Genomic DNA, 56,759 nt, shown 5'->3' on the forward strand with positions numbered 1-56,759 from the left:
AAGAATGATGTAGAAATATTGATTACGCAGAATGTTGTTCCATATTGAAAAGCAAACATACTATCCGACGTACATTAAATGTTCATCTTCATTTCAATTGACATTTGCCACCACAATTCACTTGGCACTCTAATCGTGCCTGTTAAAGAACATTTACATTTTCGACACTGTTGCGATAGGAAGAGAGCAGGGAGGCAGCATCTGAAGGAGAACAGAGGTAGACGCAAAAGTGCACAGGTTATTCAATATGGCAGCTTATTAAGATAAACTTTAAGTTCCGAATTAGCTACTTCATCAACGCTATGCAAATTATATGATACGAACTGATCTAGAAATGAGGCAGTTCAGGAAGAGTTATTACTACTTTTAGAATAAAGAGGGGAATATCCAAATAAAAAATGAGGTATTAAGATGCTATTGCTAATTAAAATAATTTTGCTTTACATATTTTCTTTCTCTTTCTCTCTCTCTATATATGTATATTGTTTACATATTTTTAAATTTCACTTCTTTAAGTATAAGAGTTTCCACTGTCAAAATTTGAGGGATAATAATTCAGCTTAATTTCCCCCCCCCCGGAATGCAGAAAGAATATAACCATTGATTAAATTAAATAATGATGTGTTATTAACACCGTTTTCTAGTAACTAAGCTAATGAATTAATCGAATATTTTGATACGATTAATTTAACTATTACTAAATTTTAATTAATTCATGAAATGATCCTCTAGTCCCATTGAGAAACATTTGCTCGTTAATTAACAGTCTCATTGCTTACATCGTCTTCCGTATCACTATAGTATACTTTAAATAAAAGTTCACTCATTTTCTGAAAATTTAGCTAATTGCACGTACATAAACGATCTCAGCCGTTCAAATGACCTCTCTGTAAAGGTCAGAAAAGGAGAAGGAGGTCAAGTTTGAACAGAAATAATCGCTCAGAGAAAGCCAAAGACCCAATCCTTTTCGGAATCATTCATGTCTGACTGAGTGCTGATCTGGCCTGTTCCACTTCCTAATTAATTTCATTTTCGTATTCTCAGCTATTTATGTCAATATTTTGCGTTACGTTGTTAATGCTGAGGTTGTTATATAAAGAGAAGTTTATACACGACTGTCCTGAAAACGATTGGCGAATTCGTCTGTAGTATGGGAAAGGTAAGTGCTCTCTGTTTCTCATTGTACGAATTCAATATAAATTATAAATATTTTAATATATATAATTCCATTAATGTATAGCATATTTAAAAAGTCATCTAATAGATTTGGATATTATAAACTTGAAAGTTGAATGTGTATGCAATGTATACATGTATAATAAAATATACGTACAGTAAAATCTCTCATAACCAACACTCAATTAATCGTAATATCAAAATAACGGCAACTGTGAAGGTCTAAATTTAAATCCGAAATTTAGGCCCATGAGATAAAAAATATGTAATGGAATAATAATATGAAGATTTAAATGCGGAAAACATTTGTCTTACGTTTCTACCGCCCAATGTAACTAGCCTTCTTCAACCAATGCACCAAGGAGTTATGCAGAATACAACGATGAAATACCAGTTCTTTTCATGGATGAATGTGTGAACTTTGAAGGAAATGTTCATAAATCTACTTAGACTCTTGCCTGGAAAGTTGTAAAGAACATTGTTTTACATCGTTGATGGCATAAATTATGGCCTGTGATCATATCTGTAGATGACTAGTCGGGTGATGAAGATTTTTTTGGTTTTAAAACACGTCTTGCTCCCGTATCCGACATCTTATATTTACATATTCGGAGAAAGGTTAGTGTTAGTGAAGAGGAAGTGCAGGCTTGGGTGGATGCAGGCAACTCTGTTCCCGTCAACTCTCTCAGTATGACGACGAGTAATTGGACATTTGCTGGGAAAGCAGAAAGATGGTAAGAAGGAGGAGGAGGATGAAGATAACACACAGGGCAAGAAAGTTATTTGGAAGGAAGCTAACGCATTGTTGAAGAATTCCATTAGATACGCCTAGAAGTGTTCGTCTCTGTCAGAGTATAATCTTATGAAGATTTATTATATAACACAGCGAATTTTAAAACTTTAGTTTAAATCTTAAAAGCAGGCAAGTATTTCTTTTTATCATACTAAGAAATCCGTAAATTTCATGATGGTTATTTAAAAATATTTTTTTATTTTGTTTTATGAAATGTAAAGCCATATGTAAATTTAAAATCGACGAGGTCCCGCTACTGTCTATTAAGACATATTCTACTGTGTATATGTACTAGAAATATATATTCAATTATCCCCCCCCCTAAAAAAATTCTCGAAATACATATTCAGTTATTCAAAAAATATTTCTCATCTGGAATCTGCGAGGTCCCGCTGCCGTCGGTTAAGAGATATTCTGCTATATGTATATACTAGAAATATATATTCAATTATCCGAAAAAAAAAATCTCTTATCTGGAATCGGCGAGGTCCCACTACTGGTCGGTTAAGAAAAATTCTACTAGAAATGCAGTACATATTGAATTATCTGAAAAAAAATATCTCATTTGGTATTGGCGAGGTCCCGCTACTTTCGGTTAAGAGAGATTCTGCTGCGCATATATAGTAGACATATATATTCAATTATCCGAAAGAGACTCTCATCTCGTATTGGCGATCACCCGATTCTATTCGAATGGTGTGGTTGCATGAGATTTTGGTGGTTTTTCTTTTTTTCCTTCACACAGCGTTTTTATACTATTGGTATTTTCAAATTTACGACTTAACACCCCGGAGGGGTGCTAAAGTATTCTGATGAAACAGAAGTCTTAGACGTAAATGGTTTTCACGAAGACAGATATTCCCGCATTGGTCGCATGACGAATATGAAAGCGCAACAGAAGAACACTTTATAAAAATGAAGAATAGAGTATGCTCTGCACTTTACACGAAAGAGTTATGATAAAATTTCGGTAAATCTAAAATACTAATAGTAATGTTTTGACTAATTTATCTAGAATAATGCTGTGCTTATCCTACCTAACTCCATCATAGCTATATGCTTTAATTGTAATTACTGTCTAATAATATACATATCACTTAAAATTTTATTTCTCACTAGGTTTTGACAATCTGCATTTTGTCGACTTTGCTATCGACACCCATATCTTGCTCAGCCAATTATGGAACGACTGTGCGTCCAGCAGCCTCAGGATATTGGGGCTCACATGGTTCTTATCCTTCTACACTGTCTAAGGGCCAACTACGATATGATCAAAATCGAGATGGACGTTTCGGGCCTCCTCCTCTGGGTCCTCAGTTACCGGATCCATTAGCACAGAGTACACAAGCCGTTGGATTTCGTCCATCAAAAATAGGTTCTGAGCAACACAATTACCTGAATCCTCTATCAGCAGATAGACCATCGTGTGCACGGAAACTAGACTACTGCTTACATGATCATGATTATCCCATGTACGTCAGATTCCAATTTATACAAAGTTTTTTTTTTCATTGATTGAATCAATTTAGTTTATTTGAGTTGTTGTTAGCTGAAGTCAGCCGCTGCCCTTCTCAAGTTGCACAAGCAGTTTGTTCCTCCTGTTCGTGCAATGAACTGCAAGATGCACGAAAAGTTTACGAAAATTTAATAATTTATTGCTCCCCCCCCCGGGGGTCGACGTAGAGAACTCTGCGAAGCTACTGGCTAGGAACTGTACCTAGGCAGTCTCGGCCACGGGGGTAGGAAATGTATGAACTTAGTGGTTCCGAAGGCCCCGGGAAAAATCACTCATTGGCCGGCCTCGGGGTCTGGCATGTCCTGAGCGGTACGGCTCTTGTAGCTGGGGGTGACGCCCTCCGGTTCGCTGGGTAATGACCCACTGCGATGGGCTCGCCCATGCGACTGGCAGGTAGCAAATTAACGACCAATGCTACCTGGTGACTTCCAAGTGGTGCGCCAGCCCCTCTGAGGGGCCAGAGCGGAGGTTGAACCTCCGTGGCTGGTCCTGAGGTAGAGTTGGATCTATAGTCCAACTTTCGAGGTCACGCGGGGCAGAGCAGCCAAGAGATTAATAATAATTTATTGCTCTGCCAACATTTATGTTCAGCTCAGCAATAAAAGAATTGGAGGAGATACTGATTGGTAGAGAAGTATCTTCCATCAATTAATATTCATACAAACTGATTTGTTCCTCGCCTTTTGTCTATGATAAAACGTCGAGGAACCTAGTGAACTACGTAGCGACTTATCGCTGAGTTCAGACAACTAAACGTAGACTCGAGGAAGGGTTAAATTACCCTTTTATTCATTCAAATAAATAATAACAGTCGGCCGCTTCTCTTGCTTACAGGAAAGCCTCTACTCGTGCTTTAACTCAGAATAAGAAGCTAAGCCGATATTAGACACAATTATCTAACGCAGTTGATCATTAACTTAAACTTGCTGGCGGATATGAATAGGCACGTATCACGGCCGAGGGCCGAGAGTAACATCTTCAAAAATTAATTAGCCAGAAGGCAAACACGTGCCACTAAGGACGCCTAGCCCACTCTTTCGAAGTTAGTTTAACTTTCAATAAATAGTACTCCTAACTCATCTGCATTCAACGAGATTCTAAAAATTCATTCTGGTAGGGAGCTGTAAGTGCAAAACAAGAAATGAAAGGAAAGGTTTTTCAAAATTAAAATAACTGCTAAAATTAAAATACACCTTACAAAATGATATAAAAAATTCCGAAAGTTCTTAAAAGTACTATTTTTCTGAGTTTAAATATAAACTGAATTGTATTTTTTCATATTTCATTTATTAGTTATTTAAATAGTTAATTTCATTTCATTCCTAAAATCACATTCCATCGCTAGATTTAAAAAAAAAAAAAAAAAGTTGTTGTTAAAAACGAAACAAGATTGTTGTTTGACACTTTACCTAAAGAACTTATTTAAAATGAAACTGAAAAGGGCGATAATTGACAAAAAGTTAAATTTGTTGTATTCCAATAAAATTTCTTTATTTCTTCAATAACATTTCTTGACTACCTTACTTCAGTAAAAGTGATTGAATTGCATCATAACATTTTGTGGAGATTTTTACAAAAAGTTTGCATTTTGTCATATTATAAAACTAAATCATATAACTTAAAAATAATACATTAATGCTTTAAAGTGTTTGTTAAGTTACTAGATCATTCAGAGATTTATTAGATTCCATCAAGGTATAAATGAGGCAGACAGCTTCGAATTATACTTTACCGCAATGGATAACCTTCTTTAATCTTACCTGATGGCATACGTATATCAATTCTGTTAAAGTTAGCTGTAACTTTTCTAAGTTCTTTTTATCTAAAATTTGGTATCTATTTCTAATGATAGTTTATAATCGACTTCACGTTTTAGCAGTCATAAAGCAAGACGCCTATAAAATTTATAAATAAATCATTTGTTTTTCCATATTTATGAAACGTTATTCTGGGAAATAAAGCTGCTGAGTAAGGTTTTCTGCATTCTAAATTAAATTCAAATTCTTGAAGAAGAAATGAACGAATTATTAACATATTCTGTCTTTCAGGGATATGGTTCGGTCTGTTATTCAGAGACATCAAAGTGATATTTATCGTATGTATTCAGAAATGCAACCACTACCTATCAACACGGGCGCAAGCAACGCCAGCTATCGATACAACTTTCCATCGGAGAGAGGAGCTTGGGCATGCGAGACAGACATCTTCACGATGAGGATTGGATGGGCTCGGAACTGGGCAGGTCGTTGGAAAGTTGTTCTAAATACAGATCAGTTTCCCCAGGCAGTTCGTCTTGAGCATTGCAAGTGAGTATTATTCATCCGTATCAAAATTATTAACTGTAATGTAAGGTATTCTTTGTCTAAGCTCGTGTTCCTGCAGCTGAGGGTTAAGATGAAGTATCATTGTTGTTAAGATCAATTATCAATATCGAAGGATAGGTGTATCGAAAATAAAATATTAGTGCATCAGTATCGAAGATAAAGTATTAGTGCTATTAAGATAAATTATCACTTTAAAAGTATCCGTGGGCTATTAAGGTAAAGTATCACTGATGTTGAGATAAATTATCACGATCAAAGTATCCATGTATTGTTAAGATAAAGTATCACTGCTGTTGAGATAAATTATCAAATTATCCGTATGCTAATAAGATAAAGTATCACTGCTGCTGAGATAAATTATCTATGTGTGCTGTTAAGATAAAGTATGCGCTATTAAGATAAATTATCAATGTCGAAGGATACATGTGTTATTAAGATAAATTATCAGTATCGAAGGATACATGGGCTATTAAGACAAAGTATCAGTGCTATTAAGATAAAGTATCAGCATCAAAGTTATCTCTATGCTTCTAAGATAAGGTATTACTGCTGTTGAGATAAATTATCAGTATCAAAGTGTCCGTGTACTGTTAAGATAAAGTATCACTGCTGTTGAGATAAATTATGAGTATCAAACTACCCGTGTGCTATTAAGATAAAGTATCACTGCTGTTGAGATAAATTATCAATATCAAAGTATAAGTGTGTTATTAAGATAAAATATGTGCTATTAAGATAAATTAGTAGTGTCGAAAGATACATGTATTATTAAGATAAATTATCAGTATCGAAGGATACATGGGCTATTAAGTATCAATGCTATTAAGATAAAATATCAAAGTTATCTGTATGCTTCTAAGATAAAGTATTACTACTGTTGAGATAAATTATCAGTATCAACTTATCTGTGTGCTATTAAGGTAAAGTATCGCTGCTGTTGAGATAAATTATCAGCATCGAAATATGCGTGTGTTATTATCATGTTAACGTTTCTGTATGCATTTATTAGAAGTGAAGAACTAGATGGCAAATTTCAAGGTTTTGTTGAAATACTTCTTAAAGTTTAATTATTATTGAGACTATGCGAAATCAATATGCAGTATGCTTTTTCAATTAATTATATGTGTTGGTGTAATATCTTTTTACCATAGCATTTGAAAAGTAAAGGAAACCTAGTTCCATAAATGAAAAATAATCAAAGGAATAAATTACTTTGGAAAGAATTCGTTCTATCATAAAAATCAAAATCATGATTTTCTGTGTATAATGATTTTGCTGAATTTTAAAAGATTGTATTTAGATCCTTTATATTTTATCGTCTTAAGAATGAAGATATTTATTTAAACAAGTACAAAAAATAATATACTGGAACACTGATAATTATTTTAAGTATATTCTCTCTGTCTATTAAATAGATGAGCTTAGCAATTGCACTGGCTTATAAATCTTATAGCAAACTTACTAATTTCATATGCTATTTATTAATTGTCTTATAATTATTTTACTTATTACTCGCACTGACTCGCACTCGATAAACGAATCTAGAAAGCACATGCAGTAGATTTTATTCAATGTTAAAATTGCTTTTATGATATATTGCTTTTAATTTTGCAGCAAATATTTTGAAATATTTTGTGAAAAAACATAGAAGAATTAAGAAACCTCTTATAGCATATAAGAGGTTTTTAAATACATTCATAATATTCCAACTCATACTTCGATGTTTTATTTTCAAATATCTTTATTTTGCTCTCATAATGTTTCAGGATTTTTAATGGAGAAACGTTCTTTAAATCTAAAGTTTGTTTTACATACGTGCCATGTTCAACTAACATGAACATAAAAATGTTAACTGAGATTAATATAAAAATGATTTTTAATGCAAATTAAATAAAGGAAACAAATCAATAATAAAATAAATTAATAAAAATGGTTCACTTAAAATGACCGAAAGAAAATTTTGCATTGTCGTTAATCCTGTTTAATTTCTAAACATTTGTGTTAATTGCAAATCACTCAAGATTACGGGAAGGAATGCCGACAAACAAAATGTTTAGAGTTTGTTATTAAATCTTTCAGTTCCAGACTTTTTGCTAGTATCCTCGTTATAATTTATTAAAAATACCCTAATTGGCCACATCGAAAAAATAATTTTGGAAAACATTTTAAACCACAGCGTCATGTGGGAAATTGCTGCAATTAGCAGTGAGTAAAATTAGAACGTGCCTTGCCACGACATATACCTTTCTCTCATCCCTTTGGGGATGAAGCAGAAAATGGAGAGTCTCTGTATATAAATACTGAAAGAAATTCTATAATATTTTACCGACATGTGTGTTGTTTAAGAATAAATTAATCGTGTATAAGTTTCAAACAGATAATTAATTTCAGAATTTTTAACTACGGAAATCATTCGCACGAAGAAGCAATATGTCGGGAAGGGCTATTAATTTCGTTAAATTAAATATGAAATAGAAATATATATTTAGAAATTAAATGATGGAGAATCTGCATAAATGTATGCATGTTTCTCGCATTGTGATAAAACAACTGTACCTATAGCCATCAAATATTGAATAACGTAAACCTCCACCGAATATGGGCAGCTGGAAGCTCAAATTTGAAATTTGTTTTATTATCGATTTCATATTTTGTAAAGCATTTATGAGTTTTGGATTAACAAACTCAAGGATTTTAAAGCAAGCAATGGCAAAAATGTACGAAAAAAAATTACCTCCAGCGCGTGAGACTGTGTATCGGAAATTGTAAAGATAAAGATATGCTCTTTTTAAATTATTTTGAGATATTGCTGTTGAATTGAATTTTATGGTTTAACTGCGAAGAACATGATACTTCATAAATAAAGGTAATACACAAAACGTTGAAAAAACGCCTCTTTGGGCGTAATATAAAATCTGAAAGTTGTTAGACTTTTTACTTCCTTGTACGAAGTAAAAAGGAAGTATTGTAAAAACGAAAAGTTTCAGGCAGCATATTTCAACGAAAATATCCATTTTGACCGCTATCGAATGCAATTTAACGATGTTTTTGCTTGATATCTGTACGTAAGGACAGAATAAAAGACTCGTTTCCTCCAAAAAAATTATAAAACTGCTTGAAAATTAATTCTGAAGAGAATTTTTCGTGGCGTCTGTACGAACGTATGTACGTACGTATCTCGCATAACTCAAAACGCAGCCTCAGAACGTTGGAATTTTATATATAGGACTGCTGTAACATGTAGATGTGCACCTCGTATTTTGGTTGCAATCGGCCGCACCAAACGTATATAAATATATTTATATATATATACACTCTGTTACCCGGCTCAGTGATCTCAGTTTCTTTACTCGCATATGTTTGTAAATTGTACATTTTTTCTTTAAAAATGATTGAATTATGTTGTTTTTATCTTCCGGTTAAGGTTTTCATGCCTTTAGTAAATCTGTATGCAATATTTTTAGAATTATCAACAATTTTAAAGTTGTTTAAGTGCCGCTAAGCCTTTTTTTTTTTTTTTTTGAAGGCGGCCATTACTTGTTTACATTTGAAACAGCAGACTAGTGGATTTGTTGCCAATCTAGAGAAACTTAGCTTCGCAACAACAAAGATAACGCCTTCATTTATTATTGCGAATTAAATCATGCTTAATCCTTTCTAGAATTTTTTCGAGGAAATAAGTGTTTAAGATTTACTTCGTAATTTTTAATATAGATGTTTTGAGTTTTTATGTATTTTTGCCTTCTCGCGAAATGAGAACTGAATTAATTGAATGAGAAATACTCAATCGTCTGTGAAAAACTGTTCCTTTTTTGTTTTGTTTGCTTAATTTCTTTTATACATCATTCTAGCTTTATTATAGTATTTGAATAGAACATGTGGCAACGATTAGATAATTCTATTCTTTAAATGATATACAGTGTCTCACAAAAGTGATGGGACACTTGTGCTTTACAAAAGGAAACTGTAATAAAATGAATTAAAAAAACATGTAAAAAATTTTTGTGGGTGTGTTTCATACTTAAATTTAGTAACAATTATTACATAATATACATTTTCTCAAAATATTAAAATATTAATTTAATAAAAATACAATTGTTTAGAACGGAGCAAAAAATGGCTCACATAAGTGATGGGACACCATCAGATACTACTATGTACTACAATAAAAATATTTTTTGGGGTTTTTATTTTTACTCAAAAGCAATTGGCAATAATTTATAAAACCGTCTGCAGTATTTTTCTCGAGTTTGTTTTGGAATTTTTGTGTTTTTTAGCTCTGTGTAGCCATGAATGCTAAACGAAAAGAAACTTTGCCTGAAATTCGAAAATTAGTTATTAATTTGCATACTGAACGTGGAAAATCTATTAGGGAAACTGCTGAAACAGTTAACTTGAGTCATTCAACAGTTTTCAGTATCATTAAAAGATATAAAAAGAATCATATGATTCAGGATAAAAGAAGACCTGGCCGACCATCAAAGCTATCCAATGGAATAAAGCGAATTATCGTTCGAAATATTAAAAAAAAATCCAAGAATGAGTGCTCCTAAAGTTGCTGCTGATTTACAAGCATTATATGGAGTAATTTGTTAATCCGGAGACTATTAGAAGAGTAATTCGATTTGCTGGATATCACGGTAGAGCAGCCAGGAAAAAAGTCTTCGTAAGTGAAAAGAATAGAAAACTCAGACTGGCTTTCGCAAAATCCAACATAAATAAGAATTCTGATTACTGGAATGAAGTTATATTTGCTGATAAGAGTAAATTTAATATATTTGGTTCAGAATCTTGGTGTGGAGAAAACCCAGAAAAGAATTTCGCAAACAGAACTTGGTGCCAACAGTAAAATATGGTGGAGGAGGAGTTATGGTATGGGGGTATATGTCGTCCGCTGGAGTTCGTAATCTTGTTTTTATTGACAGTATAATGGATCAGTATAAGTATATTGACATTTTAAATCAAAATTTGAAATCCTCAGCAGGAAAACTGAACCTTCATAACGATTTTAAATTCTACCAGGACAATGACCCCAAGCACACTGCTTTGAACGTTAGACTCTGGCTGCTGTATAACTGTCTTGAAATAATAAAAACACCACCACAATCTCCAGACTTAAATCCCATAGAGAATATTTCGCAAGAATTGGAATCAAGAATTCGCAAACACACCATTTCTTCAAAACAACAATTAAAATCGGTGCTTCAAGAAGAATGGGGTAAAAATCACTCCAGAAATCACAAAACAATTAGTCGAATCCATCTCAAGAAAATTAAATCATGTTTTAAAAGTAAAAGGAAATCCAACAAAATATTAAAACCTTTTCAAAAGTAAAATTTTTGGATAAATATTTGATGGAAAAGTAAGTGTCCCATCACTTTTGTGAGCCATTTTTTGCTCCGTTCTAAACAATTGTATTTTTATTAAATTAATATTTAATATTTTGAGAAAATGTATGTTATGTAATAATCTTTACTAAATTTATGTATGAAACACACCCACAAAAAATTTTTACATGTTTTTTTAATTTATTTTACTACAGTTTCCTTTTGTAAAGCACAAGTGTCCCATCACTTTTGTGAGACACTGTAAATTTTGTGCATTATGAGTTATAATATGAACGAAATATAATACTGTTAAGTGAATCTAGCGCCAGAGTGTCGCTATGGTAAACAAATACTAGAGTGAATTTTAAAGAATGCATTTATTCTATTGTGGTTTTTGCGCTGTCGGCAAAGTAGATTTAATTCAATCCAATAAGTTTAAATGAAATGCAAGAAAAAATGCGTATAATTTAATATTCCGTACAAGGAAGTCATGTGGTGTACACATCAGATTTTTTATTTATATTTTTATTTAAATTTCTCTCCTACTTACATTATTTTACTTTTTTTTTTAAAGATATGAGAACAGATCTTGCCAAATGATGCCTCCATGTGTTCGTTCCTCGTGTCTTCAGCGTTATACTGCAGTACAGTTACTAAGCACTGATCCACAAACTCCTGATCGCGGTCCAACTGTTGATACTTTCTTGCTGCCAGGAGGCTGCTCTTGCTACATCGAATTTCATTAAAGCTTTATAATCAAACAATTAAAAGCATTTTAGATTTGTTAAAATTTTCATCTTAATCCACAAACCTGTTTATCCCGTTTTTTTCTTTATTTCAACTGCGTAAAATTCAAATAATTTAAATACATCGACACAATTGTTTATATTTTTAAACTTTATTTTCTACTCACGAATAATTAAAAGTAATGTATTATAACAGGTAATCATTCGTGATAGAATATACCTATAGAAGCATAAAATATGTGTTGTAATTTGAAATAATACAAATATTATTTATTCATCTATTTTGCACTGAAGTTTGTGAATTTGAGGAATTGACTCGGGACTGTGACTTGAAAAGTTTTCCACGTGAGAGAAATTCTTTTCATTGAGTGAGTTTTCTTATTCGCCATTATCTTATGCCAAAGCTTGTGTTATAAATAAAATATTTATGTATATTATACATAGAAATCTGTAAAAATAAAAGCTTTTTAACCAAAGTTTGTGGCGTTGATTCGAAGCACTTAACATTTGTTACACTCCATTGTTTAGACGATTTATAGCCGCTAGCCCAGCGTTTCTCAACATATAAACTTGCAGACGACAGTCTGGCCATCCAAAGCTTTCAACGTGTCTGGAGTATGCCTGGAAAAGCTTGCAACGTGCCCGAAACAAATTTTAAAATTTTCAAAAAATGTTAATCGTACAAAACATCATTATGAAATGTTCTTGGTTAAAACATTATGAACAGAATATTTCTTTTGTACATAATAATAATAAAAAATCGAACTGAAATTTGTAAGATTACAGTCCAGTTTCACTTAAATTAACTGAATAAGTTAACTAGATTGTGGTAGTATTTTCATCTTCTCCCTAGCTAAAACATAATTCATAACAACAAAGTATAAAAACAATTATACTCTTTCTTATTACTCGTATTTCAATTGAATGTTTACAAATATAGCGAACAACAAGTTTACAAATATAGCGAACAACAAACTAAATTCTTTGATGGCAAACTCTTCAAGGTATTAATTAGACTGTAGTCTAAAGTTTTCAGACTGCAGTTTTTTTTTTTTTTTTTAATCTTCTCCTCGCAAAGAACACTGCATCAAAAATGCTGCAATTGTTAGAACTGGATCAATAAAATAGCGTAGCTTATATAAAAAACATATTGATTCACAATATGTATGTTCAGGAAAATAAACAATGTTAGTCTTACGCACATTAAATATTTCATAAACTTTAGAACCTAATTCAAAGCATAACAACCATTACATTTTTCTGATATTGCCAAATTCTAAAGTATGAAAACTTAATTATTTTAAGACATGCGCACTTTTATATACGTCATAATCAAAATATGGATTGGCAACAGCAGACTTATTCAAATTAGTGAATAGTTTAACAGGAAAAAGAGCTCGTTCATTTATTAACTTTACTGAAGTACAGTTTGACAGATTGTTATTTAATTTTGTAATATTCGCAGGTATAGTCATACTGGTATGCTAACATTCCATTTTCTCAAATTAGTACATGTTATTATTTTGATAAATGAAATGAAACAAGAGTATATCTTAACAATATTAATTCGAACATTTTCTTCTTAGGTACATAACAAGATAACATTCGGTTTCTCCGCGATGTGAAGCAGTACATAAAATTTAAATTGGCAACATCAAACTTTCGTTTTCTAACTAGAAACTTTCATTTCTAGGAATTTGCCAATTTTCGGTAGGTTTTGTTACACTCAGCACACCAGATACAAGATTAATTAAACTCGCAAAAAACGTTAAAAGCAAATGATCCCTTATCAGCTTTATACCACTTACGAAAGCAACCGAGATCGCCGAAAGCGATACTCAAATGAAAATCACAAATACCACGATCCCGGAGTTTTAATAGGAAACTGGTTTGAAGACCGGGCTCGCATAGAAGCTGAAACAGAGGATATTTTACATAAGTTCTCAAAAAATGGTTTAGCATTTCAGATATTGGATAAATATGTAAGTTTTTTGAGCAAACCTATTCACCTTACACGAAATACTGATGGATTTTTGCATCATGGAGATATTGTTCGTCTGAAATGGACAGATGAGAAAAATGGCGTGTTTTATTTGGCAGCGCTACCATTAAAACTGGAAAATGACGGTTCTTTCGGAGAGCCATGTCTAGCACTGGGAACCAGAGATTCGAAAATAACGGAGAGATCAGCATTTCATATTTTTAGAAACAATAATGATATTTCAAACCAAGTTCCATTGATGTATGATGAAAGAGTTTTAATTTGTACCACTGAAATCACAGGTCGAAGGATCCTGAATTGTGAGCCCAAGACATTTTTTAAATTTGCCAAACAATCCGGACATCAAGAAGTGACGTGGGTTAGAGAACTATCTAGCAGGGGACTGTGGAAGGTTTTACATGTAGAAAAGAATAAGCGCCTTTGGACTAGAGGACAGTATATACCAGTTAACACTAATATTGTTATATGTCATCTATCGACAGGGCAACGTCTGGCTTTAGAAAGAGAGACATCCATCTCTACTTCTTTTGGTAAAGAAAAAGAGGTGTCTGGTCATTCTTATGAAGATAATCACAAGACAGAAGGAATTGAAAACGTATGGCAATTTGAAGCTCCCTTGATAAAAGAGGAAGAATACGGACAGCCCATGAATATTCCGCAATGTACTTTGTAAATTGAAATTTATATCATTGTGCCGAATTTCTTATTTTTGGTGAGGATACTTTACTTTCTTGTATTAGATATTTTTCACGTTGAATCAAATTTAAAATAACATAAGCATACCCCCAAAAAGTGTTTGTTAATTAGTTGTCGTTTAATCTAAATTCATCAAAATTGTATAAGGTTTTTAGAGCATATTCCAAGAACTAAAACTCAAGTTGATGGAAGTCTTTACTTATTTGTATGAATGTGATTGTCTTAAAAATAAATTAATCATTAATATGCATTTTGCAGTTTCCAGTGTTTTAATTGAAATTAGAATTAATAAGATCTGCAAGATAATTTTTTTCCCGTTGAGAAAATCGATATCTTTCTACATTAAGAAAAGATAAAACAAGTAAATGTTTTTTATTTTTTTAATCATTATCACCAGTGTAGTGATAATTATTCTTTATTAGTACTGGTATATATTTTTTTGCCACCAATTGTTGCCGAGTATAAAAAATTCTGAAATAATAACTGATTTCAAAAGACTAAAAAGAAATTAGTTTTGTAAAAAGTAGTTTTTTTTAAAAATATTTTAAAGAAAGTAAAATTTTCTTTTTAATTTTTTAATCTAAAATACCCTACACATAAATAAAAAATAACAAAACGAAATTCAATCTAAACAGTTGGCATAAAATTACAAATATCATTTGATATCGAAGAAAAATTTTCATTTTTTGAATGTAACCGACGCCACATAAATTCTACCAAATAATGACTCTTGCATCCAGTTTCAGGGCCTAAAATTATAACTGTGATTCACAGTGAAATGTTCATATCCAGCATTTCTTAACTTCCCTTTATTACATCTTTTCCAGCAGTCTGAAAATATAATGCTGCCATCCGCGTTGCTTTCCCGGCATAAACTCAGAATACCCATTGTTCTGGAAGAACACGTCCAACGTTCTTTTTTCTTTCTCTAAAAAGACTTTAATGTAGGTATTCCAATTTATTGTCGCATTATGGCTGATTTCTAACTGAAGTTAGCAAAATTCAATCGATGTCAATTCTTGATACCACATACAGATAAAACAAACGGCATTGAGGAAAGAAAGACGCGAGTCTTCACACCATGTTTTACTTCATAATTCTGTTTCCCCCCCCCCCCACACACAGCAAGAACGTACAACATCATAGAGAAGCGTTGTTTGATTTAAAAGCAAATTACATCGGATGGTTTTGATAACAAAGTCTATTAATATGAATTATTCCTTTGTCCTGAAAGAATCTTATGGCAGCTTTTTGGTCATTAGGTAATTGCCAAATTGTGTAATCAATCCATCGGACTGACAAAACGGCGAAATATGGCAAAAAATAAAGGGTAAGGATATTTCGAACGAGAACTAGAAATCTCGAGCCACGATATTTTAAAAGTTAAATTCTCGAGCCATGATATGTGGCTTGTTGTTGTAGCATTCTTTTCTTCTTATTATTTCTTCATTTTTAACTGACGCCTCTCTAAAGGAATAGTACCGAAAGATTTATTAATAAGTTGTTAATTCGTAGCAAAATTTCTATGAGGATATGAACATTTATTTAAATAATCCTCTATCTTTATTTATTTATTTATTCATTGGATTTTAACCCAATTCAAGTACCTACAGTGGCGGGCGTTTATTATCCAAAGAAAATTTTAAAACTAAAAAAAAAATCATAAAAAAAATCTGAAAGTTTCAGATTTAAAATTAAGTCCAAAGAAACGTTTTTTTTTTTTTTTTTTTTTTTTAACGTTTTGTGTGTTACCTTTATTTATTAAATATCATGTTCTTTGCATAACCATAAAATTCAGTTCTTAAACCATAAAATTCAGTTCAATAACAATGCCGCAAAATAATTTTTAAATGAGAATATCTTTAGAATTTCCGATACACTGTTCCGCGCGCTGGATATAAAAAGGTTTATTTTTACTCCGTAGAGTGTTGCCATTGCTCGCTTTGAAATCCTTGAGTTTGCTAATCAAAAATTCGTTACAGTTTTACAAAATATGAAATCGATAATAAAACGAATTTCAAATTTAAAGTTTGTTATTCCACATGGCCATATTCGTAGGAGGATTACGTCATTCAAAATTCGATGGCTCTATGTACCGTTGTTTTATCACAATGCGAGAAATCTTATATATATGCGGCTTAAGTGCTTGTCACCAATAGTTTATTGGTTACTTGCGTAATTGTAAGTTGTTTTATTCCCCGTGTAGTGCAACGCGTAACGAATATTATGAGAAAGCTAAGCCGAAAAAATTAAAAATACGAGAGCAGGTGCATTTAACATTTAATAAATAAATTTAACATCTATATATAATAGAATTCGGAAATATCCAAACGGCAAAAACCGGCAGCGCTGAAAAAGCAAATAAAATGAAATAAATAAATATCTTTATTATATGCGACTTAAGTGTCTGTTTGTCGACGAAAGTTTATTGGTTGTTTGCGTAACTGTACTAGCCAATGGGGTGAAGTTACCACGGGACAGAGTTGCCGTTTCAATTGAGACGCAGACAATTTCCTGTAAAACTTGACTTTGCTATGACCATCCATAAGTCTCAGGGCCAAACGTTTAAGCGTGTTGGCATTTTTTTACCTGAGCCTGCATTTGAACACGGTCAACTTTATGTTTCCTGTTCAAGAGTTCGTGAAAGAACGGACGTAAAATTAAAAATAACTGATGGTCCTCCGCAAGGCAAGCTTAAAAATGATGGAAAGTCTACACAAGAAATGTTGTGTACAAAGAGATCTTTGACATGTGAATTAACATTTTATTATTTAAATCACCTTTATTTATTGAGCTAGCGGTGGCTCTTAAGAAATGTACCGCCAGTGGTTTCCTTCATTGTACTGTACTTTAAGCAATTAAGCAAGTAGAAGGGGGAAACCCCGTGGGACAGTAAGCAAAGAGGCGTCCTCGCAGCCTGCCCTGGGTAATTCAGTTTGAATTAGCAGACACCTTTGCTCAAATCATTTTAATTACAATTTATAATATATATATCATATAAATATATTATATGAATATAAAATATTCACATAATTAACTTTCATGTATTAACAAATATGAAGGACACAGAAATGGAAAGAGCAAGTAATAACACAAGTTGATTTTGAGTGGAGACCTTGTAAAGCGATGTGTGCTTCCATGTTAAAGCGGCCCTCGCATAAAACTTTAGTGACATTTGAAATTATCCTCTGTGGCCGCTTTAATAAGGAATCGCATGGTAATTTAATAAGGAATCGTTTAGCTAGGTTTAACTAGGAGCTCGAGGATGTTGCGTACACTTTCTTTTTCGCTCTTATTTTTTAAAAAATATGCAAGAGCCAATAACTGTTTAAAATATTCAGTAGAAATAAAAATGCTCATGCGCATTTGAGTTCTTATTCCTTATTAAAAGTTTTCCTTATTTTCTCTCATATTTCCTTCCCTATAGAGTGTTTTTTCCTATTTGGAAGGAAAAAAACACTCTGTAGGGAACATTGGCAGGAACAAACACAAGCAACTCTCCCACTCTCTGCGCAATGTTAAACATGAAGCTGAATTTCAAATATTTGTAGTTTTACCTTATATTTTCGACTACTTTTCTAGTCATGAAAATGCTTGCGGTTAATTGAAACGGTAAATGCTTCGAGAGTTTGTCAGCAAGAGTATATCAGAAAAAAAAAAAAAAAAAAAAAAAAAAAAAAAAAAAAAATGGGCATCTATAGGTGATGTAAGAATAAAACAATCTGCACTTAAGAAAGGGGAATCTTGCGTGAGATCACATTCTACAATGGTTTCCAAAAATTAACGAAAAATCCCCAAAATAGCAATAACTCGTTAAGAAATAAGCCAATCCGTATAAAATTTGAATATGTTGCCAAATAATAGTTGCTGCAGAACTTCAGTGTGAGAAAGAGTGGCGTTGCAATTGGATTAAGTCATCTGCGAGGAGCATAAAATTGCAAGTTTGAGAACAAGCCTGCAAATTTCGCTATGATACGGAGGTAAAAAATCTGGAATCGCCAATTCATAATAATGACCTACAGGCATCATTTGCCCGAAGAACTGAAATGGAAACTAATCGGAGGTTAGAGACAGGAGAAAGTCAGACAATGTCCAGATGGCTAAATGTGAGTCCTTCTGAGGACTCATATTTAGCCATCTGACACATTTAGCCTTCTGAGGACTTTCGCAACAATTTCTAGCCACAGATTCCACATCAAGGAGGTTCAGTCAAGGACGACCAACCGCCAATGACCGATTTTTGTTGTTATGCGCACGAAGGAATAGAACCGCAACTAAGTTTCAACTAAGATTCTCTTTCCATGCAACCGCCGGAAAGTTGGTATCAGTGTCAACAGTGAGTAAAAGGCTTTATGAAAGGAGGTCTGTACGCCAGGCGACCACACGGTTGCGTGCCACTCACTTCACGTCATAGGAGGGAACGTTTGAGGTGAACACTTGAGAATATCCACTGGGTAACTAATCAATAGAAGGCTGTTGTCTTTACGGATGAGTCCAGGTTTAGCCTCAAAAGGAATAGTAGGCAATATTTGATTTGGAAGGAACTTGGAACTCTTTATCATCCATCAAACACCGTGAAAAAGATGCTCACGGGGCTTGCATCGTAGATGAGTATCTTCAGCAGCAAACGATTCAGCGTATGGAGCGGCCAGCTCGATCACTGGATTTGAATCCTATCGAGCATATTTGGGATGCTTTAGGAAGACGTATTACTCCTCCTCTTCAGACCATTGCCACGCTTGCAACTGCTTCGCAAAAGCAATAGCTGTCGCCACGGAACTGATAGACCACATAATCGAAAGCATTACACATCCCTGTATGTGCTGTATTGATTCTATAGGAGATCATACTCTATAATGAAGATAATTTTCCTATCCCGAACTGACACATCCGATTTGTTCATTTTATACATGCGTTAATTTCTATAACACCATAATTGTCTGATAATTTCTTTTCATGTTATTTTATACCCTTATTATGTGTGGTATACTGTGGGTCAGTTTCTCTAAATTTTACCTGTAACTTTTTGAGTAATCGTTCTTCTCGTTATATTTTTTGCTTAATTAATGATAATCAGTATAGTTCAATACTGAGGCTATGCAAAGATTCGACAACGCACGATTTAACTTGTTTTCCATCGATAAAACGATGGAAAATCAATAAAAACGATGGAAAACAACGTATCGTTTTTATTAATAGCGGGAGCAATATAAGCTTCGTCGTTGTAGCCATAATATCATGTAAATGTGCTTCACTTCAACTCGCGTAGCCAGAGGAGGTGCCCTGGGAGGTTGGGTATCCCCTCCAACCACGTTGCCGAATTTATTCAAAAAATAAAAATTTAACAGAATATTGATGCTTAAAGATTGATTTATTTTTAAATTCGAAGCAGTTTTTAAACTTTACTACAAATAAGAGAAAATATTAAGATTTGTTATAATTTCGAATGATTATCAAGAATTTTATGTTAAACTCAACGCCTTTGGTTTTAGTTATAAAATCTTAATTGAGACCATCGAGGCATAAATTCTACGCAATATGGCAGTGTCAAATTTTTTGAAAAGCTTTAAAAAAAATTGAACAAATAACGAAACCTAACTTTGAATGCGGTCACCCTTTTCCTATACGTATATTTGGGAAAGTTACATACTCGTTATGAAAAAATAAAAATACGAGAAGTTTTGGACAAAAATTGGCAGAGATATTTTAATTTCAAAATTTGCAATTTTTGATGTCATTTTCAACTTGCTTTGAGGTATCGGTTAATTAAGTTAATAATTTGAAATAATCGGTAATAATTCGAAGAAATAATTTAAAAAGAACTTCAGTAAAAAAAAGTGTATCATTTAACAGGCCTTAGAGGGAAGTCATGTGGTGTCTACATCAAATTTTTTCTTTATTTAATCATTCTTATCGACAATTTATAAGAATAGCTGAATTTCAATTACGTCCCATATGCTGCCAGCGTTACATGAAACGAAAAATGTCAGTTTAGAGTGGAAATGGGCGTCATATTAGTGCGCAGGCGCATGATGGTTCCTAAATCGATCGTAAACAATGGCCGCTGTGATATTTCTCTACGTCTTCCTGTATGATTCCTGAAAGTGTCTTCCTTTCTCCCAAGCTCATCCTGCTCTTCCAGAATTTTAAAAGCTGTTTATTGCTTTCCTGGCTTTGGTACTGCAGTAATCGGAGGAAAAGCAGCTATGCAGGAACCTCTGATCGTGACTCTCGTATCCGCAAGTAAGTCACAGCATTATACTATTAAAATGCAAGGACATTATCAGATAGCATTATTAACTTATCTTCGGTGTTGCATTTAAATATTAGTATGATAATCAAAAAACAAAATAATTTATAGTTCTAAATGTTTCTGTGGAATTTTCAATTGGTTCGAAAGAAAATTTTGCTAAGTTTTCAAACTGAAGGTCATTTGAATTTTTAAAGTTAAATTGAATGATATTATATTTTGAATAGATCTCTTTAGAAGTATCGTTTTATAAAATGTGTAAATAATATGCGATATTTAAGCAAATAAATTGAGAATATTTATTGAGTAACACAGTTTACACAGTTTTTAAAGTTTGAAAAGGACTATACTTGGAATTTTTATAAAAGTATTTTATTAAAATTTACGAATTTTTGCTATAAAAAAGTTTTACTTTGCTTGTTAAGTTACACTATTAGTAAATCTAATAATAATAATAATAATTTCCTTTCTCTCGTAAAAATAGTTTATTTTTAGATTACACTAAAATTTTTATTTTCAGAAATATTTCCAATAAATTAAAAATATTTTTGAGATATTTCTGAATAGCTAAAATGTCTTAAAAATTTTTCTGAATAGTTAAAATAGTTTTTAAATGTTTATGAGCAATTAAATCATTTTAAATTATTTCAAAATAACTAAGAAAAGAGTTAAAAAGACTAAAATGTAGGAAATAAATACTTTTTTGCTTCTTATCGGAAAAAAGATAAAACGAAAAAAAAATTATTATTCATCCTTAACACGATGTAATAATTTATATACTTTAGTTACATTTATTATTATTACAGCACATGCTTTCACTGTCTACAATTATCATCGATCTAATCTACAATCATCTATAAATTTAAATCATTACTCTTTATCATAAATATATATTCAGAAAAGGGATGTTAAAAATTATTTGATCTTGAAATTTTTCAATTAAAAATCTGAGTATTTTCTAACGCAAATGAAATTTAATGTCACTATAAATCTTATAAAAGAGGATCAAACACAAGCTGCTTCAAAATAAAGAAAAGAAGCGGAAAGAACTAGCTTTCGAATTTTCCGGAAGGACCAGCAATCTGTTATTAGATAATTATTTTCTCATGGAATTTTATCAGATTAGCACTGAGAAAATATCTTTATTATTTTACTTTAGTAATACAAATTAAACTAGAGGATAGGAAAATTTCAGTGTTATTTTACTTATTTTCAACCAAGTTATCAATGCAAATATAACACTTTACTTTTCCATTAGTATACATTAAATAATACATAACACTGAGATGAGACAGTAACACTATGAAAGATTATTATGATGGTACATGAAATTACATAAAGAAGAATTTTGACACTTACGTCTCTTCGTTCCGTTTAATTATAAGAGAATTAATTTCCACATGAAGATTTCTAGCTGTAATTACGAATATAAGTCTTTATTGTTCCATTATAGTATAAATTAAATAATACGTAACACCATGGTGAGACAGTAACACTATGAAAGACTACTATGATGAGACATGAAATAACATAAAGAAGAATATTTACACTATGTCTCTTTTTTCTGTTTTAATCATAAGAGAATTAATTTCCACATGAAGATTTCTATCTAAATTTTTTTGCCTAGTTTTTAAAATTACGAATTTTACGAATTTTATTACGAGTTTTATCGCAGCTACCATCGCAGATTTGAAAGAAAGAACGTAAAATAATGTACGGATAACTACTGTAAAGGCCCTTATTTTCGAGAGGCTTTAATTTTCGCGATTTTCGCGAGCCCGTCGTAATCGCGAAAATTTAAGCCTCGCGAAATACTTTTTTTCCGTCTCAAATAATAATAAAAAATCACTTACTCAAACTTTTTCACTTACCCAAAATTTAACCTTCTTTTGAAGAGTTACAAGTTTTTTCTCGACAACTTTCTTTCTTATAACTATTTTTTGAATAATATACAACTATATTTCTCGAATATAAAACAATAAAATTATTAGAAGGCAGCTCATTCACTTAGAATACTATTTATTCTGTTCATATAAAATTCGCGAAATTTTCAAATCGCGAAATCACCGATATAGTCATTTTCGCGAAAACTATGGCCCGCGAAAATAAGGGCCTTTACAGTATTTAACTTGCAGTCTTTACACGGATTTCATTGACTGTGAGAATAAGCATTTGTTATACCTTTATTGTGTATTATCTGAAAAAAACTTGAATTGATATCGCAATTCAAATCCTAAATTTTCCACTTTTTTTCAGCAATTTTGGTTTTGTTTACAAACTGTTTCTGTCAGTCCGTAATAAGAGATAGCCTACAGGTAAGAATTTTATGATTTATTTTTTAAAAAATTTAATGTAAAGAAGGAATATAAAAATAATCGAAATTGGTACATTTAAAATACACATGTTGTCGAAATTTTTCTATTCCGAGCGCTTAAATAATTACACTTATAATCAGCGGAACGTTATTACATTGATATATATTAAATTTTTATCCAAATAATTAGAGAGAATTCAGGAAAGGAATTTATTCAAAAAATGGTAAGTGTCAGAAAATATTGCATTCTACCACAAGAAATATTCCCGAAAAGAATGCAAAAAAATTACGGTAGAGCTCTAATTATCCGAGTCAATTGGTACTGGACCCTATTCGGATAATCAAAAATTCGGATAATTGGATTTTTTTTTTTCGAAGAAAGAATTACGTAAACCTAATTACTGTATGTACTGTATGTTGAAAATGGGAGAAAAAAAAAACAGTTTTAAAGAAAAAGAGGTTTTAATTAATTAAAATGTATAGGCAACACATAGCGTACTGTACAGCACTTACAAGTGCTGAAAATCCTTGGTCCCTGAACATCTCCGTCAAAGTCTGTTTGACGGACACCGTAGCTGCACTTCAAGTTTTTTAGCCAGCCGTTACTTTCTTTAAAGGATGAACAACCAAGCTTTTGAGCTAAGGTCTTAGCTTTTTCACAAAGAATCGGACCCGAAATTGGGTTTCCCATAGAACGTTGCTGCAAAAACCACTTGAAAACGACATCTGAAATTTCCATCTGCGTTTTAAAGCAGTGACACGAAGTTTGAAAGTGTAAGTTTGCTCCTTTTAATGTCTGAAATTGTTGATTGTTCAACACTACGTTTCTGTTTTAATTTTTTTCTTAAACTCTGTTAGCGATTCGGATGGTCGGAGTTCAGATAATTGGAGTTGTACTGTAAAATGAAAATAAGTATTCTATTTAATTTTTTATTCTGCTTTGTATTTTTGGAAAAGTGATAAAGGAAATTAATCTAAGTCACAGAAAAGACCAATCTCTTCAAATGAATTCGAGATTTATTCAAGATGCTGCCTTTGAGTCAGAATTATTGCAGAACTGCACATAATGCGCTCAATTCCAGAATGCAAGAGTTTAGAGAAAATCTCCTTCATATGTTGTTTTATGATGCCCTTTAAAAGAACTAATTTAGAAATTCTTATAAGGTATTTTCTCCCTTCTTCCAGTCCTATAATTCAGACATTGAAGAATAATATGAAAACAGAATGACACAGGGTCACTTTTCCTGATATTTAGCAAGTGCTTTTTTTTATGCGTATATTATGAAATCTGTGTGCTTGTTAACTGTAGACACCATTTTGGATTATGGAATGTCCATCAGATGTGATGCTGAATATATTTTATGACGAAAAGAGAGAATCAGTGGTTTTAACGAAATGATTAAAATTAAGGACTTAAAAATCATAATTTTATCAGTTGAATATTTTTCATGTCCCTATTTCATGTTTATTAAACTTGACGAATTTTTAATAAAGAAACTATTACTTTATTAACACCGATGTAAACTAAGGCTTATTATAAAAAAAAATTATTTCAAACAAAAAGCAAAATTAATAAAAAAATCTGATTTTTTTAGAGAGGGGTTTATAAATTTTACACATATATCTTGCTTTTAATGCAAATATTACAGAAATGAACTGCAACACATTTTTAATATTAATAACCTTTAATGGTCGAAATTTTTTAAGCAGCTATTAACTCACTAGCAATCAAAATTATAAATTCAATCGATTTTTCAATAGAAAATCATAAAAATTTCGATCGAAAATAGATAGAATTTCTATCGACTTTTTATCAGATTTAATATCGTTTTAATCTCTTTAAGAATGCTTTGCTGTTGATAAGGGAAAAGAAAAACAGTGCAGTAAACTTTAATTCTTTATTATTCCGTTTTTTCCCAGCTAGTTTGAAGTATAGCTTTTCTTATTTTTTTTGTTTGTTCAATTATTAGCTTAATTTTGATGTGCTTCTCTTTTAATGACATAGCTCTATTTTTTTTCTTAGACTCCAGGAAATATTGTCATCACTGAAACTTACCTGGAATCCACTCCTGGTATGTATATCTGTATTACTAAATGTACCTTTGCAGTCAACCTTTTTTTAGTTCGGGCAATTTAAACATAAATAATAGAACCAATTATTTGTGTTTAAATTGCTTATATTTAAAAGTAACGATGTCTCTGAATATGAGGGTATGGATTTATATAATATTATAATATGCAAATTAATTAGAATAAAGCGATTTTTTTTCACAGAATTTTATGCTGAATGCCAGCTGACGCCAGTAAGTCCCTCAAAGCAGTTTCTTCTGCTTTAATGTTGCTTGCATGTCTACTTTCGACTACTTGGAGCTGGTTTAGGCAATAAATTAGGATTATCGTACCATTTTAAGCTTGCTTACGTTGTAGAGCTGTTGGAGAAGTGAAAAATGAGCAATGCCCTCGCCGGAACTCGAACCACGGACCTCTCGAACATGCGCTCAGTGTGCTAACCATTACACCATGAAGGCATGCTAAGAAGGCGGGAGAAATACCTTATAATGTGATAAGAGGAAGTTACTTTTGCATATATTTTAAAAAGTCTGCATTCGTTCATTTTAGTGTATAAAAATTGGACATAGTATGCTTAGGAAGGAGAGCAGAGATATTCCATTTAATAGTCACACATCCATGACTATGAAAATATTGCTTCATCTGTTGTTGTTGGAAAATTGGGAGTTTCTTCTTGAATTCTGAGGAGACACAATAAACCTGGATCATTTTCTCCAGAAAGTAACGGCTAATATGGAAGAAAACGTGCAGAAACTCCAAAATCTGATCCGTTTCTACTCCGGTATAAAATTAGTAAACCAACAAAAACTAGTAAAGACATTAAAAGATCATCATATTGTTTATACCTCAAGGATCATCATATTGTTTATACCTCAAGGATCATCATATTGTTTATTGGAATTAATATGCATCCTTCAGATATGCAACGTAGGCTTCTAACTGCTGACAGGAAGGTGATAAAGCCAATTAACAATTTTTGTCATGTCAAATGAAACAAAAACGATTGTTGTGGGCCAACAAATACATATCTTGAATATAAATGACTGGAAAAAGGTTAGTTTCAGCGATGAGATTCATTTACGTATTTATTCTTGATTACATTAATACATCTAACTTTTGTTACACATTGCACATGGTCACACATTACAAATCTAACGTTGTAAGACGGAACAAGGTTGAACCAATAAAACCTCAACGCGTCCAAAAAATCGCATAATGCCCTCAAAAACAATTGTTTTGAGATTTTCTTCAGTGCAAATGACACTGGATGTCTAGTTCCTATTCACGGAATAATGAATTCATCGAAGTACATAGAAATTTTATAATATGGAATTGTGCCATTCTTGAAAACCTTTAAAGGAACATTTCACCATAACTTGGCTTCTTGCAACAATTCGAAATCTCTCAGAAGGTTCAGCTTGGAAAATAAAATTATTGTGCTAGATTGGCCTGGAAATTCAGACTAAAATTCGATCTAAAATTTGTGGCACATTCTCAAGGAACATCTTAGAAAAATGGATTATATAGCAAAAGAGTGCATGATTAAGATTGCTATAAATGTGTGATTCCATTATAAAGAATTAAAAATATATATGCACAAGACTAGTAGAATCAATACCTAAGCACATTCCACAGGTCATTATGCTGAAAGCGGGTGTATTTTCTTTTAATTTTATTAATTGTCGATGTGTATCAAGGTACTTTCATATATTATTAAAGTAATCGCTTTGTCCCAATTAATTTGCACACTATAGTCATAGTGCTTGACTCTGTTGTTGTCTGCCTCCTAAAATTTTTATATCTATATATCATCATTCTCTAACCTTGACATTTTGTTGGACTTTGTTGTTTTTAATTTCGCCCTAATTTTTTTATATCTATATTTCACCATTCCCCAACCTTGACTTTCGTGTTTTACCCTTTTCTTTGTTTATATTTTCATGATTCATTAGCAGTAATAAATTATATAAAAATGCTAATAAAAACTATAATCTTCGCTCTTCTTTCCTTGAATATTTTACATGATTCACATGTTTTTCAAATTTTGCAATGACTAATATAAAAGCCAAAAAATGTTAAAAGACATTTTTAGCATATCTTCTTTTCCAAATGTAACAATGTTGGGTGATTTTAGCTAAAAGCATGTTAGAAAAATAAAATATTATTAAATGCAAATAAGATTAAAATTGAAGAACATACTAGTTAATTTATTTGCTTTTGAAGGTTAAAAATCGTAGTATAACGTGTTAAAAGGAAAAAAATTATACTATATTACTATTAATGCTAAAGCTGTGTGAAAATTTTAATAAACAACTAAAAGGCAAAAGAAAATTAAATTTAAGAAAATGCGTAACATGAAATTTAAAAAAAAAAAAAAAAGAAGAAGAAAAGAATAGGTCACCAAAAATATAACTTAAAACTTAACTTCAAATTCCCTAAGAGTAAATGTTGTACACATTTTTAAACACGTGTATGTAAAACGAAATGGCGCTACAAATAAAATTCTTAACAATCTTTACTGAGAACGGAGGCTGGAATGGAACAGGTTTGCCATCAGTGGGCTTTTATATAATTTTTTAACAATAAAAATACCTAACTTTCCGAATTCCATTTGCTTACTGACATCTTGAAACGAATTTCAGTTTCTTCGTTAATTTTTCACCATACTTTCTCTGAGATTCAATTTATTACATACTGTTACGTTCTACGGGTTTCGTGGATTTGGAGTAATTGATGATAACACTTCATGAAGAATGAAAATACAATTTGTTTCGCCAGTATTACACAGGACAGCTCCAAAGATACGTTTACAGTTGTTGAAAAACTACGAGAAACACGTTGAAACAATCAGCAACACAGCCTTCAGGCTATAACGGTGAAGACAATTTCACGACAAAGCACTAAAATACAGCTCCTAGCTCTCGACTCAGTCGATCGCTCTCAAACTAATCTCTGAATTGAAGACACTGTTACTACGTTACGGTAGGGTATATGTAGCTTTAACCTACTTTCAAGAATATTCTCCAGAAAACCGCTAAAAATGCGTTCTAGAATGTTTTCGCTCCGTTTATAGCATATCTCCAATTTTGTCGCCAAACCTCGCCAAAAGAACGATTTTGCGCCAAATCTGGTAACTTTGCCTTCCCTTGCCATTTTCTGGCATCCCTAATCCTACTTTGAGGGAAAGCTATCTTACTGGGCTAGCTGGGCATTTCGCAACAGTATCTTATTTATAGGTTCTACATTATCAACATATTCCAATGGCTTTTTGTCTTTCAGTACAGCGCAATGCTTTTCTTAGAAATGAGAAAATGACAGTTTGATTCAGGGAAAATTGTCTTGACGAAAATATGGCCAGTTTAAACAATATTGAACAGCAGGCAATCTACTGTACTTGTTATCGAATATATTGAGCAGAAGATGGCAAATATTTGTTCTAAAGGACAAAATCCTTTTTAATTTAAAAACTTGTTATTTGCAGACGTTCTTGCGAAAGACATTGCTCCTGACTTTACGTTTGCTGTGTGGGACCCTAGTGGAAAAATCTGCATACTTGCGAAATTCTCAGCTTCATTTACAATAACGTACCCAAGCCAAGGAGGAGAACAAGTAAGCATTTCAAAAAATATATATTAATATAATTTGAAGAAATATATATTAATATAATAGCTTTTCGAATGAATCTCCGTTCAATTACATATGTTTTCCATTTGTAAACACTAAACATACTCGTATATCTTTACATTTAATGATTTTTTAATACCAAGTCAGTAGTTCTAATGTTTGGTTAACACAATAGATATTAATTCAGAAGTCAAACAACAAAAATCAGCGTTATATTTTCAAAATTTTCACAGGACTAGTTTCGATGGTTTTACCGAATCACCATCCTCTTTTTTTTTTTTTTTTTTTTTTTTTTTTTTTTTTTTTCCCTTCCCGGTTTTGCGGCTGAGGATGGTGGTTCGGTAAAACCATCGAAACTAGTCCTGTGAAAATTTTGAAAATATAACTCTGATTTTTGTTGTTTGACTTCTGAATTCGGCGTGTTATTATGTCTTAATTACAATAGATATTGTTATTGTTATTACAAAGTTTATTATTGATTGCAGACCGTATCTGTAAATCTACCAGAAGACGCACAAGCCAAAGGACGCTGTGGCGCAGAAGATCAGGAACCTATCCTGGAATTATTTTGGCCAGGGTTTCGACTAGTTATGACGTTCACACTGGTAAAGATTTGATGCTATGATTTTTCAATAAAATAAATTTCTTATATTGTTATTAACTAGTAGAAGAATGAATTGAAATTATTAAGATGAAAGCGTTAAAAATAAACTTTTATTAAACATTAATCATGAAATTAAAATTATGAAATAATGAAAATAAAAGTTTATGAAAATATTAAGAAAATTAAACATCCAGTTTCATTATAATTCAAAGAAAATAAATTTATTTTTTATTATATTTATTTATTTCTATGAATAAAGAAAAACATTTATTCTTTATTCATCGAAAATATTCTAAAGCATTGCTGCAACAGTGTATATAATCACCCTTATTTCAAAACGTTTCTAGACCGACTAAAATGAAGGTCTCGAGTCTTTTAGTGTGTTTTGGGAACATAAATTGGTAGACCCTTGGTAGCGAATTCTCGCCAGGTCTCGAAAGAAGAGATGACTGCAGAAGAAGGTTACAATAACTTCTTGATTTGAACTAAACGGAAAACAAATGAACTCACTTGGTGCTCACAATTTAACCTCCACCTGTGGCTAAGTAACTTGAACAGAAAAATAGTATGTACAACCTCAATAAAATAAAGATTAGCTATACGACTAGCTCCTGCTTTATCTAAACCGCTAAATCTCGACTTGCACACAGCAAAGCCGATGCTAGAATATCAATAAAATCTAAGGCAGCGGTTCTGAACCTATTGACTACACGTACCATCTAACAGAAATTGAAAACCTTTAGTACCATCCCTACAAAGTACCACTACCACCACCACTCTTCAACAAAGCTCAGATTGCATAAATTTACGAGTGTTAGAGAACAAACTCAATTGGGGTTTTAATTTTTGAATTTACTAGTTAAAAATACTTTGCTTCTTTGCGTACTACCCATTTTTTTCTTGCGTACCACCGGTTGAGAACCCCTGATCTGAGGTAAAGTGGCTACCACCAACTGTTCAACTATGAAGTCACTAAATCGACCGCACGGTATAAATTCAGAAGTAACTCGCCTACTGCGAACTCTTAAAACTGCTGCTTCCAACTCACTTAAATTTGCATGTATGTCATTAAATTTACATTCTGGCAGTAAAATGAAATCAGAAGCGAAAGGAAAGTTTCTTAAATTATAATTGGCTAGAATAAAATAAGGTCTTCACAAAGCTTCTCTCCAAGAAAAGTTAGATAGGCTTAGATTTCATACAAAACTCTATTGGTTTCGAGAACGATTGATACAGCTCTCTGTTCTTCAGCATAAGGAATTAAAAAAAAAGGCCGGTTAATGTTGTCAATTTGATTTCCTTGAAAAAGAGAAAGAGCTCCGTCAATAATATGCTGACGAACTGATTTATACTTTGCTTATAAATCTAGGTATAGTCTGCAGAGTCTAGATATATTCTAGTATAGTCTGCATACACGTCTTTGAATAATAATATATTTTTGGTGGTGATAGTATTCGAATGTAGGCTAGAATAATGTATGGTTCTATTTCTTATGCATCCCTCTAGCGTAATGGCAAACTGCACATTGAGTTAATCAATGTTAACGAATTTCGCATCTAGCGCATGCTCAGTGGTTTACCGTTGGCGTGGGAAGAAATACTGGCGACTAAGGGGGGAGGCATAAGCAACCCTACACAAGCCTGCGCGTCATGTAGGTCTTATCAACTGTTCACAATTGCAATACTACCGAAATTTGTTTGCGCTTAATGCATTAGCTTCTGTTTCATTTCATTTTGGTTTATTTTGTTCATAAACGTTATGTTTAATATCGGTTATTTATAATAATTTCCTTGACTTTAATCCAGTAATTTAAACTGGATTTATTCTTTGATTTGTTAAAGTATATACGAATGGAACGTATGGTAAATACGCAATTGCTTTTATTCCTCAGAAGTATAATCAATAAAAATTCAGCTAATATATCTTGTAATGTTTCCTGTTTTGTAATCATTTTTAAACGAAAATTTGCGTAATTTACAATCGATATTTACATTTTAAATAATGAAGCAATTTACAACATAATAAGTTTCAAAATCTCGAGCTGTTTATGCCCAGATAACAAAATATCAACCACACACCGTATTTATTGCGCTCGATTCTCTTCTGGGCATGCGCAGTACGCGAAATTCATTTAACATTGATCAACTGAATTTGCAGTTTGCCATTACGCATCCCTCTATGTATAGGAAAGAGAAACTCTGACAAACCAGAAGTATCACAGTGTCCTTTTTCAATATATCCGATTAATCAAGGTTACCGTGAATCATTGGTTTCATTTGTTCCAAACCCACATGCTCATGAAACGCTCCATTAAAGGAATCTATACTAATAAAGGGATTCACTAAAATACTATGGCCAGCTTTGCCAACTAGTTAAAACCTCTTTGAACACGTATGGAACTTCCAGAGATATCTTGTAGGATGCCATCCATCAATTTAATCATTTCTGGAGCTTCGGCTTGCATTGGTGCAAGCGTAGGATTTCATATCTCAAGAAAAATTTGAGAATCATACATTAAGTTTCCAGAATCTGTACCACACGTATCAGTAGGGCGAGTCAATCGCTAAATATAATAGTGAAAATTCATATATCATTATCAATATTTGTATTCTGCCGCCCAACCGAGGATAGCGGTTAGCGACGCTGACTGCCGTATCGAAAAACCCGGGTTTCTCAATCTGAATTCCGGAGAAGTAAATGTTTAGTGTCTGTGCAACATCTAAATCTAATGTGCGGTTTAAATATCCGGCAGTAAATATGTGGATAAACATCTCAGTCTACATATGCGGCAAGCCAAAAAGTCCTCTCGAAAGGTTAGTAGTAAGCGAAGAGAAATGGAAGACACTCGGGCCTGTCCTTCCCGGGCTGCTCTCCATCAAAATTGAGTGCGAAACTGAGCAAAGTCGTACTGTTACCTGAATGGTGCTCAAGGCTTTTGCCAACGACAGGCTCAATCTCTTTGCCACGATGAATTTTGTGAGCTTCTTCTGATGCTACTGTCAAACAAATGAGGTAAGTTACAACAACAACAACATATTTGTATATTCTGCATAAATATGATACGTGCATTTCTAGTTTGTGTTTTCTTCTTTGGGCAATATGGCAGAGCCGCCATTATTTTTCCCACTCTTTTAAATTATTATTCCTTTCAATGACCTCTTCGTCAAAAGACATTTTCTTCGCAGCCTTATAACTGGAACTTTATTTTTTTGTGCATGAGTGTAAAATAATGGGATATTATTGCTTACTTCCACTTCGACAACTTCTAGGGTGGTACTGAAAGACACATTTTTTAACCCTCAGAAGCCTAAGTCTATTTAAAATAATTTATTGTTTACTGATCTTATAAAGACATAAGGCCTTGGACAAAGTAACTACATCACGTACATAATTCAAAGCAATTTTCTAGAGAATTAAACATACGTACGGAAATAAAAGAGTGTTCATTTTTCTTAGCATTGGAACCTCCCTTTCTTTTCAACCCATAATTACCCAATATTGTTAATATTGTTGCGTGCGTACGGGTTCGTTATGAAATGAATGCACAAGTCCGATGAAAAATGAACAAAAATTTATTATTATCACAACAAAAATGCTTAAATTTTCTCAAATTATCATGCAGTATTACAATATCTCACAGTAGTTATCTTTTAACTACTCAAATATCCAATAGAACATAATTCAGAACAGCTAAAGAACGCTAATCTGCGAATTCGCTACAATCAACAAGAGCAGTTTTCTAAACAACAACAAACTAAGCAAGCAACTACTACAAACTGAGATGTTTTCCTCCTTTTATAAGTTTTTAAAATCACGCGCTAGAATTTTCCAGTACTTTCTCGAAATCAAAAAAGAGATATTTATTTATATAATGCACGCGCTCTTGTATTTTCAATTTTCCGGCTTAGCTTTCTTTTAATATTCGTCACGCGCTGCACTGCGCGAGAAATAAAACCATTTAATTTATAATTGAACTAACATTAGCTTTTTAAATACCAAATACGTAACAATATAATATTATGCAGCAAAATGTCTAATTGAGAAACTTAAAATGATAAGCATAAAAATAAATATTGTTCCACTCATTTAGATTTGATTTAATACAACGAGATTTTTGTACTTTATCTCTGATTTGTTATTACGTTTATTAATGAAAAAGTTTTTTTTAATATATGGTATTAATATCTTTTTTACTTCCTTATACGAAGTAAAGGAAGCATTGTAGTTGTGAACATTTTCGGGTATCATAATTTCAACAAAATATCCATTTTGACAGCTCTCGAATCTATTTGAATGATGTTTTCGTGTGACATCTGTACTAACGGACAGAATAAAGGACTCTTTTTCCCCAAACGGATTGTAAAATGGATTCAGGAGAGATTTTCACCGCGACGTCTGTTCGTACGTATGTACGTGCATATGTATGTGTCTCGCATAACTCAAATACGCAGCGTATTCGAGAGTTCCGTGGTTCGAGTCCCGGTGAAGGCATTTCTCATTCTTCATGTCTCCTACTTCGAAATAACCTAATGCCTTTACAGTGGAGTCCAAACAAAAAACAAACATTGCATTTGTTTTAAATACTTATTTTATTAAGAGTTAAGTTATTAGATGTTTGGATGATGATTCTACACAAGTTCAGAAATGTTATTAGATGTTTGGATGATGATTCTACACCACCAGGATTTGGCGATCGGATTCCTTATTCCCCAGTCACCCTTTAAAAGAGGGAATATATAAGGTATTTCTCTCGCTTCTTTAGCATGTTGAAACTGTCAGCAGAATAGTGAATTAAGTCAGTTTCTGCATCAACTTCAGTGTCTTTTTGCCGAGTGAGACCGAAAATAAATGTTCAGTTTTGTGTACCGAAAAATCGATCTTCCTGCCCGTTGACCGAATTGCTTATTTTTGTGTAGAAACTAATTTTAATTGTAAAAATGCTTTTATCTGTATTTTGGTGTATTCAGTATTTGTATTTGGTATTTCAGTATTTTACAATTTCTAATGAAGATGTTTGGAGTTTTTAAGCATTTTTGCTTTGCCACGAAGTGAGAATTGAATTGATTGAATTAGAAATATATCTCTAATGAAATTCGAGGAAATAAGTTTAAATGTGAGCAGCAGAAAATGTGAATAATTTAATAGGCCGTACAAGCTATGTGGTTTCCACATCAGGTTTTTTCTTTTTCTATTTATATTAAACGATATTATGAGTTTCTAATTATTCAGAAATGTTATTAGATGTTGTATTACAATATTTTTAGTTTTTTAAATTTCATTTAAATTTATTTATTAAAATTTTTATTGCAGGTTAATCCAAAAGATAAACAAGACACGTGGGAGCTCCTGTCCATGGAACTAGTTTATAATACTGCTAGTCCAATTTTTGACGGTGCCTCGAACGGTATGATAAGTTCTTACATGAATGAAAATTTCAAATAAAAGAATACCAATTCTCAAACTTTATTAGCTCTTTCAAGCAAAACATTACACTAATCGCAAGAACGGCCTTAAAATTTGAATAATTTATTATCAATTTGAATTCGCTGGTTCAGCTTTTCTCACATTTTTTTCAAATGGGGAAATGGAAATTTATTAATTACAATGTTCTGCAAACCATCTTACAGTTGCCCCTTTCGAAAGCAATTCTTTTAACGTATGTTTTCTTATGTTTTTAAAACACAATTAATTAAAATTTCTTTGATTAATAATTGGTATTAAGTAATTAAATTAGTAGAAGAAAAATTGCATTTGTTTTTAATATTTCAAAAGAGTTTCTGTTAGAGTTTGGATAACATTTATCTTATTACCTTATGAGGTATTTCTCCCGCCTTCTTAGCATGATTTCGGGGTGTGGTGGTCTGCGCACTGGGCGCGTATTCTAGAGGTCCGTGGTTCGATTCCCGCGAGAGCGTTGCTCATTTTTCAATCCCTCTTGCTTCCAAAAAACTACCTAATGTCTCTACAAACTAAAAATTATATGAATTGCACAACTCTTCTACATTTGGACGTACGCTGGTAAGATACATCACAGTCACAGTGCTTTAAATCCTTCATTTCTTACCAAAACTAGAGTGGGTAGTCCGTCGGTAGGGTAACTACTAATAAATTTCATTAAATGGCAGCCTTGGGAGAAAATGTGATAAAAGACTGCCATGTGTAATTCTCAAACTGCGAGATTTTCAGCTGTAACAGATTATTACAATTTTTATGGTTTATCATTTTAGAAATGTAGGAAGACCATAAGAGCAGGTTTTAAAGACCATTTGTGGTCAAGAAACGTTGATTTAGTTGATTTGAATTCAAGCACCATAGTTCTTTATCATCAAATCAAAAATTCTTAATAAGCTTTGCTTCATCTTTATGCTTTTGTTTTCTGACATTTAATATTCAAGTAAAGTACGAGGGTCACAATGAAATTTTTGAGATACACGTAGGTTTTTAAGTTATATTTACGAAATTTTAGGATTGTTCAAAGTAGTCTCCTTCAGTATCAATGCACTTTTGTAGGCGAATTTTCCAAAGATTAGATGCCTCAAGCTAGTCATTTCTTGGAATCGATGAAAAACATGCATTTAATAGCCTCATCAATCTCCTCTTCGGAATGAAAACGACGTCTACGTAGGTTCTCTTTTAGATTAAGAAATAGCCAAAAGTCACATATAGCTAGATCGGCTGAATAGTGTGGATGTCCTATCACTTTGATGTGCTTTTGTTCAAGAAACTCCACTGTCAGTCTTTCTGAATGAGAAGATGTATCGTTATGGTGGAGCGTGAGTCTTCTAACAATCTTAACGGTGAATCAGTCAGCTGTGACTGTCTTCTATTCTTTCAGCTTAACCATTTCTTGTAATTCTGAAGAAAACGGCATATATAACTATTTTTATGGCATGTTGTCTTTTCACCATTGGATCACCTTCAAAGACCCATACGTTAGTTTCTTGATGTGTTGGAACACCAAAAAATGGTATGTACGTTTCATCACCAGTTACGGTTTAAAAGATAATGCGGTGGCCACTATCTTTAAATAATTTAAGGTTTTTTTTACTGATTCTGATCCGCTCCACTTTTTGGTGCTCGGTTAAATTATAGAGAACTAAACGGCAAACTAGTTTTTTTTTTTCATATGCACTTCTTCATGAATAATTTTATATATGGCTGCAGATTCAAAGTTAAGTTTTTTTCTGCATCATTTGGTAAGTTGCATATATCATCGATTAACATTTTCCATATGGCTGACACGTTACCCGTGTTTTTTGCTGACAAGACCTTCCTGAGTGTTCTTCAACTCTGTGAAATTCTGTAAACCATTCGAATACGCTAGCACAAGATCGATCTTCATTTCGAAATGCTAATTTTAGACACTGAACGCATTCTTCTTGGATTATTCCCTCTTTGAAATCATAAAAAATCAAAGCGCAATAATGCTCTCGCCTCAACTCCATTTTTCCTTCTGCCTAAAACTTATTCTACGCTAAACTGCTTGCAGTTGGTCAATAAAAACTCATCTGCTAAGCTAAAATCTCTACATATAATAAAAGAAAGAGTCTGTCTGTGTGTGTGTCTTCCGTTTGTGCTGCGAGTAAGCTAATAGACCCAGGGCTACGAAATTTGATACATTAGATGCATCTAGAACCAGTGCACCTCGAAGCGATTTTTTTGAAAATTCGAATAAGAGTGTTTTTTTATTTTATCTTTTTTGATGAAATCGCATCATTTTGAATAGTTTGATTTTTTTAAATGTTGTTTTGGCAAGAGTTTTTCATTCAGTGCTTTGTATACTGGACTGCTGACTGTAGAAAATATGAGATAAAATATTATTAATTATACACGCAACACGCACATCGCAATCTTCTTATTCTGACGCGCATGTATCTCGCAAGGTACAACAGAAAGAATTTCCTTTTTCTCTCTCTCTCTCTCTTTATAAGCTAATGGCAAAGAGGTTTGTATATTTTGAATTATGTCATCTGCAATCCCGGTAGTTTGGCGAGGGGCCCGGGGAACAGGCTGGCTGCATGCGTGTTTTTGTGGTTTTCTCCATGTTAGTGTGTATACGAGCCAGTTTCCTTTAGATAGTCCTCAAAGAAGGTATCCCTCCCTTTAGGCAGATAGCCCTCGAGTGCTTTGCCATAATCAGATAAACCGAACCAAAACCAAACCTTATTTGTTAATTCAATTATGCATTTCTTTTTTCAAAATTTTTTATTAACGTAGTGGCTCAAATATAAGATGATTCTAAATCTTGAAGATATTCTATTGAAAAATAAAAATCTTTACTTATCGCATAGTATCATGCATATGATCCTGGAATCTTGAGGCTGTTCTACGAGAAAGATAATTAAATGGCCTAAATACCATACTATGAGATGAAATTAAGTAAGTATGTTTTCCTTTAATGCTAAAGATAAGCAGTAAATTATCTTAATCTATTTTGAGTAGATCGACTGCCCATAAGATAAATATTGTTTTTAACCTCCCAACCGGCACTGTGGTTAGCGTCGCCGAAGGACCCGGGTTCGAATCCTAGAGAAGGCAGGGATGATTATAAATGTATAGTTTCCGTGCGGCATGGGGGCATTCTAAATATGCGGCGAGCCGAAAGTCCTCTCGTTGGTTGTAGGGGAAGAGGAGTGGGGGACCCTCGGACCCGTCCTCTCCCCGGGAGGCTCTTCATCAAAACTGGGGGGTCGAACTGAGCTAAATCTCCCTGTCACCTGTAAGGTGCTCAAGGCTCTTGCCAACGACAGGCTTATCTTGCGCTCTTTGCCACGAGGTATTTCGTGGGCTTGGTCTGATTATAGGACGACCAAGTGAGCATTAGCACCACCAACAACAAAAGAACTTTAAGGAGAGAGAGAACATTGTTTCATAATAAGATCAGTATAGTAATTAAGATAATTAACGTTATTAAATGTAGAATTTAAACATTTCCCATTTTTTCCCTAGCTGGTAAAACAACTTCTCGTAGTTTGGAAGATGGTCTTTTCAGAACTCAGTATGGAAAATCCTATTTCTGTCCTTCGCCTGATGTGATACCGATGTACAACTCTAAGAAAGAAAAAGTTGTATTGGCTAGAATGAAAGATGCTCATCTTCAAGTGTATGATGTGCATAAGGGCCAATTCTCACAGTGTAAGTACTACAGTAGTTGTTTTCTTTCTTTTTTAAAATTTATTAGCTTGCCAATACATACATACTTGCAAGTATTAAAAGATGTTACTACTACAAATATTAAAAGAAATAGTAAAAATAACAGAGTAACTAACATTTAATAAATAAATATATTATAAATATTACAAAGTATATATAACAAAGTGCGAGTTAAAATGTAACTGAAGGATACGTAAGACAACCTTCTCTAATTCAATTTAATCTTGGAAATTTTGCATTTGTTATCATTCGAAAAGGTTCTGTGTAAGTTTGTGGAGTTCTTCGCTAAGTTGAAACTTTTTCATCTTGTAAAATACCTTCAACTAAAACCTTTTATTAAAAGAAAAAGTTAATTTTATTTAACAATTTTATTTCATATCTTTACTTTTCCAAAAATATTTACACATTATCTCATAAATTTTGCTTTTATTCCCGCTTTTATAATTATTATAAATTATAATTAGTTTTTGTGAAAAATTTAATTCTTTTTAACATTATAAAACTAATACTTAGAAAAAAAAACACATAGTATTAGCACAAATTATATCCAAAGAAACACCATAGCAAATTGTTTCAAATCTGGTAAAAACATACAAGCTATTTAGAGATTTTTAGAAGTAAAAAATCAAAACATTCAAAGCATTTTAAAAGAAACATGAATTTTAAATTTACCTAACGTAATTAAATATAGTTTTCTTAAGCGCATGAGTCTTAGGAAATTTTTGAATTATTATCACGGCAAAAAAAAAAAAAAAAAAAAAAAAGAGGGATACGGAGAAAACCAAGAGGCCATATTTCTAATGCAAAACAAGTAGTTAAATAGTTCTCACAAGCTGAAGGCATTTCTTTTCGTAAGGGAGAGGCGGGGGATGCGCAGCTATGGAATATCCGAAAGAAGTGCATACTTTGAAAATTGTTTTAAAGTAAAAACTTTAATTTCAAAACAGAATCCCCGTATTGAAAGAAACAACTTAATTTTTTATAAATCGGCAACAAAAGTAGACAAAGATAATAATAAGGATCTCTTAAAAAAACTAAAAAGTATAATGTTCACAATTATTTGCCTAAAATGTGAATCAGTGAGGAAACATAGAATTCTTCTAATGGCAGAAAACGATTTCTCTTAAAATAAATAAGTGAATGAATAAATGAATAAGAAATAATTATAAAAGTGGAGCAAAAGTCAAACAAATTTAATGTCAGGAATTCAGAGAAATCTTTGTTAAGTTATTTATGATAATTTCTAGTCTCTAAAAGGAAAATTATTTCAAAAAAAAACCCAGACGTATTGAAAAAAGTTTATATATTATTAAAATAAAACTTTATTTGAAGGAAAAAATTCCCTCTCCTTCAGTCCCAATCCACAAAGCCATCGAAGAGTATCTCTATCACGATAAGTTGTCCGTCATTCACTCAGATCTACTGTAATTTTCTTACACAAACCTGCTAAAAAACTTATATCTTTAACTCACGTTCATTAAATTCCTTTGAATGCCATTAATAAAATGTATTTTTGGAGTGATGATAAAAACTCATACTAAATCACGCTTCTACCCCTCCCCCTCCAAAGGAAAGGAGAGGACGCAGATCGGCAGTTCAGTGAAAACATTATTGTTGAAATCTGCAACAAAATCGTTCTAAAAATATATTGGATGATTCACTTAAGCGTGTACAAACTTCAGGAAGGAATAGATCACTCAAAGCGCAATTACATAGCAATGTAAGGGGCGAAAAAGCAATTCTTATGCGCTAATGTGCAGAGAAGAAAACACAAGAAATAAAAAAGAGAGTTATGTGAATTATAATGCTTTAATCAGCAAATCGTTATAGTTGCGATATTCAGATAGATATTCAGAGTTCAAAGTAAATGTTCGAAGTTACAGCCGCCAGCCATGATAAAAGCGTGACACCAGCGCAGCACAGAATCACGGACTTGTTGGAATATACCTGGAGTCTCATGGATGATCGAGCTAGGTACGCTAATGTGCTAATACGCTCTTATTCACTGGCCACGGGTGTTTCGTACACCAGGCTTTTCAGGTAACACCAGAAAAAGAAATCTAGGTATGACAGGTTCGGCGAAGCGTGCAAGCCAATGAATATGACCACCACGATTAATCCATCTTTGACCAAATCTTGAATTCAAGTGTTATCGAACGGAAAGAGTAAAATAGGTAGGGGATCACAATGCCGGAACCACGCATCGTTTCGTCGTTTCTGATAAATGCTTTGCTCATCTAACTAATCCTGACAAGACTTCCTGCAAGAAAATCTTATAAGACCATCTGTCCAAACGAAAGGCATGAGATTTGGGTCTGTTAGATATCACCAACAATGTCCGTCCAAACATTTACGGAAAACCAGCAATGTGCTGCAGGTGCTCAGGTATTCCTGGAGTTTGCCACTGCACATACATGTATTTTACATGCGTTGTAGCCGCTTTTTCTGCTAAAGTATGAAATGAACGCCGTAAAGTTCTCTGCTAAGTAAAGTCGGTGAACAAGATAGCAGATAGAAAATAGGGCTAAGTCGCACACTTCTGCTTTTACCATTCAGCAAATGCAACTCGCGGGCATTGATCAGCAAGACGCAGTTGCTATACGCGCTGCTTTTGGTACAGATACAAGTGGTTCGAGTACAGGATTCTCCAGACGATGGCTTGGGATCAGCGAGATTTGGAGAGATCGCTCGAGCGCTGACAAGAGGATTCCTTTCTGCATAACAGACCACCATCCCCTTATTTCAAGTTTTCGTGTCGTTCTTTCTCGATTCCATTGACTTGTCTCGTACCTCACAATCTTCAAAGTAGTCGGGCAAACATTGAGTGATACAGAATCCGCCTATTCGGGTAGCGCTCACTGTTACAGGCACACAGCGGCTCGTCCATTACAAAGTGCCACTCCATATGTTAGATGCATATCTGATAACTCAGAATTACTATAACCTATCTTATTTCCTCTACGGCTGATTGCTGAATTCTGTGCACGCAGGTTTTATGCGCCCTCTAGCATGCTACGAATGCTTTTCGGGCCCTAAATTGCTATGCATTTCCGAATCGCCTTTGAGGAACTTATTCCTACTTGAAGTTTGTACACATTTAAGCGAATCCCCCTGTATAAACAACCTCTATATTTCCGTTCCTAAGTTTAAAATTTCAGTTTTAAATTATTTTTAAATCTCAAAAATTTCGAAATGTGTAACACTTCGTACCTTTCAGAAAGATATTTAATTACCACTATTAAAAATGTAAAAATGTTAATTATTTAAAGAAAGTAATTTTATTCAAAATGGAAAAAAATAACTTTTTTTTTTTTTTTTTTTTTTAAATTTAGAGCTCTGATATTCCCGCCCAACCGGTATAGTGGTTAGCGTCGCTGACTGCTGTGCCGAAGGGCCCGGGTTTGAATCCGAGAGAAGGCAGGGATGTTTGTAGATGTATAGCGTCCGTGCGGCATGGGGGCACTCTAAATATGCCGAAAGTCTTTTCGAGAGGTTGGTGGTAGGGGAAGAGGGGTGGGGGATCCTCGAACCCGTCCCCCTGGGGTGATCTCTGTCAAAATTGGGGTGGATCTGAGGTAAATCGCACTGTCACCTAAAAGGTACTCAAGGCTGTTACCAACGACAGGCATAAACGAGGTGAAGATCACATAGAGGGCAGACGTTTGCACAATGGTTTCTAAGTCTTAACATCTGAACTAACTGCAATCTATTATGGTCTTTTGTACATCTCGAAACTGTGCCACAGAAATTCATATTGTATACAGACTCGTATAGTGTGCTAAAAGCGTTAGAAGCATTTTCCGACACTCAAAATTCTGTAATAGTGGATGTTCTGAAGATATATGTAAACTTAACGAGTGGTGGATATGAAATCCTGTACTGCTGTGTTCCCGAACATGCAGGAATAAAGGGAAATGAGCTGGCGGATGTCACAGCGAAATCTGCTGTTGAACCGTCCAGTCACCTCATCCCTTTCAGAGATATCCGTTATGTTATCAAAGAAAATATCCGAAAAAAATGGCAGCAAATTTGGGATGTTCAAGCTGACAGCAAGCTGAGAAGTGTAAAGCCTAGAATTGACTGTTGGGATTTTAATAGTAATCGAAAGGAGGAAGTTCTTTTGGCTCGCCTTAGGATTGGTCACACTAGAGTAACTCATAACTAATCTTCTGAAACCTGAAAATGAGCCTTCGACAGAAATATTTTAATAGCTGTGACTTACCTCTCGACCGTTTAATCGGAAGAGAGGTCAATTGTAATTTATTTTATTATGTAAAAGACACTGGCTTTTATTATCTAATGTAATCTGTTTTGAAGATTGAGTATTGTATTTTAATATGTGCTTTTACCTCGTTTTTATATGACTTCATCCTCTGGATTTGGTTAGCAATTTCAAAGCATCATTCATTCTGATTTCATCTACCTCGTGTTTGGCGCATAATAATCATTTTTAGTTTTGCGCCAAAAAATCTCACTCACCCTTTCCCCGAGGAATTTCGTGGGCTTGGGATGACTTTAAATAAGACAGGTGAGACAAGTGAGCGTTAGCAACAACACCAACACTGATACTGCGTGAAATTCAAAAGGCTAGGGGGTAAAATCCCAAGTCTCTATTTCCACTGCTGCGTTTCGAAGTTTATATTTGAATACTGATATTCAGACGACATTCAGTAGAATTATTTCAAAATATAAGCAATGCAACATATAATGTTTTTACGCTTGATAGAGAGTAAACATATTTAGATAATATTTCTAATGCAATTTCCCCCCCCTTTTTTTTCTTTTTTCTCTTTAGTTCAACGTTGCAGTTTAGTAAGGATAGGAGGGGTACCAGAACCGTTCGCTCAAGACCAGACTGTGCCCATTGCTGTGGGCAGCACATTAGCAGTTGTATCAGTTCTTGTGGTCATAGGATACGCCCTATGGCGAAATATGGCTGTTAGAAAGACGGAATATGACACAATGGAATGACTGAACAAAAAATATTAATTTCAACGAATATTGCAAATGCAAGCCTGAATACAGTGTGTTTCGAGTACATGGTAAAAATAATTTAGATTTTCCTATATTTATTTATTTATCGTCAAACAGAAAGAATCCGGTATTAATAAAAACTAATTCTTCATATGTACGGTATATAAAAATAGAACACAAATTTAAGCCCATCTAATAAGATTTCTTTTTAACATTAAAATGTTATTTTTACTTGTTCACTCCCAGTATATACATAAAAATAATCTATGTAAGTATGATATAGAGTTTTCCTGTTTCATTTTTAGTAAAATTTTAAAAGAGCGAGTATTTCGTAGCAAGTTGAGGTTTATTGACCTCAGGAAATAGCAGAGATGGAATTTAGCAAAACGTTCTGAATTACCACCATTAAATGTAATGAAAGTAATGAATTACCACCATTAAACCACCATATGCCCATGCAGGTTTTTGAAAAAATACATTCCTTTTTGATTTCTTTAATCTCTGATAGATTTAAGAGTTTGCAGCTATGGTTAAGTGCTGCATGATAATGAATTATTTTCATTTTCTTCTTAGATGCAGTCACAGTTAACCTAGAATTCAGTAATCTAAGATTAACAATGCGGCCTTAATAACATCAAAGAATATATATAATATTAAAAAAAACTACAATTTCACAAAAAAAAAAAAAAAAAAAAAAAATCTGAAAAAACATATATGGAAAGATAACTACATGAAAATGATTACTTAGTAAATCGTTAAAACTTTAAGATCTCCCTCTTTAATTCCAATATGCATGTGTATGTGATATTTAATATTTAAAATTAGATACGTTATCAATACAATTCCTTTGAAACACAAAAAAGATGAATTAATAATAATAACAACACATTTCGAAAACTCAGTTTATTTTTAATTTCCTCATATGTTACTAAGCCTTTTTTAACTTAATATAAATATATATATATATATATATATATAAATTTTCATACAAAAAATTTCATCGCTTATAGTTAGTTGCTCATGATTTTGAGTCTAAAAATATGCTTTATAAAAGCTGTTTACGAAAAGGAAATTCACTTTCTTATTAACTGAAAGGAGAAAATATAATTATTATGTATAAAATATGAGAAACGAGGAAGCTTATTTTTTTAATTAGACAACAAACGATAACTGTACAAAAACAAAGAAATTGGCTTAACTTTTTGTACAGTTATGTTACTAGTTAAGTTACGGTATTTCTATAACTGAAATACGTAAATCGTGATAACTTTGAAATGAATTATTTTATGATAGTTCAAAAAAAATTTCAATGTTTCAACACTTTTTTAAAATAACATATGCAGCTGGGGGGGGGGAAAGAAATTCATCAGTAATATGTTGCTGAATTAAGTATTAAAATAATAAATAAGTTAAACACTTTTTATGTATTGTAATATCAATAAAAACTAATAACATCTATATTAATGATGAAGTCTAACTGAGTTTGAAATAAAAGGGTGATTAATTCCAAAGATAGTATACCGAATAATTTGCTAACATTCTAACTTCCGGTCTACAAAGTTCTTCCTTAAAATGGTTCTTATGTAAAGATGGCAGAGTCAGGTTTTTTCCCTCCCCTTAATGATTGATTTTATAAGAAATACTTCAAACAGGTATTGAGGAATTATTTTTACCTGCACTTTTTTTATTATTTCATAATGCCAAAATCCTTCTTCAGAAAGGTAAATTATATATTATCGAGTCATTTGTCAATGTTTCATGGCAGCTACTACTACTACTACTACTGCATATTAAAAGTATGTAGAACTGCTACATATAAGAAACTACATATTAAAAGAAAATTTGAACTTTTTACGGCCTATCTAGTTACTGCATACTTCTGAAGACTACAAAATTTAACTCTTATGGCATTCACAGCTTCAAACTGTCTTCGCGCCATTTTCATGATGCCTCACTACTGCTTATCCTGCGTTCTAGCTATATTGCGTGAGTTATATGGCAAATGCACTCACTGCATTTGCCATATAATTCACTGCACCTGCCTGCATGCTTCAATTTAATGCCATTGCTTATTACTGCACAATTTTTATGATGAACGCCTACTTTCGTAAGTATTAAGATGTGCCTGCTCACGCAGCTGAATTTTCTTCACCCACGGGTGTTGGTACTTCTCTAGTACCATTTATTTGGAAATATCTTTGCCTAGTGCACTTTAATGCGATCTACTGGCGAAAACTCTTTAGCAGTTAAGACCAGAAAAAAGTGTCATAAGTCATAATAAGAAAATTCAATAATTTATGAATAAAACTGAAAATATCGGGAAGTCTTAGCTCATATTTAAAATAAAGTCTGAGACTTAAGTTACCCTTTTAAAATTTTCATAATCTTCTGTGATGAAACAATATAAAACTAGGATTTTTTAAAAATATACTAAAAAAAAAATAAGCTTTCCTAATTATGATCAAAAAGTCCTTAAAGCAACAAAATATCATTTGCAATATATATTTTTCTTTTAAAAAATTATTTATTCTTTTGATGTTTAAGGAATTGAAATTTAAATTGCATAGTTAATTTGCTATAACTGTTGACCATATGTTGGCATTCTTAATTTTTGGCTAAATTTGCACTGTTAAGAGTTATATACATTTCATTATTTTGATTATATATATATATATTAATGTAATTACATAACAGTGTTATTATGCACTGTATAAAATTATATATGATTAACAGTTCGCTATTTTTAATTTTAAAGTTATCATTAATATAATTTTTTTAAGATAAGGAAACTAATACTTCTCAACTAATTATTAAAAGGTCACAAACATTAAATTAACAATTTTTATATGAAACATTAATGTGTTTATTACTTACAAAATACGTCAAATTTTAAGTATCAAATGATACGTATAAAATATTTCAATATATCACAAAATTATATCGTTTTAATTTATGTACTAATAGGTGTTTCATTGTGTAGTGTGAGTGTTAGTCCCAAAAGCCCATCACGCAACATTATATATATATATGACTTATAAAAATTGTACAGTTTAAATTTATTTCATAATAAAAAGTATTACGAGATATCTCTAATTCAATTACTGAAATAAATTTAAGAAGAGCATAAGTCACTCCATTAAAGATTCCATGTGTTAAAGGAATTATTTCATAATATACTAATTTAATTTTCTCTGATACATTTCTGCACATATTTCGAAAATTTAGTAAATTTAGTTTTAAATATGAGAACTATTTTCGAAAAACTTTTCATAACTCCCAAGAGAAACACATGCTATTTTATATTTCTGAAATAAAAATAATTATATGCTGCATGAATTTAGAGATCCTCTTGAGAACGTAAAGAAACTTTTGTCGTTAGCAAATGCAGACTGCTACAGGCATTTTTGTCCTAAAATACGGCAGAGTTTTGTCATTAAGTTTAAATATATAATCGTCAAAATTTATTGTTTCGAAAATTTTAGTAATTATTTTCGAGGTATTAAGGATTTAATCATTTTATTTATCAAATTGAGAGTACTTTTTTTCTTACTTCCATAATTACAGATTAAAGACTTAAAAAAAATTACCTAATAAATAGCAAATCAAAATCTGAAAGTTTTCAGATTTTATATTACAACCAAAGGGGCGTATTTTTAACGTTTAGTTTGTTACTTTTATTTATTAAATATCACGTTCTTCGCCCTTACGCCACAAAAAAACTCAATTCAACAGCAATATTATAAAGTATTTAAAACAACATAGCTTTCGAGTTTTCGATAGACAGTCTCGCGCGCTGCAGATTTTTTTTTTTTTTTTTTTTGTGTGTGTGTGTGTGTGTGTGTGTACAGTGTTGCCATTGCTCGCTTTGAAATCGTTATGTATGTTAATATGTTAATCAAAAATTAGTTCAAGTTCTACAAAATGTGAAATAGATAATAAAACAAATTCGAAATTCAAAATTCGGTCTTACAGGTGCCCATGTTCGGGTGGAGGATTAAGTTATTCCTCATTCAGAATTTGATGGCTCTAGGTACCGTCATATTTTCAAAATGCAAGAAACATACATTCATGCAGATTCTTCATTGTTTAATTTCTTTGAATATAATACAGGACTATAATATTTGGTGCCAACAATTTAAAAAGTGATTCGTTGTTTACAGTGAAACGCTACAAAATGCCGCTTTGAGACTAATAGCCCTTCTGGGCTACCGCCTCTTTGGGCTAAAAAGAAAACTTACTTTTAAGAAATGCAATTACGTCTTCATTTAACCTTCTTTTCAATCTAATGGATATTTTATTTCTAACAGATGGATAAATTAACGTAACGAAATAACGTAAAGAAATTAAGTCATAGAAGACAGTTTGCAATGCTTTAGACGGGAGATATGACTTTTGATGACATACGTCCATACACACACACAAAAAAAAAAAAAAAAAAAAAAAAAAAAAAAAAATCGGCATTTGGTTTTTTTATTTAAGAAGAGGAAGGATTCTGAAGAACAAGAATTAAAGAAAATTGCATTGCATCAGTTGTAATGGATAAGAAACATCAACTATTGGTCCTGCACTCGGGGCAATCGAATAACGGGTCTTTAGAAATCGAAGATTCTGAAGATTTTCGTTTTCTAGGGTAAAATTTCTTTCGTTACGTATATGCAATGGCCGTTCGCAAAATGTAAATGTTTACTCATTAACGCACAAGAGGCAGAAAAATAGGTATAGATTTAAGAATAATAATTTTACACATAAGAACTGAAAAAAATATTGGGAATTAAATGTACTTTTTCATTAATAACACCACTTTAGAAAGGTGCCAAAATGTTATGCGAAACGGTTTGTCTAGTAAACATTGTTTACAGTCTGAAGCTGTTATTAGCTGTGTGTTTTTATGTTAAGTGAGAAAAAGTTTACTTCAGCATATTCTTACAAATTTACGCATCCAACCTTTAATTATCAGCAAGCTTTGTATACATTAAACTTTATTCTAGCAATCTTCATATTCAAATCTACATATTTTTTATATTTTAATAATTGAAATACATGCATTTCCAATGATGATAATCCATTTCAGTATTCATATATTTCAAAGACTCAATACATGTATTTAAATGTTTATTTACCCATTCAGTTAGCCTACTTTTCCTTACAAAATAATGAAATTTTAGAATTGTCAAGTAAACTAAAAAATACATTATATCTCTCCTCCCCCCCCGCCCTGAATGGCAACAGTTTTGCATTTTGGAAACAAAGCCTTCCTAAAGGGGCGTTACTACCAAAGAATCTCTAATCTTAGAGATCTAGAATCTTAGAGATTCTTTGGAATCTCTAAGAATCTCCTTAGAGATTCTTTGTTACTACCAGAAAAGAATCGAGCTAAGAATAAAACTTAGGAATATGAAGGGGAAAAAATGAAGTAAAAAGCTATTAACATTTCTGGAAATTTAAATCTGAATATATGAAAGACAATGAATTTAATCTTCAAATGATTAAATTTTCATTTAATCTTCTTTTTTGATTTAATCATTTGAAGATTAAATGAAAATGTTCTTTATTTCGGCGATTTAATGCAAAAATGTATTCTTTCTATGTAATTAAATGTTTAAATATTGTGTTAAAAATTGCATTCCCTGAACTTGCAACTTATATTAAAAAAAAAAAAAAAAAAAAAAAAAAAAAACTTTTTCGTTGATATAGTAACCAATGCTAAATGTAATTTGTTAATGACCTTTCCTATTTTCTTTACATGATATTTGTTTGGATGAAGGCTAAATTAAGCTATATATTTTGTAAAATCAATGCAGTTTTCAGGTGTAAAAATATAAGCTTGAAAAGAAAAAATGTAATTGATAAATTTTATGTAAGTAGAATAGAATATAAACAATTCATAGCTTTTCCCTTTCTTCCATATGAAATGTATTTCCAGAAACTGCCTTATTTGTAACATATATTGATGTTTTAATAATTGTGTATTGTAATTGTTAACTCTTTTGAAGTGAAGAGTTAATTCTCACATATCGTGCTTTCAGTAGATAGATATTTCAAATTCTTTTCATACATTTCTCTAGCCACACATAAACAATATTTTATAGCGTTAAAAATATTTGGCAAGGACTTACGGAAGTAAAATAAAGTTGACCCTCTTAATCCTAGTTATTCATGCATAACAGAAGTGAGAAAATAAAAAGAATTCATTTTTGAATTAGATTTAGTCAAGCAACCTTAAATGCCCATTTATTGCAGAGAAATAAAACAAGTAAAACACATCAAAGGCAACAACGGGATAGACATAATATTTAAATGCTTTACTTTAATGCATTTCTTAATATTAATCAATTTTCTGCACCCAAAATTTTATCCTTAATATGTCTAATACTTATTTTATTCTATTTCATTTTAAGTTACATAATATACATTATGGAGTTTTTATATTTTTAATAAAATTTGTTTTAAGGGGAAAATATTTTCTTTACATGATAGTTGTTTGGATAAAGCCTAAATTATGCTGAATATTTTGTAAAATACAACATAGTTTTTCAGAACCAAATCAGGAGTGGTACTTCCAACAATAAGGGGTGCAATGCTATTTCATTTGTTAAGGTGGAGATTCAAATTCGGTAAAGCAAATATAGGACATTCTCCCAGCATGCAATCTACCTTACTTAACTGTGTAGTTACTTTATGAACGGATAGGTGGCGCCACTAAAACTCGTTTTTACACATTTTGCTTCCGCCATTTTACATAAATTTACATGTTCAGATTTATTATTATTTAAATTTAATAATTTTTACGTTTTGCAAAATAGTTATTTCTTTTGCTGTCTTTCTATTTGAGAGTAAATTGATAACAAAGATTCGAAGACAGCATTTTAAAAACTCTTCGCAAATTCAACGGAAAAATTGCAAGTGAAAGAAACGAAAAGCGTAAACGTTGCTTCTACAAGTGTCCGAGAAAAAGAGGTGGCGCCATCTAGTATAAAGCTGATTAACTAACTAAAAAATCGATAGATCGCCAGTTAGGAGAATACCAAATATAGGATCTGCTATCAAGTTTCCACTGTAACACTTAGTTTTTGCTAAATACACACCCATACACACAAAAAAACTCTATTTAATATAATCACATATTAAGTTAGAATAATAAATTAAAATGCATAATTTACTTTCCTCAAATATTAATTTAATAGTGTTGTCTTGATTAATACAATAATCTTTGATTTGGAAGATAGCTGATCACTTCTGTCATGCATGCCCTTTTGTAATTCAAGTGTACAACTGTATCTTCCATACACATATAAAAGGAACCTAATATTTGTTTTATAACATATTCTCCCTCTCCCTTCAATTTAGATATAGCTTTAAGTTACAAATCTTTACATTCTGTACATAAAAATTCTTTTTTAAAATACAGCAAGGGTACCTAATATATGTACTTTGATGCCTAGTACTGGTGCATTGTTAGAATAACAAATTTTTGCATTAAAAGAAAAAAAAATAAAAAGCTTTAAGCAATATAACATACAATAGAAAACTTAACAACTTTCTAATTAAAATTAGATTAAATTTTTTTAAACCTACAAATGTATATTTAAATTATTGTAAATGTGATTAGAATTTTTTTGTCCAGTTTGTCCAGTATAGTTTTCATGGCATCTTGACTCATTAAAAAATGCACCAATGTAAAGCCTGCGAAGTACTAGTTGCCACAAAAAAAAGGACTATGTTTTAAATCTAGTTTTAATCTGCTAGTTTGCTGTCTATAAGGCAGTCAAATTATCTCAATAAAATAGTTTTTTAGAATTTAAAGGTACTATTGCAGATAAAACTGCACACATGAAATGAAAATGATTAACTAGTTCAAAGGTTATTATTTTCGTTTAGCAGCAGCTGAGCATTTTAGTACAGTAACAGGGCCCCCACAAAAATAATTAGGGCACTGTTGGGTTAAATAAGTATTGAAAAGAGTAAGATAAAGGTAATAGGATGTATACAGAAATTCACTTTTGACAAGATACCCAGTACTAATAATTCTATTACACAGACACATTTCCATACTTGTACAAACTAGAAAATGTAAGTGTTGTTTTACACGTATATAATCAAAGCAACTTCCATACTTTTTGAAGGAATCATGCTGAGTGGAACAGTAATTAAACACAATGGGAAAATGCCTTTTTCGAATGTCTTAAATTTTTCATGAATTAGATGACTTGTAAAAAAATCCTTTCATACCAGTTTCACTGTATGCAGTACAAGTTCAGTAATATATGTACTTATATTGAAATGTAAAAAAAAAAAAAAAAAAAAAAAAAAAAAAAAAATATCAAATGTATAGCGTACTTAATTCATCATCAGTTTGAAAGTGATAACCGTCTTCCATGCTGTTGTGGGCTTCTATGCAATAAATTTAATGTTCATAACTTACTGTCTTCCATTTTAAACCCATATGATGATAAGCATTTTAGGCAGTTTTAGAAGGGTCCTCTACTGTATGCAACATTTTAATTTTGCATTATTATAAAAAATAAATTATATTATTGGTATAGAAAATATAAACCAGTCTTCCATTTACATAGTAAATTTTGTACCCTTTGATGAAAATAATGAAGTGATAGTAAAACTATGATAAAAATAATGATGTAATAGTTTGCCTTTGAAGAATATTTTATTTGACTATGTACGATATTACTATGGAGTAATTCTTTTGCTGTGTGTCAAATGTAAAATCTGAAAATAAATTGTTCATTGTTGTACTTTGCTTTTTATTTGGTATTTTTCTTACATTAAAATATAAAATGTATTTTATGCAGCTTTGTTAATATTCTTGAGTTACAAAGCGATAGCCATGAAAAATTCTACAAGCCTTGAGAATTGAAAAGTAATGAAACTTTACAAAATATTTCATTACTCAAAAGTTCTTTTCTTAAGCTAATTAACCAATGGAAAAATTAAAAAAGGTGCTTGCAGTATTATTTTATTCAAATAGAATTACTAACAAAGAAACAAAATTGTTACATGGATGTTTTCCTGGTTTTTGTAAATACAAACATTTTTTTTTTTTTTTTTTTTCAGAAAGTTTCAGAAGTTGGTAATGCATTTAGTCATACAATTAAGTACCTAACATTTTACTTTTAAGTAACAATGAAATACTGACATTATAAAATAAGAAAATGGGTTACACATTATTTGATTATGGCAAAGCACATTAAAACTACTTGCCGGAGCATTAGGAATGCAGTTATGGTGGACGTTTCCATGAAAACTAGCTTATATTCCCATTACACTTCAGAAAAACCACTGAAGCACACATCAACTAATATCTTTAATTGCAAGCCCTTTGGTTTGTTTACTATTTAGTCAAAAAAAAAAAAAAAAAAAAAAAAAAACTGCATGTTTAAATAAAGAAAAACATTTAAAAGTAAAATTTAAACTATTTTGGGATTATAAAAAAGATCTTAATTATTCTAATGTAGAACATATAGAACATAAAGAATTTTCATTTAAAAAATTGTGTTGTAATAAAGTATTCAGATTTAGATGACATTTATGGCTGTTCTGCAAATAAAATATTAACAGAAACTGCTGAATTTTAAGAAGAATCAGAATGGAAATTAGATGCAATAAAAGTTTTAGAACTGGCATTAAACAAACAGTGTTACCGTTTTTGTTTAGCTATTTTTATTAGAATTTGTAATTAAAATTGTTTTATATTCCCGTGTAATGTAGCACGAGACTTATTTGAAGAGAAAGTTACGCCGGAAAAAGTAAAATACAGGAGCAGGCGCATTTAAGATTTTAATAAATAGATATCTCATAATAGTATTCTAGATATCCGGAAAAATCGATAAAATACTAAAATGTTCTCGTGGATTTAAAAAGCTTATAAAAGCTGGAAAAAAATATCTCAGTTCAGTTCTTTAGAAAACTGTTGTTGTTTATTACAGCAATTTCGCTGTGAGATCGAATTAGCTTTCTCTACTTTTAATTGTGTTCTGCAAAACGTTTCAGTAGTTTAGAATATAACTACTGTGACATATGGAGATATTGTACTAGTAGGAAATTTCAGGATTTTGTTTTTATTCGTTGTAATAAGAATAAATTTTGTTCACTTTTCATCGGACTTGTGCATTCAATTTATTACGAAAGCGTACGCACGTAACACTTTTTGGTGTCAGAAATGGGATATTGGATGCTAGTTACAAGAGAGATGAAAGAACAAATGACGCAGTTAATGACTGCATTTGCTGCATTCCAAGAAAAGACGGAAGGGACCGTCAACTCAGTTAAAGTAAAGATAAGCGCTGGCCAAGATTCGGCTAAATAAGAGAGGAAAGCTGTTAAAGGAGCAATTACATGTATAATAGAAAACAAATTCGAGTCTATGGAAGGCAGAATAGACGCCTTTTTTCAAAATAAAGTTGGAGAAGTTCAAGAAAGAGTTTCTTCTGTGAAAGAACAAATAGAAGAGAGAGTTTCTACTGTAGAGCAACGAATCGAAGGAAGAGTTTCGGCCGTCCAACAGCGAGTCGAACAACAAATTGAAAAAAAAAAGTTTCTGTCCTCCAAGGACATATCGAACAAATTGCATTTGATGAGATGCCAAAGAATTTGATAATTTAAAGAAATTCGTAGCGACAGCAGGAAGCAATTTGGATGGTTTTAAATTCCTACCCATGCCTATTCGTCCCTCTCTGAAGCTATCGATATATAATGAGAAGAGGTCTTGGCAAGTGTATAATACACAATTTCTATAGCTGCGAATGCGAATGGATGTGATTCCCAAGTTAAACCTGTCATATCACAGCTTCTTTGAGAGCAGACGCAGAAGATATCCTTCAGACTCTTCCCGAAAACTAAAGGCTAGATTTCAAAGCTCTTTCGCGCATTGGAGCTGCGTTTTGGGGAGAAATGTTTGAAAGACTACAGCAGGCTCACCTCTCCTTTACGGAGTGTCCGAGAGAAATGAGGGAAATCCTGTCACTGCAATACTTTATCAATGTCATCCGGGATTCCGCAATACAGAACGCTTTGAGAATGGCGGATATGAAGGATTTAAAAAGCGCTCTAGTGTACGCCATGAAATTCGAGGCAGCGCAGCAAGCAATTCGTAGAGACCGCCACCCAATTAGCGCTGTTCAATTCCAGGAGCCAGTGGATCGGAGTAGAGGATTTATCTAGACAACTCAATGCCTTGAGACGAAATATTAGTGACAAGAAAGTGCTGGAACTGCGGTGCGGAAGGGCATATTCGAAGAAACTGTAGAATAACCTGCTAAACAGAAAATTGCAGAACAAACCACGGATGTTTTCAAAGCTGTTGCTAGGACTGTTCCCTGCAGCTCCTAGCAAGGTGCAGGAAAAGGCCATTACGCGGGGCGGAGGTTGTCAGATAATGAAAAGCCACACTTTAAAGCGCTTCAGATTTCTGCAGTGAGTGGCGGCAGTAACGGACTTTTCATAATGGGATATAGCAATGAAGTTCCTAGTTATGTTACCAACATTCGAAAAGATTTGGCTCAATAACTAAAAGGTAATCTCATCTGGACGGCTCCCTGCGTTACTCTCCAGATAGTGTCCGGGGATAAAATCGACATTGATAGAAAATTAAACATCAACATTACGTTTGAAAGTGCCGCCTACCATCACACGGTTTATGTAGCAGAGATTACAGATCCTTGCATACTCGGACTAGACTTCCTAAAGAAATACAATTTTTCCTTAAACCTTTAAAAATAATAAACTGCACTCTACCTCTGAAGACATAGCCCTATTCGGAATTAATGGTGAAGGCTATGATTTTATGGAAATCTATCCACAAAATCGTAGCTCAAGACGATATCACCACAAGCACAATACCTACAAGAACAGAGTTTTTACTTACTGGATTTACAGCCGAAAATAGAAATTTCCGCTACGGCATCATAGAATATCCCAATAACTGTAACATCTCGAAAAGAGTACTAGTGGCCTCAGCACTCGTCGACCTATCGAGAACGGTTGTCCCAGTGAGAGTTGCTAATGCAACTGAGAAGGCGAGAGTTATTAAGAAAGGTGAAGTGGTGGCAGCATAAACTCCAATGTAACCAGCGTTAAACAAAACAGTAACACTCCAGAATCCATGTCTTCAGAGAGCATTGCATTGGAGTTATGAGAATGAATCAGAATGCGCAATTGAACGATGAAGAAAGGAATGTCATTCAAGAACGTGTCATTCAAGATTTTCAAGTTGTTTTCTGCCACTCATCTTCTGATGTGGGTCGACACAACATAGAATCGTCAGTTTGACACAACATTGAATCGATACCGGCGATCATCCCCCGATCAAGCAACATTCAAGACGTCTATCGATTGCTAAACAGGAAGAGGTCAGAACACAATTAAGTACATGAAAGAAAGTGAACACAGGAAGAAAGACGGTTCAACTGGATTTTGCGTTGACTATCGCCGGTTGAATGAAGAAAGACAGTTACCCTCTTCCTAGAATTGACGACATTCTAAACACACTTTCTAGACGCAAGCAGTTCTCAACATTTGATTTAAAAAGTGGGTATTGACAGGTTGAAACACATCCTGATGATTGAGAAAAGACGGCATTTACTATGGAACAAGGACTTTGGCAATTCAAGATGATGCCGTTTGCACTCTGCAATGCATCGGCTACATTCAAACGCCTCATGGGGCCTGTTTTGAAAGGTCTTTCTTACGAAGCCTGTCTGATATACCTGCATGACATAATCATCGTCCTAAAGAGTTTTGAAGAACATCTAGAAAAATCTTAGAAGGATACTTCAGAAACTAAAGGATGCCAATCTAAAGTTGAGTCCCGCTAAATGCAAATTATTTAGACAAGAAGTGACTTACCTCGGACATGACATCTCTGCAGAAGGTGTGTGCACGGATCCTGAAAAGCTGTCAGCCATTACAGACTGGAAACGCCCCAAAAATGTCCATCCGCTGAGAAGCTTCCTAGAGCTTTGCACCTACTATAGGAGATTCGTGAAGGACTTTTCTTCCATCGCAAGAACCCTTCACAAGCTGACAGTGAGCAAGCAAAAGTTTTTGTGGACAAAAGAATGCGAGGATGCATTTAACAACTTGAAGGAAGCTTTAATATCTGCTCCAATCCTGACGTATCCCCAGCTCGACATTCACAACATGGACAATGAAACAATGAAAGTGTCGGTGCTGTTTTG

General features: G+C 32.5%; 3 protein-coding genes across 3 annotated transcripts; all 3 read left to right on the forward strand.

Moving 5' to 3' along the window:
• The first annotated feature begins 1,006 nt into the window (after nt 1-1,006).
• LOC118189336 (neurotrophin 1-like) lies at nt 1,007-12,673 on the forward strand. Its single transcript, XM_035359919.2, has 4 exons — nt 1,007-1,159; nt 3,089-3,441; nt 5,534-5,791; nt 11,711-12,673. The coding sequence occupies exons 1-4, from the start codon at nt 1,151-1,153 to the stop codon at nt 11,880-11,882; spliced, it is 792 nt and encodes a 263-aa protein (XP_035215810.1). The 5' UTR covers nt 1,007-1,150; the 3' UTR covers nt 11,883-12,673.
• A 987-nt stretch (nt 12,674-13,660) lies between these two features.
• Nucleotides 13,661-14,557, forward strand: LOC118189337 (cilia- and flagella-associated protein 161-like). The gene has a single exon (XM_035359920.2). The coding sequence runs from the start codon at nt 13,661-13,663 to the stop codon at nt 14,555-14,557; it is 897 nt and encodes a 298-aa protein (XP_035215811.1).
• A 6,070-nt stretch (nt 14,558-20,627) lies between these two features.
• On the forward strand, nt 20,628-51,894 carry LOC118189338 (lysosome-associated membrane glycoprotein 5-like). Its single transcript, XM_035359921.2, has 8 exons — nt 20,628-20,823; nt 23,087-23,145; nt 25,168-25,216; nt 28,696-28,823; nt 29,324-29,443; nt 34,753-34,846; nt 38,392-38,577; nt 43,391-51,894. Exons 1-8 carry the CDS (start codon nt 20,787-20,789, stop codon nt 43,564-43,566), a joined length of 849 nt encoding a protein of 282 aa, XP_035215812.1. The 5' UTR covers nt 20,628-20,786; the 3' UTR covers nt 43,567-51,894.
• Nucleotides 51,895-56,759: the final 4,865 nt, after the last annotated feature.

Source organism: Stegodyphus dumicola, chromosome 9 (genome assembly GCF_044657685.1).
Source record: "Stegodyphus dumicola isolate Sdum_Otavi_A_Nest chromosome 9, ASM4465768v1".
Lineage (NCBI taxonomy): Eukaryota > Metazoa > Arthropoda > Arachnida > Araneae > Eresidae > Stegodyphus > Stegodyphus dumicola.

What these genes read in the sequence shown, in the direction of transcription:
- LOC118189336 (XM_035359919.2), top strand. An exon ending in CATGATCATGATTATCCCAT is followed by an intron (nt 3,442 to 5,533) that starts GTACGTCAGATT and finishes TCTGTCTTTCAG; the next exon opens with GGATATGGTTCGGTCTGTTA. An exon ending in GTTCGTCTTGAGCATTGCAA is followed by an intron (nt 5,792 to 11,710) that starts GTGAGTATTATT and finishes TTTTTTTTAAAG; the next exon opens with ATATGAGAACAGATCTTGCC.
- LOC118189337 (XM_035359920.2), top strand. Translation starts at nt 13,661, where the DNA reads ATGATCCCTTATCAGCTTTATACCACTTACGAAAGCAACCGAGATCGC.
- LOC118189338 (XM_035359921.2), top strand. Translation starts at nt 20,787, where the DNA reads ATGCAGGAACCTCTGATCGTGACTCTCGTATCCGCAA. An exon ending in TTTTGACGGTGCCTCGAACG is followed by an intron (nt 34,847 to 38,391) that starts GTATGATAAGTT and finishes TTTTTTCCCTAG; the next exon opens with CTGGTAAAACAACTTCTCGT. An exon ending in TAAGGGCCAATTCTCACAGT is followed by an intron (nt 38,578 to 43,390) that starts GTAAGTACTACA and finishes TTTTCTCTTTAG; the next exon opens with TTCAACGTTGCAGTTTAGTA.